The sequence below is a fragment of the Colossoma macropomum genome, unplaced genomic scaffold (genome assembly GCF_904425465.1).
Source record: "Colossoma macropomum unplaced genomic scaffold, Colossoma_macropomum, whole genome shotgun sequence".
Lineage (NCBI taxonomy): Eukaryota > Metazoa > Chordata > Actinopteri > Characiformes > Serrasalmidae > Colossoma > Colossoma macropomum.
In genome coordinates this window covers 19,757,223-19,828,173 of record NW_023494801.1, presented here as the reverse complement: position 1 = coordinate 19,828,173, position 70,951 = coordinate 19,757,223, and the positions used below count along the sequence as shown (strand labels likewise).

At 39.9% G+C, this 70,951-nt stretch overlaps 5 protein-coding genes across 9 annotated transcripts; 4 read left to right on the top strand and 1 right to left on the bottom strand.

Moving 5' to 3' along the window:
* The first annotated feature begins 12,149 nt into the window (after positions 1–12,149).
* On the top strand, positions 12,150–14,861 carry LOC118821765 (protein phosphatase 1 regulatory subunit 27). The gene is made up of 3 exons (XM_036590493.1): positions 12,150–12,928; positions 13,478–13,628; positions 14,032–14,861. The coding sequence occupies exons 1-3, from the start codon at positions 12,514–12,516 to the stop codon at positions 14,150–14,152; spliced, it is 687 nt and encodes a 228-aa protein (XP_036446386.1). The 5' UTR covers positions 12,150–12,513; the 3' UTR covers positions 14,153–14,861.
* Positions 14,862–17,689: 2,828 nt separating this feature from the next.
* mcrip1 (MAPK regulated corepressor interacting protein 1) lies at positions 17,690–21,570 on the top strand. Its single transcript, XM_036589530.1, has 5 exons — positions 17,690–17,820; positions 18,632–18,727; positions 20,196–20,311; positions 20,478–20,573; positions 20,780–21,570. The coding sequence occupies exons 2-5, from the start codon at positions 18,720–18,722 to the stop codon at positions 20,842–20,844; spliced, it is 285 nt and encodes a 94-aa protein (XP_036445423.1). The 5' UTR covers positions 17,690–17,820; positions 18,632–18,719; the 3' UTR covers positions 20,845–21,570.
* A 1,933-nt stretch (positions 21,571–23,503) lies between these two features.
* On the top strand, positions 23,504–26,828 carry alyref (Aly/REF export factor). The gene is made up of 6 exons (XM_036589529.1): positions 23,504–23,874; positions 25,326–25,472; positions 25,565–25,712; positions 25,832–25,898; positions 25,980–26,169; positions 26,257–26,828. Exons 1-6 carry the CDS (start codon positions 23,626–23,628, stop codon positions 26,269–26,271), a joined length of 816 nt encoding a protein of 271 aa, XP_036445422.1. The 5' UTR covers positions 23,504–23,625; the 3' UTR covers positions 26,272–26,828.
* A 9,638-nt stretch (positions 26,829–36,466) lies between these two features.
* Positions 36,467–57,111, top strand: arhgdia (Rho GDP dissociation inhibitor (GDI) alpha). Of its 5 annotated transcripts, none has more exons than XM_036589371.1 (6): positions 36,467–36,580; positions 50,202–50,397; positions 52,259–52,342; positions 53,656–53,732; positions 54,828–54,891; positions 55,054–57,111. In XM_036589371.1, the coding sequence occupies exons 2-6, from the start codon at positions 50,211–50,213 to the stop codon at positions 55,251–55,253; spliced, it is 612 nt and encodes a 203-aa protein (XP_036445264.1). In that variant the 5' UTR covers positions 36,467–36,580; positions 50,202–50,210; the 3' UTR covers positions 55,254–57,111. The 5 variants fall into 5 exon arrangements, with proteins under 5 accessions (XP_036445264.1, XP_036445265.1, XP_036445269.1 ...); XM_036589372.1 differs by having other exon boundaries at positions 36,472–36,580; positions 50,205–50,397; XM_036589376.1 differs by lacking the exon at positions 36,467–36,580 and adding an exon at positions 36,967–36,984 and having other exon boundaries at positions 50,205–50,397.
* A 141-nt stretch (positions 57,112–57,252) lies between these two features.
* On the bottom strand, positions 57,253–70,490 carry cdr2l (cerebellar degeneration-related protein 2-like). Its single transcript, XM_036589370.1, has 6 exons — positions 70,196–70,490; positions 69,840–70,002; positions 63,944–64,056; positions 61,621–61,769; positions 59,317–59,481; positions 57,253–58,782 (listed from the first exon to the last, which is right to left on the bottom strand). The coding sequence occupies exons 2-6, from the start codon at positions 69,916–69,918 to the stop codon at positions 57,903–57,905; spliced, it is 1,386 nt and encodes a 461-aa protein (XP_036445263.1). The 5' UTR covers positions 69,919–70,002; positions 70,196–70,490; the 3' UTR covers positions 57,253–57,902.
* Between the last annotated feature and the right edge of the window lie 461 nt (positions 70,491–70,951).

Genomic DNA, 70,951 nt, shown 5'->3' with positions numbered 1-70,951 from the left:
TTTTTCTGTGTCATTTGAACATATCAGCTGTCCTTTACATTGTGTGAACATTTCCTCATGAATAGACCAATATAAAATTACTTAATAAAATCTTGTCACATTATCTTACAGTAAAAGTTAAGAAGGTTCTTGCCCTCTCCTACAAAATTACAATTTTGGAGATGTTATTTTTCTTTGGAGAAAATGCTCTGCAATGTACTGTACTATGCAGAACAATTAATTAAGCTTAGCTTTGATTCACTGTTGTTCCCTCTCCCAAATCCTAAGCTGTCTTTACTGACATGATAAGACCTCCAGGTCTTAGAGACACAAGCAATCTAAGGCTAATCACAGTTAGGACACAAAATCAGTGCTTACATTCATAATTTAATAAGTGACTTCTAATTAACTGTGTCTGAAAAATATTATGTTTACCACGTAAAGTTATGCTTTACAAAGGTGAAGACAAACCTGTAATCAAAATGGCTTATTCATACATCACATAGCTAATGCTAAAGACTGGCTCCAAGAGTGGACAAACTGCTGCTTTGATTAAGCGATCTCATGCTAGCACAGTATCCCCCTGGCTTCACAGCAAAGTGATTAGCCTCTTCCACTGGCCCTGGATTACCAGAGCCTGAATTAGAAATGAACTGCGCTTTGGTCTTGGCCTTACACAAGAGCAGTAACTAGATCCAACCTGCAGGATATGGCAGTCAAGGCCTAAGCTACTCCATTTAATCATTCATGGTCAGGATGTTAAGATTCAAGTGAGGATCTCACTATCTCGATCCTTGAAACTCAAGCTTTACCCCCGATTAGTGCTACCTGTAGTCAAATATGAAAATGTGTTGAAAATGTGTTGATAATCAAATATGTTGATATGTTGATTTCATATCATTTCATGTTGTTTGTTGTCACGATGGGCCTGACTGTTCAGAATACAACTATTCATCTTAGTAATAATAAGAAGAAGAATTTCTACAGTGCCTTTCACATACCCAATGCCGCTTTACAGTAAGGACTTTACAGTAGAAAAAAAATTAAGGTATTGAGGTTAACTTTGAAAGAGGACAGGCCAGAGCAGTTGTGGAGAGATAAAGGGAGAGTTACATAGTTTAGAGGCCATAACACTAAAAGATCTGCCCCCAAAAGTGGAGCATTTATAGAAAGGGACCATCAAAAGACCCGCATCAGAGGACCTCAAAATACAGGCAGGAGTATAGGGGAGAAGGAGGTCAGCTAAATAAGGGGGTGCTAGACCATTCAGGGCCTTGAAAGTCAGGAGGACCTTGAAATGGCTGTGAACAGAAATGAGTAACCAGTGCAGCAGACAGAGAATGAGCTGATGTGAGCAGTTTTTTTGAAAGAGACAAGCAGATTCTTAGAACTTCTTTAATTGTTCTGGTATTCAAAACATGTGTATGTGTATTTATTATGTATTCTAGAGTTTAGATCTAATGAGGAAAGGAAGAAGCAGAGGAGAGTTTTACACTAGAAAATACAGCAGCAACACAAAAAAGCAAGTCAATCTCAAATATTTCTAAGATGTATAAATCACCCACTTTAATCTGTCTTTTCAAAAGCAGTGGTCAATGACATGTTAAATTAGCAGGAAGTATGGCTTCAGTAAGACACAAGGCCCAAAAGAGCAAACAACACATTTAGAAAAAAGAAAAGAAAAATAACTAACCAGCAACACAAAAAAATAAAATGATGATGATAATAATAATAATAATAATAATAATAATAATAGTAATAATAAAAAGAAACCGCAAAACGCGATCCTATCTACTCTAAACTCAATAAAATCAAAGGGTTTAAACAAAAAGATAGGTCACTCATACATTTCCTGACAAACAAACAAGGAGAAGAGAGCAGCTTATTATCCAACAAGGTTTACGCACAGATGCACAATCAAACACACAAAAAGAATGAGAAGAGTGTATTATTTCAAATAACATCACAGCTGTGATTTGGTCACAGGCACAAGCGGAAGGCAGGTATACTGCAAATCAGCCCAAGAAGCCCTGAACGATGTATCTAATGTGCTTTTAAAGTTGTGGCATTTTATGCTACGAACACTGCCATAAATCTGTTGCAATATCAGGTTCAGCTCAGCTTTTTTCAATATTTGCCAGATTAACCTGAATGTGGAATGGTCGCAACAATTAACTGTAGCATAAAGTGAGTGGTTATTCAGCAACCGGTGTTCAGCAGAATGATACAGTTAGTGTGTAAAAAAGTGCAGTTATCACATATAAGAGCACGGCTAGAACACTTCTCACCTGATCAGTTTGTGCTGTTTTATCAAGAACCACAATGAATGTCAGGGTACAAGCAGCTGATGTTGAAATAGTAACATCTAAGCAGAGCTACATTCTACTGAATTAGTTCAAACTGCAGACCTGCAGAAAAAAAAGTATTTAAAAAACAATTAACTAGTCGGAACTTAGGCGTTTACAAGGATTATGTTATGATCTGTTTAAACCCAATGCATTAATAGAGACAGTAATAAGCTAAATACATACATCAAATCATCATTTACAATAATTTAATTTTTAATGTCTTTAAAATGATAAAGTGGTTTCTTTTGTGAAGTTAAAAGGTTTAGATTTACTTGGTGCATTAGTTTAATTACTAAATTTAAAAAAAAGTATTCACAAATACGCTCCCATGTTTTCTTGACACTACTGAAACACAAAGAGTTTTAGTCCTTGGGTGGAGTCTTATTTTAGCCACACCCCTGCATTTTAGAGCAGGAAGTGTGGCTGCATCCCTGTCCCTCATGGCCAAATGGTGAGCAGTTAGATCCCACTGTTTTGAAGTAAATCCAGTCCCAAAGTCTGAAAATCAGTGTGACTTTAAGAATCGTCACTACTGAAACACAATTAAGTCAATGTTTTTGTTTTTTTTTTTTGATTATGATTATGATTTTGACTTTTCAAAGCTGTGTTTACTAACTGTGTACTGGCTAGTGTTTTTGAGTTCTGTTCAAGATTAGCTAAAATTGTCACTACCAAAATAGTGAAGTGAAATTGGTCAGGTTTATGGTGTTATGATTGTTGTGATAAAATGGAATGTTCAATAATTTGTTTTAATACAAAAATACAAAAGAATTTCAGTCTATAATCCAAGTCATTTAAAAGTCTAAAATGCATTTTGAAACCAGACATTGGTACCAGTTCAGTGGAATGATCCACACGTGGAATCTTTTCAAAAAGACTACAGATTTGACCAGACTAAATTGTGTGAGTTATTGTTCTGTGAGTCAGTTGATATATTAAATCACAAACAACTAAAACACAAAGATAAATCACTAAATCAACCAAGAGATCAGGTATGAATTACCTGTTACCCAAATGCAATTAATGAATGTTAAACTCTTCCATGTTCTCTTTTTCTATTTTTTTGTTGTATATTGAATAGTTCAATAGTTTTAAAAATATTCAAAGAGCAAAAGTAGTTCACATGTCCACTCCTGGTTCATTGCCCTTAACAACATGGGCATCTACTCTTTCAATATGCAGAGCCAAGGATTAATACTTCTGAGTATTCTGCACCTGGATCGTATCCCAGGAATACAGAGCTGGCATCCAGTACCAGTGACTATGTCTCTCTGTAGACCGATCAACAATCCATCAGTGCTGCCTTTCAAATGTTGTCCCGAGATATGAGGTCACCCACCATCCCTCGTCCACTGGCAACCAAAATAAAAGCTTTCCCAGACAATGGCTAGCATGTGCTCACAGATAAGCCTTTCTGACAGGTTGTAAACTGTGGAAATGCTTCCAGCACTGGCTCTGTTTATACCTCTGAGGCTGGATTTGGGGTCAAGCTCTAAGCCAAAGCTCAGGCTCCTAACAGAAAGCTACCTGATTGACACAAGGTAACAAACAGAGCTGAGAGCATGCATAGAGAACATACCTACAAGCATACAGAATGTACAAGCACAACATGAATGTTGCTCTGTCTGACATAAGAAACTTACAAGAAAAGGACATTGCATCATTCTTAAATCAGGCCTAAATTCAATCACATCCAAACCTAAAAATACTTTGAGAATATTCAAGTCTAGTTGAAATTCAGAAAAAAAATTCCAAATACAACCAGAGGCAGGATTGAAAATAAAAAATTAAATTCAGAACACACACACACATTTTCTAAGCTTCCTGGGTCACGGGGAGTGTTGGAGTCTGTCCCAGCGCTCATTGGGTGGAAGGCAGAAAACATCCTGGACAGGTTGTGAGTCACGTTCAACACAGTGTATCGAAATTTAAAATTGAATCATTGCTGGTGGAAAACACTGTCAATGACCAAAACTAGCTAACATCCTATTAAAGTGGACAGGGAGGGGAAGGGGCTTATGCAATGCATGCACCTAAGCTCAAAAGACTGAGCTTTTTTCTGAAGTCACTTATGAATTCTCAGGGTTGTGATTTTTGTGCCTTGTTTTGTTAGGGAGCTGGCATGGCATGGCAAAAAGTTTTACATGAGAACTTATAGGAACTAGAAATAAAATCCTAAGTCAAAGACTGACATCAGATACAATTGTTACAATTTTAAAAACTGAATAGAATTTTAACTTTGGAATTGAAATCATATAAAACCAGGAAATAAGTATCAAAAATATGGTGCCTTTACACCTGTACCAGAGGCTGAATAAAAGTCCATATTTCTAAATGTAGCACCTGCTAAATGACCCTAAAGGGAAAATCCACTATTTTTTTATTTCTGCATAATCATTCAGAGTGATTTGATGAAATTATTTATTGAAAAAAGTAATGAAAAAAAGTTTATGTAGTATTCAAAATGACCAGTGACTCAACATGTGTCTTCTGAATTTTTATATGTAATGTTAATAAAGGTAAAATATCTTACCTCAAATTTTTCGTAGAACAGTGTCTCAGCAATATTCAATGTTTGTCACCATTTCATGTGAGGTAACTTTTAGAGATAGCTTTCTTCAGATGTCTGGTTCCGATCACCACCACTGTGAACAGTTCTGACTCAGTATGTTTCTAAAACAGAACATTTCACATCAAACCAACCTGAATGATTATGTTTACCTCCTAACTATGTAATTATGCAGAAATAAAAAAAAAAAAGTCAAAAGTTACCAACAGCCATCATCAAGTAATTGATGAAATATTAAAAATGAATAGCTGAGGGCTCCAGAGTGGCCCACCGTGCAAGTGTTAACCCTGTCAGATTGGCCTTTTAGATCCCTGGTAATGTTACAGCTCTTCCATGGCTATGAGTCCAAGATAATTGGTCTTTCTCCTTCTGGGAGGGTCAGACGGCGCCAAGAAACTCAAATGTGAAATCCTCCTCAGGTCTGACAAATATTTGAGAGATGAAATCTGAACCTAAAGGACTCAAATACCTATTTCAAGCTCTAGTCAAAATGGCTAATGGTGATAAATGGTAAAGATAAATTCAGAAACTACTCAGTAGTATTATGCATTAGCTGGAATTTGGTTTTATATATTTCTGAGAGATTTTAGCTTTGCTACAGTCTACATGTTTAAATTTTCCCCTGTATGGCACGTTAACTTATTTTCAAACCTTTGCACATGACTGGATATAAAAATTAGGGATACACAGCTGGATTCAGTCAAGGTCAGAATTGGCACATTTTTGCTCCAAATATTCAACTGGCAACCAGCCAGTTTCATAACTTTATTTTGGCCAGTCTATGTTGCAATTTTATGATGTAAATAAAATGAGTCCAGTAAATGCACTTGAGCCTTTTTAATGCTACGTCTACACCAGAACCAAAGTGTAGAATAGTCATGCATGACTCGTTGTGCTAATTTAGCAGTTGCCTCTTCCTTTCAGTGTAACACTTTATTTCATTCATGTTATTTAAATAGGCAACTGCATATTTGTGTGCAATAAAAAAATATCAGTTGGGCTAAATCATCATTTATATTGCGACTAATAGAAAGTACTGGAAATGTGCTTAATGTGTTAATAAATAAATAAATAAATAAATAGGCCAATTTGGCTGAAAAGAAATCAGAATTGAAATCAGTCAAAAATTCATGATTGGTGCATCCCTAATAAAAATAATAATATTAGGCCTTCGTTCTTTTTTACACAAGCAATGTGCACCCTTTAAGACGTGGGGTGTAAAAGAGGGCTAATACTATGTATAGCGTTCTTAATGTGTGCTGGTGACCCCAACATGTGAGAGGTCACAATATTCTGGCACGTATCCAATGGTGATGACAACCAGTCCATACTGACCTATCCCATGCCTTCCTTGCCCACTGGTGGGTGGAGCTCTTTCACTCTCTGTGCAGACTGCCATATAAGAGAGGGACCAGTATGAGAGCCTAGTGTCAAAGGACACTGCCTGCAGCCACAAACATTCAATTACTCTCGCCTCAGTTTGTCTAGACATGAGCTCTCAGTCACGTATTGTGCATCCACACATTCTTGACCCTAATTGCAGGAGGGTTTAACTGGGGATATTCCAAGCAGCTATACTTAAAAAAGTAACCCATTACAAATGATAAACTACTTATGCCAAACTGTAATGAGATGGCTTACTTTTTAAAACCCATACAAATCTGTACCAACTGGAAAGTATAAGAGAAAAACCCAATAGTCCTTTTAGTACTTTATTTGGAAAAAAAATAGCCATTCACAGTAAATATCATTTAAAAGGTTTGTCACTATTCCTGCCTTTGAACAACACAGTCTGCTAGCCTAATTAAAACTGCATATTTAAAAAGATGCCTATTCTAAAGGGTTCTTTAGTATAGGCAATGTTTCTATTTAGAACCATAGAATCATTTCATTCTTAAATGGTTCTTTGCATGGCGAAATAGTTCTTCAGACATGGCAAACATGTTGTATATGGTTCTGCATAGCATCAAAAAGGTTCTTCTACTGTTACAAACTTGACGTCAAAACAACGGAAGAAACCTTTTTCATGCTAAATAGAACCATATACAACACATTCACCATCAATCTGAACTGAACTGAAGGAGAATTCAAGTAGAATTCATGGTTCTAAATAGAACCGTTGCCTTTACTTAAGAACTCTTGCAGAACCATCTTTTTTAAGTGTGTATAAACAACTGATGCTGTTTGTAAACCTAGAAGCCACTAGAACCGGTTCAAAAGCAGCTGATGAATAAAAACTGATTTTGGCCTGTTTAGATGAAGTTGCGGTTCTCTCCTTCAGTATGCAGATTTTTATCCATCAGTTTCATATTAATGTGATTAGATCTTTCAATAGATTTTTCTGACTCTAATTTTTGGTGCTTCCTGCGTTAATGCTGAGCTGCTTGCATTCACACTGTTATTACAAGAACTTAAACTGTAATGTGTTACACTACATTGTTAGGGGAAAAAGTAATCACATCACCGTTAAGGCTCATTCATGCTCAACGTTAAATACAGATACAGATTCGGACGGAGCCTTCTGTCCATACTTTGCATTCATTTTGTCCACATTTGTGCATGTTCTCTGAAAGCTTACAGATCCATGCCAATGTAAAGGGCACATGGAAGTATGAGGACAGTGGTGGTTACGTTGCTTGAGTAGACGTATTTATTTTCATACGTAAAGGGGGAATAAATGAGCCTTCATATTTTATTTTATACTATGTTAGCCCCAAGTACTGACTCGACAGTTTCAGATTTGATGTAGTGTATGGGGTAACACTGCTGCTCCACACAGTAGACAGGAGTTCCCGACCAAGCAAGCACACCACACTACACCAGTAAGAATCCTTGGGCAAGACTCTTAACACTACATTTGTCTACATCTGTAACATAAATAAATTGTAAGGTGCTCTGGATAAGCGCTTAGACTATCTCAGGATAAATGTTGCATATTGTTGTATATTTCTAGTTGTATATATACCTGTAGATAGGTTTTTTGTATATATTCTTCTTTTTATATTGTATCACCCTTATTATTATAACTGTCCTGTGTTGTGTGACTGCTACTGGCTGCTAAATTTCCTTCGGGATCAATAAAGTATCTATCTATCTATGTATCTATGTATCTATGTATCTATCTATCTATCTATCTATCTATCTACACTGTAAATGTAATGGTATGGTTCCTGCTCATGATCATCCTGTTATGTTATATGAAGAATTTTTTATTATTCCTTGTTTAGCTGATGTTTCTTTACAGAATGATTAACCAGTAACTTGGATGTGCAAGTATGAAGAGCCTTTTTTGTAATAAGTTTGAAGAACCTCCATATAATCTAAAAATTCTGTATCAGTTAAAGGTTTTTCTTAGAACTGCATGTTCCAGCCAAGAACCATTTAGGGATCTTTATTTTTAGAAGTATATTCATTACAAGTGCAATATTCATTATTTCATTTAGACAAGTGCAATAACTGACCCTTCAATCTTTTATTAGAAGGGAATCCCCAGGGCTTTCTAGATTGTCAGTGAAGGCCTATAATTCTGGAAACTTTTGTAAGATCATTTTTAGTTATAGAACCATTTTTGGTGTATTGAAACTCTGCAAATACTGTAGTAATACTCTTTTTTCATTTTGACAGGCAAAAAGAGCTAAATATTTTGGTCCAATCCACTTGTGGTATCTAGGTAGATTAAGCCTTATATGTCAAATTACCACCAACATAATTAAGAAGTGACAGTTCATGTCGTGTTTTGACTGCCATTGGGTGGGACCAATTTTGTGACTCCAGGCCTTCTGGAATGCCAAGATATGTCACAGACTGTGAATAGGAGCAGAAGCCTAACCAGATTTCTGTACATTGTTAGAGATCAAAAAGTAGCGGCAGCAGCTCTGTGCCAGAATCTTTTACTGAAGAGTCACTGTAAAACTGCAACATACAAGGTAATATATATGAGTTAATATCGTACAAGCTTCAAAACGTGGAATGTCTTTAACAAGCATTAAATGTGTTTAAACATGAATTTTAAAAGAGTGTTAACTCATTTCCTCAGACTTGTTTGTATGTAGGCCAACTGTTAAAGTAGCCATGATCACAGCCAACTGAAACTTGATAACTTGTCTATATTAAAGCATAAGAAAATTAAATTAGTATAAAAATATCCATGTGTGCTGGTTGCCATGGGATATTATTATGCATGAACTGTCTACTAGTCAGGTCACTGGCTCTTAATATGAGACTCAGGGAGGAGAGCCAGTGCTTTTTCCTCTCACTGTTCCTCTTGGCTAGGCATCACCTTCTGTAAAATGCTGAAGCCCAGCCCAAGGCCTGCGAAATCCAGATCCAACCAGCACAGCCACTCTCTGAAGACTCCTTCAGGACAGCTGCAGTGTATAGAGGTCTGGACTTCAGAGCACAGTCCACACGCACCAGTGACTTCTCACGCTAGCAGCAGGTCTGAGCTATGCAAGAACGAGCACGTCAGAACTTTTCCTAGCCTTTTACAAGGTCAAGGTTTCATCAAGATCGGTTATATAAGCACATAGTAGGATGCAGAGTTATGATCTTTCTTTTAGTTCACTTTTTTCCTGTATTTTCTTTTCCATTTATAGTTGAATGAAGCTCATAATCAAAGACATATAAGAAATTGGGGATTGAGAGGGTGCAGGTACACAGAACTTGAAGTCAATTGAATGTTCACTGCCTGGCAAAAACTATGGGGACACATTGCCCTCTCTTGTCATTTGCCAATTAATGTTTTATTTTCACTGTTATATTGCTGGGCATTATGGATAATGTCCTAAAAAGCAATTTCTAGTACTTGCAACACTCATGTTTATCAAAGTGTCTTTCTTAGTATTAACAGTAGAGTTTGCTTAAATAAAGATATGATAGTTTTCTATTAACTATTTAACTGATGTTAAAATATTTAAAGAGTAGCTGATGTGAATGTTAAAATATGTCTAGGGTTTGACAATATTCCCAGTGAAGAACTTTTGTTACTTGTTTCTTTGCAAAAGCAAAGAACAGCTACAAAAGGTTCAGCTATTTTTTATGTGTTGAATAAAAACACATTTAGATTAATATTTACCTTATGCTATACAAATTGATTTAAACTCATCACATGAGAACCAGATATGACATCTACATCTACCAATTAGTATTAATCACTCTACAACGTTTGTATGGATAATGTAGTGTTTGTTTCTAGTCCATTCTTTAATTGCTGTGGAAACCCTCATGCTGGATGACTGAGGCAACTCAAACAAGCAGTCGACGTCACCCCAGACCCACCCATAAATAGCACCGCTGACTCCTGCTATATGTAGACAAACTGAAATCTAAAAACAAATAGGTTTGTTGAGCCACACCATCTGATATGCCTTATTGAGGGAGGGGATGAACTTAGTGACTTTGATTTATGTGGGATCCATGAGACAACACTTGGCTGCAGTGGTGGTACTGGTGGCCTAAAACTTGTTTTTCCAAAAGGTCTCAATGCAGTGTTGACTCACTGTGTCTTTTTTGTCTGTCTGTATAAACTTAATGTCCATGTAAACTTGCTAAGCGTGACTCGTCTTGGGTGCTTACTAGAATTTACAAGAATTTTAGTGATCCTGCTCCTTATTTTCTTGCAGAAAGAAAGCAAGGCCTACTTTATTTTAAATCATATTCAACACCGATATTTGTGTTTTGGATAGAAAAACATTATTAGAATAATATGTTCCTTAATCCATGCAAATTTATTCAGACTCATCACATGAGAACCAGGTATTAAATCTGCATGTACCAATTTGTATTAATTCCAGCAGAGCATTAACATTTATTATGCAGGGTTCTTTCTAGTCCATGCCTTGGTTGATGTGTAAACCCTTTTTATGATGCTTGTGTGGACCTACTGTATGTACTATTTGTAATATCGCCTGACTGCTGCTGACCAGCATGAACGTGCATGATTAATATCACTTTTAGAATGTTCTAAAAAGATCACATGGCTCCACCGAGGCTCTGGAGGCATCCACCCGCTATAAAACCTTCATTTCCCTCACCTGCTGCCCGCATGCTCTGTCGATGATCGAGGGTTGTGCTTATTGATCTATGAGTAAGAGTGCTGATTTAGACACTGTTTATGCTCATAACTACACTTTTAAAAATAAAAGGTCTCCAAAAGAACTGTTGAACCCAGATTTTTGGGAATGAGTTCAGATGTAAACCAAAGTGTAGGTGTGAAGAACCTTTTCAAAGTGAAAGAACTTCAAACAAATTAACAAAGTTTTGTTTCCCTAGAACAGGGCAGCATTTGTGTCGGCTGCATCTGGCTCCAGAGCCACGTGTGACTCTTCTACAGCCTCCTTGCAGCTCCATAGCAGAATTAGATTTTTAAATAAAAATAAAATGATCCTCCTTGCAGTAAAATAAAGCTTTGCTGAGCATTCTCATACACAGTTCATAAATGGTCTTAAACACTGGATTAATCTATATCTGCTAGTTCAACAACCATTAACCCTGAAGACTGCTGGCAAAGCAATGCACACAACAATCTCGTCTAGCTAGTAGCTGATGAAATGGCAAAGAATAGAAAGATTCAAGATGAACATTAAGTATTTAGAGACAAATGGACAGACTCTTTTGCATTTATATGTACTCCAGCTGGTTTCAACAAGAAACTGTCAGCCACCAAAAAGTCGAATGCTGAGAGACTTATTATAAGAAACCATTAGTGTGGAAAAGTATCCTGCCGGAGATGCACGAAAAGTGGCTATAGCTAAGCTAAAGCTTAAAGCAGAGCAAAGTCTGTAAGTCTGCATTTATAGTATATTATATTGTATTATATTATATTTTTAAGCCTATACTAAGACATTAGCACACACTGAGACATATTTACAGTCAAGATGTTAAAATACTACACCAATAAAATGGATATAAAATGCTGTGGCTCCCAAGGTGGTTTAAATTTTTGTTGAAATGGGACAGAAAGGCTCTTCTTAACAATTGGGTTGCTGACCCCTGAACTAGAACCATACACCGAAGCCAGGAACTACCTGAAAATTTTATTCTTAAGAGAGTATGGTAAACACGTAGGAGGTGTCATGCTTCATGTATTGGACACGTTTTTGAAGTTACATGGGAAGGTGGAGTCAGAGGTTGCAGCGCATGTGACAGTATTGTGGGAGTAACTCTGATGCAGCCATTCACTGCTGTGCTGAAGTCACATGATACACAGGACAGCATTCCCAAAATAACCCTACAAAGAATATAAAGGGACCTGCTCAAGCCTTCACAGGCAGAAGACAACCCAAAATGATGGCACAGGACAAGGTGCAATAAATGCTCAAAAACAAGCGATAGCAGGACAGATTCCAAGTAGAGTCAAGAGGGAAGAGCAGGCAAGTTAAGACAAGTATAGAACTGATCAAGAAACTGGTTTCAGAAAGTGTGGTCAAGTACCTCAAAAGCATTGTGGGATCTGCAGAGAGGAAGTACCAGTGCTGTTCTGTTGGAGGTCCACATAAGGGGACTTATCCTGCAAAGGATTAACCTTTCTGGACATTTCTTGGAATTTTTCTGGATTTCTTCTGCCTCCTCCTGACCTCTGAGCAGAGGAGGGGAGGCTGAAGCATCACTACGGCAGGGATGAAGTACAGCTACCAGTACCCGGTGTCCCAGTACACACGCCACAGCACATACACCCCAACAACGCACTACATGCCTACACTTTCCACCACAAAGCATTACTCTACCAGCTCCTACACCCCCAGCTACTACAGCTCAACAAAATACACTCCATCGCACTACACCCCACCTGCCTACACCCCTGCCTACAAAAGCACCTCCACCTACACGTCTGTCTTTAGCAAACCCACACGCCAAAGTAGCAGCCACCGTGCACCTGTCCAGCAGACTCCCACTGCAGCGGTCAAACCTGCCAGGACTGTACGCTTCACCAATGATGTCTTATTCCAAGACCATGTTCGGCATGGGGAGCTGGAAATGATCGGCCGCTTCATGAGAGCAAGGAAAGTGCGAGTGGACACCATTTTCCATTCTGGTAAGCGAGGTTTGCCTCAGCTCTGGTGACAAAACAAAAGTGCTTTTTCCCCACAGTGTAACGGTTACTGACTTGGACATAATGTTCTAGGAAAAACTTGTAATCTTCACACTTGCATATCACAAAATATGGTGTCTGCAGCGTAATCACCAGATTCATCCATTCAGGGAAGGGGTCCAAAGCACAACCGACAGCACAAAATGTTGTGCATGTTGCATGCAATGATATATTTCCCCAAGTCCCCATATCTTACAAAGAGTAGTTTCAGCAAATCACCCACTGAAAGATTCTTTAAGGAACAAAAAGGGTTCTCCTATTACACTGCTCCAAAGAACCCTTTTTGAGTACAGATGGTGGTAACACTAATTAGACAAAGCTGAGAAAATAGCATGGTGCTCTGCTGTCGGCCTTTACTGCCTTAGTGAAATCTGAATGAGCAAAGCAGCATCTTTTGGGAAAAAGTGAGCTAAGCACTGATTAGAGAGGATGTGTGAGCCAAGTCATTTACTTCTCTCTTTTTCTCTTTTCGTGTCTTGTTTCCTACAATAGGCATGGCAGCTCTTCATGAAGCGGTTCTCTCAGGGAACTTGGAGTGCGTGAAGCTTCTGATAAAGTATGGAGCTGATGTTCACCAGAGAGATGAGAATGGCTGGACTCCTCTTCACATGGCCTGCAGTGATGGCTACCCTGAGATTGCACGGTAGTGTGAAACGAGCAAATATCAAAAACAAAAGCCCTTAGAACTGATAAATAATATAATAACACAAAGCAACATGTGCCAATAGAGGCTATACTGACAGCTAAATATGCTAAGAGGGGGCTATGCCAATAGATACTTAAACATGCCAATAGTTGGCTATGCTAACAGATAACTAAACCGGCTAATAGGTGGCTATACCAATAGATAGCTAAACATGCCAATGGATTGTTATGTTGATGGAAAGCTAAACATTCCAGTAGATGGCTAGGACTACAAATAGCAAAACAGGCCAATAGATGGCTATTCTGATAGATAGCTAAACATTCTTTTCATGGAAAATCACTGCCTTTACAAAAATACAAAGCTGCTTTATCTTACAGTTGTGTTATGGGCCTTTCCGCAGGTATCTGCTCTCTCTGGGTGCCAGCGTGGAAGCTGAGAATGAGAATGGGGAGAAACCAGCTGATCTTATTGACCCTGAATGCAAAGAGTTGATCAAACTGTTCGAAGTGGGCTGTGTCTAAGGAAACCAAGTACCTAGATTCAAGTCTAAGAAGATGGGGCCATCAAAGGAGCTACTGTTTATTGGTCAACTATTGGTACAAAGACAGTCTAATGGAAACTCCAGCTGGCTTTTGTGGAGGGAAACGTCCTTATATGTTGTTTTCTTTTTGTTTTTTTCCTATGCATTTTGCAAGGGCATAGAGGAATACGTGCGCACCTACTTTCCTCTAAATATATTGCCTTAACCTACTTCTGTGCTTCGCTCACATGCTGCGAAACCTTGGCCCTGCTAATCCCTTTTCCCCACTTCTGTAGCACTGTGCAACTGCACACATGCTGGCCCCCTGAGTGTTTACAGTGGGACCCGTTCTGGAGTTTCAGCTCCAATTACATTGTGCTGAAAGCACCCTGATGCCCAACCCAGCTGTATCATTTAATCAATGTAAGTAACGTCATCAGGTCCATGGCTTAAATTTGGTAACCTCACCTCGACAAAAATAGATCAGGACAACCCTAAATCACACTCACAGTTGCTGTTATTTTCAAGGATCTGTGCATTAGGTCTAAACATAGTGGCCTTTGGGGGGACTGAGAAATGCTTGGAAATGCTTGACTCCTAATACTCAATCTGGTACAGCATGTGTACTGGCATATATTTGACCGGTACAAAAGTTGGAGAAGCAGTATGTCTCTGGTCTGCTGGGCAGTTGGAGACAATGCTGAACAAAATTAATGAAAAATTCTTATAACTATAGCATCTGTATATGAGCAAAATATTGCTTCTGTCATGCTAAAACGTAGCACACTATATTTACACACTTGATGAATGTCTCTTGTAAAAGTCTTATGCTTTTCATTTTTTACTGTTTTCATAAATAAAGGTGCTTTTATAAAAGTGTTTTATTTATTTGTCATCTGTTGATTGTGGATAGTTTTAAGCCATTATCTGCTTAAAAACATGACATGAACTAGTACAGAAATGCACATATTTCTGTTTCTGCAACTACAGGCACTTTTGGCTGCCTGCATTTTAGAAAAACAGTGAAAACGTCTTCACCATGACATGATACACCAGTGTTGCTACACTCTCAGAAATAAAGGTACGAAACTGTGGCTGGGGCAGTTCCCCTCTTGTCACTGGGGTCGTACCCTCATGGGTACATCTCAGTAGCTTTAGTCAGGGAACATAATACCATAGTCCATTGAAATTATATTTTCTAAGTTGTACTGACTCCACACACCCCGTCTCATATCCAGGCTTTTTGTTCTATTGTTCTGTTTTAAAACATTGGGTTTAAAAAATACAAATGTGTACTTTTCACCTGGAAAAACTTTAATGTACACAGTTTAACCTTAAAACCATTGGTGTACCTTTGAGAGTACATTTACATTGTTTGTACCTTGATGAATAAAAAATATTCCTGCAGTACCTTATCAGTACTTTTTTTCTAATCCTTTTTGAGCATAAATGGCAAACAGAATGTCCTGTCACATTAGCTTTAGCAGACACTTTATTGCAATATTTGCTAGTATTCTCTGGCAAACTTATGTTAAATGTTATTTGAAGTCACTTGGTCAGTGTCTCAGTACAGACACATAAATGTGGAATAGACATATTTATAGAAGAAAAAAGACTGATTAGCAACAGTATTTATTTAAATATGTTTTGGTTTAAGAATTATACAATGCAGTTACAATTGACAAGATATAATTTTGTAATTTAGCTTCTTTTTATACATTTGAAGATTGAAATCACAGATGTGAGACATGAATAAAACTGCTTTTGTGACCCAACATATGCTTCACAAATTAAGCCTACATTAACTCATTACATTTTGCAACGTTTTGTATCTGAAAATGTGTTATGATTCTATGTTATGTTTTCTATGTGTTATGCTACAAATGTGAACATCCATCCAAAAGATGTACTGCTGGGGCTTAAAAGTGTACAATTGAACTAATATGTATAAATTATGAATACAGAAATGTACATATTATGATGATAATGTCCTTATGAGAATTTTGGAGATCAAACATTACTTTAAATTAGCATGAAAGGAAAATGGCTGAGTGCTGTTTAAATGTTCATGCTTAGCAAACATTAGAAAACATATGATAATTTCCCTACATTAGCTTGAAACTTTGAGAGCAGGAGTAGATGTGTGTATTTCTTCCTCTGCAGGGGTTTGCGTAGCCTACAGCACCACCTGAAGGATAAGAGTTCAGAAAGCCTCAAAGCCAGACTGGCTCATTACTCAAAATCAGATACAGATTTTTATCTACAAAATGTCAAAGTTTGTTTTCACATCCAAATACACCAGGGATTAGGCTATCATTGTTACACATCGCTAATCATTCCGCTGCAGTTAACCAGTCTTTCAAAATAACAGAAGAAATCTATTATCTTGACAGCTTTATCTACTGGTTCGCTAGTGTTCCATCCATCGCTGTAATAGTGACTGTTAGTGATCTCCGAATCAGTGCTAAAGCATTGATTTGGTTTTAACTTATTTGTTTGTTATATTTATAATATTATTGTATGTTTAAAAAACATATGTGAAAGGGCCCATTACATCCTATATTTGTAAATTTTTCTTACATTTTTTGTTTTGTGTTTTTTTTCCTCTAGGATGTCCACCTATTACAGTATTTTAAATGTATATATATATATATATATATATATATATTTTGCAATTCTTTTTTATACAACCATTTTCCAACCTCTCTTTTCCCCTTAGAATTAAACAGATTGTGTGGGTTTGTGTTACTTTAAGACTGATATATGTGAATGACCTCTGTTCTGATTGGCCGTTTTTTTATTGCACTTCATTCCAAAAATCCAGTCCAGGCTAAAATACCTCTCTTATCTTCAGTCTGAATGGAAGGAGCTAAACTCCTGTAGTCTGAATAGGTAGACATGTAAATGTATTAATTCTCGTGACATCACAAAAACAATAAATTCAAAACAATTTACTTCAGAAATGACTACATTTCCCCCCTTTTTTTTAACTGTGCACAAGAAGTTTTTTAAAATATTGCTGTCGGTGTTTGGTATCGAAATACTGGCCGTTGCATTACTTATTGTTGCGTTACTTAGTATCAGATGAATGAAAGCTTTTTAATTTTTAATTGAAATGACCATTTCTTCAACTATAATAATAATAATAATAATAATAATAATAAAATGAAAAATAAGTATAAAAAACTACAATATTATTTTTGCGTTCACCTTTTTAAATGTATCTGTGTTGTTATTATTTTTAAAACAATGACACAGTTAGTGTGAAATTAAATCAGTGACGCCAAGACTTAAATGGCTTAATTTATTCATTCATTCATTCATTCATTCATTCATGTGTTTATCTGTGTTCCAAAACCACATTCTACTTTACTACACATACTACACTAATGCATGGCCTTCTGTTGGTGGTGTACTCTTTTTTGCGTACTTTTAGTGTGGCAGTGTGCGGTTTTGGACGCACCCGTTGTGTTCGGCTCCTAAAACGTGAAATAGAAGCCAGGTTTCCCCTCAGAATAGGCGCTATGTTCTGCGCATGCGCCAGTGTGGCCGCTTTTGTTTTGCTGACCCGGAGATACTCCGTTTGCATTGGCAACGCTGCGGCCGACGAAGGTTTTGCGTTTTCTTATTCAAAGAAAGAAAGGAAGAGCGCAGCTGAGCGGTTTGCTGGTTAGTTGTTTCCTTCGTGTTAATGGGTCAGATATGCGTTCACAGTTTCTGTGGGATGCGAGTGCCGTTTGTGTGCTTGAGCCGCTTGACAGGCGGTGTGTGTTTACTCACTCATAGCGCTAGCTCGCTAGCCAGTGTGGCTTACAGTACCGATAACAAAGCTAACTTTGTAGATTAGTCACACTAACAGATTGGTCACAAAAAATAATCAACACAAAGTGTAGTTAAACCGCTGTCGTTTCATGTAAATTAATTTAACTTGTTTTGTGTACATCGTAATAATGTTTGCACGCTAGCTGGTTAGCTAACCTATTAACCTATATCTGTGTGTCTGGGCAGTCATAACCACGAATACAACGTTTGCAAACCTTGGTCCCAGCTTAATGCATTTATTTGACAGACTAGCTGATTTCTTCGTTTTTAGGCGTAGAATATCTGAACTGCCCTTTCAGATGTATTTGATTGTCTATAGTGATAATGTCGTAACGTTAATATGGTTAATAAGGTAACGTCAGTCTGTAGTTTTCTAACAATGTTATTGTGTCCGGCTGCGAACACGCACGGTTTGTTTTCGCTGATGGCATTGGTCAGCCTCAGACTGCCCCACATATAGTATAACTAACCTAGTCCATATCAAATTGAATGTTGAGTGTTTATTTTACGGTCTCTTCCTGTAAAGAAAGGGCTTCCAGCATCTTATCACCTGACATTTTTCAGTCAGGATAAACATGTCTGGTATTTTGAAAGAACAGCCTGAAGTATGTCTTACGTCATATATTTTTTAAGGTCTGCATATTTTTCTTCTTTTCAGGAATCATATTGTGCTCCACAGAGGAATTCTTTGCGAAATTTCAGCAAAGACTGTGTGGAGGATAAGGCATAGGCCTATTTATTGCACAATGACCAGGTAAGCTCATTCTGTCTTTGTCTTTCTGGCTGGACATTGCTGAGAGCTAAACACAGTAAATTAAAAAGCAACGCAAAATAGTAATCAGGAAATGTGTATATACATTGAGTCATGTAATTCATTTGTGTATAAACTGTGTATAAAATGTAAAACAATATAGATAAAAACATGGGGTCTGTGATGTTCTGTCATTGTTAATGTTAAGTAAAAAAAAAAGTCATGCATCCAGCATTAATAGTTATGAATAATCAAAATGTGTATTTCTAAGTCTCTACATCTCAAAAATGAATAAAGATACAAGCCTAAAATATTGTTTCTGAATCTTCTGTTTGTATGACGGGCCTAAAGGGCCATGGATTCACATTTTTTAGTTTTTCAGTTTGCCTGTTAATGAGTTCATTTGATTTTTATTCTTGAGATCTTGAGTTATTTATCACTATTACGACCAAGGTTGTTTTCCTGGGATAATGAAATATTGATCTTGCAATATTGAGAAAAATGAAACTTTGTGTTTTTCAAGATAACATAATTAAAACAGATGAATTTTTTTGTCTTTAAACGGGCTGTGATTGATGTCTTTAGAATAGAGCGAAAAGAAACTAACCGTAATCTCAAATGATCAGAAATTTGTATGTGTATTTTTCAATAGGCTCTGTGCTCTGTGTTGTACGGAGCCCTGCTGGTGACATCCTGTATAATTGAAAATAATGCATGGGAATGAGATAAATAAGTTGAGGTCATGACTTAGTAAGGAGTGGGAATGAGATCAGGCCTTACAAAGTTGTGGCCACGCATTAGGATCTCGTTCCCACGCCTTACTAAGTCATGGCCACACATTATTTTTATTTATACAGGATGTCACCAGCGGGGCTCCATGGTGTTGTTATGAGTGTGCAAACAACATTTATGACATTATCACTCAATATCTTGAGAGAACAAATAAAATTACCTTATAGTGGATAAACAGGGAAAATAAAATATGTGACTGCATGGTCCTTTAGGGCTTCTGTAAGTTTGGACCCTAATGGGCAGTGTTACTAGGATAAAAGCAATTCTGACAGTTCTGTGTAATTAAAAAATTCGGTGTATTTCGTTGATTAAAGCGTTTACAAAGTCATTCAAAGTGGTTTTATGTGAAATGACGCACTGTAGTGAAACTTGCTGACTCAGATTTTCATTACAGTTGTTGTGAATAACTATTGCATACAGTAGCACTCCGTGAGGTAACCTTTGGAGGCCTCCTCCTATCACAACTGTTGTGAACAATTCTTAAGAATCTCACTTTAGAATCTGGCATTTCACATCAAACTACTGTATGACTTTTTACATTGTAACAAATTAATTATAAAGACATTTAGGAAAAAATCTTTAAGTAAGTCTGAAATGGTCAATGGTGAACTTTTTCTGAAATCCATTGATCTAAGGTGGATTTACACCACATCAACTGTTCTCACCATCTTTCTTCCAGTTCCTCCACACCCCGAATGCATACATACAAAAGGACTTCTAGCCCTCGGTCTCCAACTAATACTGGGGAACTCTTCACACCTGCACATGAAGAAAATGTGCGCTTTATCCATGACAGTAAGTCTCTGGTGCTTTACATGCTGTGAATGGATTTCTGTCCTTTTACACAAGTACCTTTTTTAACAAAGATCTTTTTAAATGAAATACATGAATGCATAATTTCCCTTTTTTGGAATGTTATAAACATGTGGAACTGATCATAACATTTGTGCTCTTCTTCTAGCATGGCTCTGTGTTCTAAGAGATATTAAGTCACCTCAGAATAGTGAACGTGGACCACAAGAATATGTGGAGAAAAACCCAAACCCCAATCTCCACTGTGAGTTCTTTTTCCAGCAACAGCAGTTTTTTTTTATGCAGTTTAGCTTAATGCAGTTTCTTATACAGTTTAGCCTAATAAATGCTCTTATTATAGGTGTAGATCATAATGTATTGATTATGCCCTCAAAAAACAATATTTGCATGATTTTAAAGTCTTGATGAACCATGCATGATCCAGTGCAACTTTTTATTCTGTGTTTTTAGCCTTCACACCAGTTGACCTAAGCGACCTCAAGAAGCGCAACACACAAGACTCCAAGAAGTCTTAGTGAATTTCCTCTCTCACTTTGGTTCAACAGCTTTTTTGCCCCCACTCACTCTCTTTGGGACCTTTGTATGCCACCAACCTTCTGTCTGCCAACAATATGCCAACTTGTTGGGCCACCTTAGTCCGGAAAGCCTCTGCCTTTTCTGTCCCATAGACCTGTGGTCTGGACAAACTGGCTGACATATCTTCAAGACCCATTCAATCCCTGATTCTTTACCCTTCCCATTCTGTATTCGGACACTCTAGTTCTGAATCCATTCACCACTTATTGACAGATATGGGTAGGCAAGAAGGCCTGGAGTCCAATTTCAGGGATTTTGTCTTCTCTTGGTCTTTGGATTTTGTATTCTGATTTTTTTCATAAGCATTGTTTGTTTATTATTGTTAGTATTTTGACCTAGCAGAAGGAAATGGCAGAGTGGAGGTGGCATGTGGATACCGAGGGACGGACTCTAAAACTATCTCAAGACACGACGTGCTGCAGTCTTAAAACATAACGCTCCATTTTCAAACCATGTCACTTTGGAGGTTTTGGAAGTTAGTTCAATATGAAGTTTAGTATGATAGTACAGGCGAGTTTGGAAAGCCAAATGTTTTTAATAGAGATACCGTCATATAAAGAAAATATCAGTACCTTCAAAGAATTTGAGTTCTTTTTTCTGCATCTTAAACTTCAAGCCTTGAAATTGAAATAAAAGTGACTTTTATGGTATCTCAACCTCTAATACACATTGCATTGTTATCATTTTATCATTCTAAACGTTACAGGGTTTTCTTGTTTACGTTCATTCCAATTTTTCATCTGTTCGGATGTCTGGGTGACGGCTGCTTTTAGTGACCATTTTCCATGTTTGGCAACCTTTATTGGATTACGTTCTTATTTCTGGCCAGTATAGGTTTCAGTTCATTGATGGCATGTAAAAACTGATTGGAAGAAGAGTACTTATTCACACCTGGGCAGTCGTTTCTGAGTAATTGGGTCAAATGCAGCAATCGAGAGGACAATGGACAATGCAAAATGGTGTTTTTCTCACCTGAACAACTGGGCTTTCACACCATTCTGATGCATCAGTCATCACTTTTAAGTGAACAAGGGCTTTCTGTATAAAATAATCCAGGTCTAGATCCTAAGTATATAAAACGGAAAATACCCTAACTGCAAAAGTGTAAGTATTGTTTAGTCACTACAATTTTTGATGGTTAGCTGTGAATGTGGGCCACAGAAATATGTGTTGAAAAGCCAAAACCCCAGCTTCCATTGTGAGATTCTTGTCCTAAGTAGTATCTTACTTCAATGTGGTTCTTTGACTTTAAGTTTATGATCATGATCGACTAATACAGTTACTATTAGCTGACAGTACTATAAGCACAAAATAAAGGTATGTTACATTATGTAGTATAGTATAAAGTCAGATATTGTATTGACACTGAACACAGTCAGCAGACAGACATCTGATAAAATGCTGACTAAAATAGTACAGTTTTTGAAAGAAGGAAATGCACATACCTGAAACATATGTGTGTGCAGTGCGATTGATTTCAGTTGGAGGTATTTTTTGATGTGCTTATGTTGTTTGTTCCCTTAAAAAAGGAAACCCACAACAAATGGGTATTCCAACAAGACTGCAAAAATAAAATAAAAATGTAGTTATAGGTTTTCAATCGAACAAAGCAGGAGAACATATGATCAGTGTTTGTGACCAAACAAGTGGATTAAATTTGGATAAAAAAAAAAAAACCTACAGCCACACCAGCCCTTTGTGAAAAAAATTGGACATCCTAAACAACACTGTTAAAAAGTACTACACAAAGGTTGTTTTCTTGTAATTAATGTCTGACATACCAGCAATGAAGGCAAAATATTAAATACGCACTAAAAGTTTACAGTGTTTTTCAGCATTTTGTAGGTTATCTAGTCCTGAGGATAACCTTTTTCTAAAGTGAAATATTTTAAAGAACCTGCCACACGTTCTTCAGTGCTGGCCGCAGATCATCCATAGTGATTCATTTTTGTTCTATTCAGACCCCAACATAGCCCCGAAACCTAACCAAGGATTTTAAATCGTGCCTGCATTTCACTGGTGTGGCGTTTTGCTTTGTCTTGTAGGAATATCCAGTATTTGTAATGGATTTCTTTAGAGCTGGGCAATACGACAGTGTTTGTTTTTACTATGTATATGTCGCAATATGTTTTTCTGAGGATACCATCAGTACTTAAAGACACTTCCCAACTGCATGTTTGATTATAATCAGAGCATTATGAGTCATGTTAATTGGATTTAGTGCAGCATAATGTGTGGAAGGCTGAATACAATAATTGTTAGTAGTGTTTTTAAAAATGTGGCGATACTACATTTTGCCGTATCTCCCACCTCTAGTTTTGCTCCTTTCAGTGGACAGACTGGATAAACGTAAAAACGTGTGCTATGAACATCAGTGTATGACATACGTGCGTGTGCGCAGTATAGATAATTATTAGGTACACATCTTTTTAAAAAATCCGAGCGTAATGTTCATGTGAGTGAGTTCATTTTAGTCACCTAACTAAGTGTTTTTCTGCGTTACTATCAGCTTTGTTATTGTAGAGTAGTAACGTACCACGGCGGAACGGAAGTCGTCACACGCTCGTGTACGTCACCCTCTCCTTCCTATAAGAGCTGTAAAGGCGCCCGTTGTGTTGTTTCCTCCTTCGAGTGAGCGGGTCAGGGGCGGAGTAGCAGTAGTGTACGGGTTTGCGCTTGCTTTATTCGAGAGCGGAGTCCGCGTTTAACAGAGCTAAACAATGGCAGACAAGCTGGATATGTCACTAGACGACATCATCAAACAGAATAAGCAGCAGAGGGGTGGCGGAGGCGGCCGCGGTGGAAGAGGAGGCCGTGGACGGGGAGGCGCCGGCGGTGGCCGCGGTGGTGGCGCCGGGCGACTCGCAAGCGCGGGCGGCGGCTTTGCAGGCCGCGGTGGAGGATCAGGCCCTATGAGGAACCGACAGAGCTTGAGCCGCGGCAGAAGCAGACCCACGCCGTACAGCAGGGTAGGAGAAAGATAAAGAAAATTGGCTGAGAAAGAGGAGCAAAACCTCGAGCACGTCCAAAGTGCCCGGGTGAAGTCCTTCTTTTTGTTTATAGGCTTGCTAGCGAACGGCTAGCTCGCTAGTCAGCCGTGCTACAGTGCCCCTTTCCCTGGGAGTTTCTCTGGAAATGTAAATGCGGAGAAGCTCGTTAAATTGGCGTTTAAGTTAAGAAGGCTATGTTGTGCATAATGTTCTCTCTCTTCCCCCAAAACCTGTTTGTCCTTTCGTCGAGAGTCTGGAGCGAGTCGGCTAACGCTGCTACATCGTGGCTAAAGTGGCTTATCTGCTAACCTGCAGCGACCGGCGCCATTTTGGATACGGCATCTTTATCAATGAAATGGTGGCTTTTCGCCTTTCATGTTTTTCTTCAGCATTCATCATTCGGCGTTCAAAATGCTCCAGAGATGACCAGCGATGCAAGTTGGAGTTTTTAACTTTTTTTTGTTTATTTAAAGGCCAAGCCATGAACACGGCCTACCTTCTTGGTGGAGTCCTTTTGTTTGGGAGGGGCCGTGTTCAGATATCTCTGAAAGCAGGGCTAGGATAGTTCGTTAGGGTTACTTTGTAGGAAAATGGACTTTGGCTTTCTAGTCAATCAACCTACATTGGGAGCATCAGAAGTACATAGTTGGTTTTGAGTACATAGAAAGTTGGCCTTTATGAAGTTGCAGGTTGTGTCAAAATGGCGTGCTTTCAAAATGGACGCTCAGTGGTCGCCGTTGCTTTCAAAAGGCTTCACAGCACTCAAACCATTGATGGACTTGTTTCCCCTCATTTTTGTTTTTTTCCCCCCTCAATGGACTCTCACGATCCATCTCACCATTTGTCCCATCGGAGAGGTCTGAATGTCAGCTGTGGAACACCCACCCTGGGAAGGCCTGCAGAGATTCATTTGGAGTGAACGGCAAGAGACTCTTTGGGGGTTGTTGGTGGTTTGCTAAATGCTAACTACCTGGTGGGTGGGCAGCAATGCCAGGGCTTAACTAACTGGTGTTTTCACCAATACATTGATATGCTTATTGTGACTTGCTCTTTCTTTTAATTGGATATGCTTTGACTGCAGTTTTGTAACTTAATTTTATTTGGGGTGTACGTGGCCTAGAACCCATTGTATTAGGCTTGTTTGAGTTAAAGGAAGGAAATGCTAACAAAGTCCTTTTTAAGTTCCATGGTTGTTTTATGATACTTTAGTGGGTAGCACTGTACATTGTTGCCACTTTCCTTCCTTGCATTGGCTAACTTGTTTATAGTGATGGGGTGGGCAGGGATTGCTGGAAATCACATTGAGCGCACTGGGTGCCCCCGGCCTTGTTGAGGTGGAGCCCCTGCTTGCCCCAGCACCCAGCCGAGTGGACTGTCAGTGACAGACGGGATCCGAAGTCAGCAGGTGCGTTCTCTTTCATCTGTTGCAGCCCAAGCAGCTCCCTGACAAGTGGCAGCATGACCTGTTCGACAATGGCTACAATGCCAGTGCAGGAGGTGGTGGAGCTGGCGTGGAAACCGGAGGAAAACTTCTAGTATCCAATCTCGACTTTGGAGTCTCAGATGCAGATATTCAGGTATAGTCTTTTAGGAGATAGCTTGTGACGCCTGGGGTAAAACATGTAGACGCTTTGTAGCAATGGGTTAATTGTTCACTTCCTGTCCACAGGAACTTTTTGCAGAATTTGGCACTTTGAAGAAAGCTGCAGTCCATTATGACCGGTCAGGACGCAGCCTTGGCACGGCAGATGTCCACTTTGAGAGGAAAGCAGATGCTCTGAAAGCCATGAAACAGTACAATGGTGTTCCACTTGATGGTGAGCTTTGAAACTTGGATATGATTTATCTCTGCTGAATTTTAGTTTTAAGCTGCCCAGAGAATCTTCTACTTAAGCTTGCTCTGGAGGATGTTTTAATACCAGGTTTTTTTTCCCAGGTCGTCCAATGAACATACAACTCGTCACATCACAGATTGATGCACAGAGGCGAACCCCAATGCAGGGGTAAGTAGCAATTGGAGTTGGTTGTATACACCTCAGAATTGGTAATTGTCTGGTAGAAACTTATTTCTTCTGAATTTTCAGTCTGAATCGTGGAGGTGGTGGAGGCATGAGCAGAAACAGAGCAGGAGGCTTTGGAGGTGTACAGAGAGGCCGTGGAGGTCGCGGTGGAGGGCTCAGAGGCCGTGGCAGAGGAGGAGGAGGAAGAGGAAATAACAAACAGCAGCTCTCAGCAGAAGAGCTGGATGCCCAGCTAGATGCATACAATGCCAGGGTATGTTTCACCTGCTTATTCTCACAGTAAATGCACTTACTGAGGTTAACAAACCAGTGTATAACCTGCCCTCTCTTGTCTTTACAGATGGATACCAGCTAAATGGCCCTGGCAAAAGCTGCATTCATCTCTTCTCATGAGATTGCGGTCATTACAGCTTTGAACATGGACGTTTTACACTTTAATGTCAAGTGATTTAAACTTGTGTATCAGTCTTTCTCCTTTTAAAATGCTCAGACATGTTTTTTACCTACTTTTTTTTGTTGGTTTTTAAGTTCCTTTTTGGAAAAAAAACCTGGTCTGACTGTAGGATTTGATGGGGGGTGCTTGTCTTTACCTTCCCTTTGTAGATCATTGTAATAAAACCTGCAGTACATAGTATCCAAGCAATGCCTCTTTTTCTTTTGTATAAGCATAGATTTAACATCAGTGTACAGTTAATGCACAGATTTGTAAAGACATGACTACTTGTATACCAAATGTATTTGGGTGGGGTGGTTTGTGTTGCTCAAAGCATTATTTCATAACTTATGATAAAGGTTTTGGTCACAAGGTGGTGTAGTTCAGAGAAATGCTTTAGTTTATTTTTTTGGAAAGCTTGTCACTTCCTGTATGTCAATCCAGTATATTTTTGTACATAAACATGATTTTATCAAGTCTCATGCTTCAATTGAAAGGCTTCCCAGTGTTTGTTCTGTGCAACATTGCTGAAAAATTGAAGTTATGGGATGCATTTTAGCATGTGTACCCTTCTTGGCTCTTAACTGGGGCTAATTTGGGAACATGTGGTGCCCTCTTCCAGGTTATTGAAATGCCGATAACCTTATTTTGGATTTTACCAACTACATGTTTTCTAAGTCAAAGTAGATTCTGAAAACCTGCATCAGTTGGAGCCCTAATTTTTGTAGTTGTACCCCAAGTATTAAGTGATGAGGCCTTTTAATTCACTATTTTTAATAATTCTGTATGGGCTGTAAAGTTATTGGCACAATTCAAACCACATTGTGTATTTCCAATTATAACAAAATTGAACTGTTGCTAGTAAATACTGAAGCATGTAAAATTATTGGCCTTGTTAATTTTGTTGGTAATATTTTGTGCATTACATTTTAATATGGTAATTCAGAAAAAAAAATGTTGAATTTGTAAAGCTGAAGTTCTTAAATGTAAGAATTGATTTTTTCCAAGTTAGTTTGGATATGTAAGAATTAGAAATTCAGCATGCCATTTTCTTGTGAAGACTGAATTAGCAGGTCCTGAAATGTAATTTGTGCTAGTACAAAGTGCTCAATTAAAGTGAATCGGTAAAAGTCATGAATTCGCACTAGTGAGAACTAAGCTGCATGCAGAAATATAATTCCAGCTTGTTGATGTCAAACCTGCTAGAATTCGACTTTTACTGTGTTTTCAATGTTTTTTTTTAGTGTAAATACAATACTGATACCCTCAAACAGAATTTTTGATATTAGAACATTAGAAGCTACACCGTCTTGCCATAGTTGGTGAGTACTTGTACCTGTCTGTGTTGGTTTTTCTTATTTTCTTCCTTTGGCCACCAGATGTCACCAAAAGCGCGATGTAGCAGCAGCACGTAAAGTCGGCTGGTCATACATAACGGAGCTTTTTCGTTTTCAAACTGCGGTCAAACCCATAGTCAGTATGTCATTTCAATCAAAACATGTATTCATATTCAGTTCACATACAGCAGCATCTAAGTTACATTTGATGTTACTAGGTAGCAAAAGCAACAAGCACCTTGCTACTACAGTGTGTCCCAGCTATGTAAAAGTCTAAAGGATGTCACCTGAATGGCTTACACGCTTCAAAATGTCCGTGTTACAGTCAGGAGTAGCATCAAACCCAGGCTGAATCCCGAACGGCTCCGTACTCCCTAGCTAAATAGTGTGCAGTGTAACATTAAATTTAGAAATTCTAGCTTCTGCTGCCAAATAGTGCGCTGCTTGTCGAGTATGAATCCCAAATGACCATTTTTAGCCATACTTTGCATTGTTGGGGTGCAGGAGTCAGTATTTAAATTCCTACGTAGTGCATTATGTAGGGAGCAGGGAGCCGTTTGAGATTTAGCCCCAGCGTGAGAAAAGTGGCGTCATCAGACTGGCAGAAGACTTGCGATGGTAATTTGGTGTCCGAAAAATACTTATACAAATGCATTAAATGGCATGCATTAAACAAGGCTATGTGACATATGTTCACAATTATACGAAAAAAGTATACAAAATCATGAAACATCTGCAGTTTACAGTGATTGGCGACCAAACGTTCTTCTCATTCAGCGGTCAATGGTTGCTTAGCAACGATACCTTACTCTAAAAGAACTACATTTCTTGGCGGAATACTTGTTTATGTCGATTATTATTAATAATAACTTAAATAATTATTTAAAACAATGTGTATTTAAATATATTTTATGTTGGCCGCCGTTTTTTAAAAGCACTAAGCCATTGAAGGCAGTGCGTTACTGTGATTTTATTATGGGAAAGGGAGTTTTAGACCACAGCCTTCGGTGGCTTATTGCTTTATTATACAACAGTTAGTTCCGGCAAGCTGATTGGTCAGAAGCATTCTAACCGTGCTGTTATTTCGCCATAACCAGCGGCTCTGGCCATAACATCAGCGTTTTTCACACACACTGTATCACTCCGCTGAGATGCCGTTGCTAAGCAACGACTTTGACTGCTGTAGGAGACGCTCAAGCCATTTGAACGCTTTTACTTCTTACTTTGCGCACAAACAGAAAATGGATACTTTTAAGATAACGTTTGACCGACAGCCGACTCTGAAGATGAGACTACACTAAATTCCCGAACTGTCACCGAGGAAGCTTTTCAGTCGGCAGCTGTGACAGAAGAACATCTATACAACCTGGAATTAGCCAGAAATGAACCGAATACCATTCGCCAAACAAAATGGGCTGTAAGACGCTTTACAGACTGGCTGGAACAAAACAAAATTAATATTGATCTAACAAAAAAAGACAACACTGAGCTAAAATTGATATCGCGGCAGTTTTATGGCTCAGTCCGTACTTCAGCAGGCGAGGTTTACAGCAGACTGTGCAGCGAGTGAGCAGAGTTCGTTACTCTGACGTAGCAGCAAGCTGCTTGTTAAGGAACTATAATTTGGCAGAAGGAATTAACATTAAAACATATGAAATGCCTCGTTCACGGCACAATTTATTTATTTCTGAGTTTATTTATTTAACTGTTGTATAAAAGCAATAGAACAGTCCAGATCGTGTGTTATCGCGAATAACATCACGGTTGTGATGATCCACGACACAGCGACCAAATCACAGCTGTGATGTTATTTCGCCGTAACACACTCCCTCTCGTGTTCTATTGCTTAAATATACGCGAGGGAAACTCATTAATATTCATAAACCCCAAACAAAGAATGCGGCGTCTGATTGGTCTTCATGTTCATCGCAATCATTATTACATCCAACGAAAGATTATTTTTTTCCTGGGGCCTCGCTAGGCCAGTTTTAAGGAGGCTATAGCCCCCCCAGATGAATTTACACTGCAAGTTCAATCATCAAGTGTAATTTGCATTCATTCTTCATTAATCAACTGCGTCCCCCCAGAGTACTGTACATTATAAGTTCAAATCATCAAAAGTAATTTGGATTTTTTCTTTATTATTCAACATTCATTATTCTTTATTCAACCTGTGTCTTCAAATTCACGATATATTGTAATAACAGGGTGTGGACAGATGGAGGTGCTGCTGCTACTGCTCTAATCATATACACTATATGAACAAAAGTATTGGGACACACCTCTTAATAGTTGAATTCGGGTGTTTTATTCAGTCGCATTGGCACAGGAGTCTTTCTAAAGAGCTCACTGAATTCTGTAACAGGATGCCACTGTTGCAACAAGTAAGTTTGCGAAATTTTTTTCATCCTAGATATTCCACAATCAACTGTGAGTGTTATGGCTGAAAGGTGTAAGTGTTTAGGCACCACAGCATCTCAGCCACGAAGTGGTGGACGACTTAAAGTCACAGAGTGGGGTCGCCGAATGCCGAGGCGCAAAGTCTTCAATGCTGTTCTGACTCAATAACTGCAGAGTTCCAAACCTCCGCTGGCATTAACATCAGCACAGAAACTGAGCTTCGTGGTATGGGTTTCCATAGCCAAGCAGCTGCATGCAAGCCTTACATCACCAAGTACAATGCCAAGCATTGGTTGGATGGAGTGATGTAAAGCACACCAACACTGGACTCTGCAGCAGTGGAAACGTTTTCTGTGGAGTGATGAATCACACTTCTCTATCTGGCAGTCTGATGGACAGGTCTGGGTTTGGAGAACGCCAGGAGAACATTACCTGTCTGACTGCATTGTGCCAAGTGTAAAGTTTGGTGGAGGAGGGATAATGCTTTGGGGTTGTTTTTCAGGGGTTGGCCAAAAATGTGTGGAAATCTTAATACTTCAGCAGACCAAGACATTTTGAATGATTCTGTGTTCCCAACTTTGTGGGAACAGTTTGGAGAAGGCCCTTTTCTGTTCCAGCGAGACTGTGCCCCAGCACACAAAGCAAGGTCTGTAAAGGCATGGCTGGGTGAGTTTGGTGTGGAAGAACTTGACTGGCCTGCACAGAGCCCTGACCTCAACCTCATCAAACACCTTTGGGATGAACTAGAATGGTGATTGCGAGCCAGGCACTCACATCCAACATCAGTGTCTGATCTCACAAATGCTCTTCTGGATGATTGGACAAAAACTCCCACAGACACACTCCAAAATCTTGTAGAAAGCTTCCCAGAAGAGTGGACGTAATTATAGCTGCGAAAGGGAACCAACTCCATATTAATACCTATGAATTTAGAATGGGATGTAATAAAAGCTCCTATAGGAGTAATGTGTAGGTGTCCCAGTACTTTTGTCCATATGGTGCATCTAGGCCAGGGGTGTCCAATCTTCTCCCCAAAGAGCCAGTGTGGGTGCAGGTTTTCGTTCTAGACAAGAAGAGCACACCTGATTTCACTTGTTTAATCAGTCAGTCTCAGTCTTTAAACAACTGATCAGGTGATCTCCTGCTTTGTTGCAATGAAAACCTGCAGCCACACCGTCGCTTTGTGGATAAGATTGGACACCCCTGATCTAGGCTGTAATTCACCACTGCCTCGGCGGAGTCACTGGGGGAAAGTGTAACGCTGGCTCAGTCAATCATATCAGACCTTGTAAGCCAATTTGAGTAAGTAGTTACAGAATGAAGATATTTACCTACAATGTGGATTTGTGCAAATCATGGTTAGTATTGCTGGCTGTCGAGTTTTAGCCGGTTGCTTGTTAACTAGCCAAATATAAGTTCACATGAGGCAAAGAAAAAGGGATATGCCATAAAGCATGAATGTCAGCGAGCCAACTATTTTAAGAATGTTATTAAACTCCACAATCTATTATTTTCATATTTCTATTAGAGTTTCCATCTCTATCTGAGTTTAATAAACATAACATACTATTGAACACAGGGAAGAAGAGGCAGAGAAAGACGCTGAAGAAATCTGACAGAGTTGAAGAAGCAGGTCTGATAAAGGTTAGTGATAAAGAAGAATGCGAGTGAATGTTGTTTAAGCTTTTGGTTTAAATGAATACAGAATTTGTAGAAATGTTATTCCTTTAATAAATCCTCATTTGTGAGACTAAACAAAAAGTTTGTAATAACTGAGATTATGTAATTTTTGTGTTCTCACATGTCATTATGACCGTATCACCTAGACCAGGGGTCGTCAACATGCAGGCTCTTTTACTGCCCTGCTGCGACTGCGATTTTTAGGTAAAAATAAAATGATTATCCTTTGCAGTAAAATAAAGCTCTGCTGATCGTTCTGACACCGTTTTAGCAGTAAATGGTCTTAAACACTGGTAATTCACCAGCCTTTAACACATGAAGGTTGGCGCATGGACTGCTGGTCACATAGCAATGCAGACAACAATCTTGCCTAGCTAGTAGCTAACCAAACGGCAAAGAGAAAGATTTAAGACATTGATCATTTGGAGATGAACTGACTTATTTACATGTATGAGCACTCCAGCTGGTTTCCTGATACATTTATTCTGCAACAAGAAACTATCAAACGCTAAAAAGTCGTAAAACTGAAGTCTGCTTCTCATTCGCCAGCTTTTTGTTCGAATTCTCACGTTCCACTTTAAATGGTGCAGCAGTCACATTATGGGGCATCAGCCACCATTTAAGGTTGCTGGCGAATGAGAAGCTGACTTCAGCCTAAAAAAAAAAATTGAATGTTGAGAGACATTTTACAAGCAATTATTTTACTTTTGTGGAAAAATTTCCTGCTGGAGATGCGAGAAAAGTGTCTATAGCTGAGGTAAAGTTTAAAGCAGAGCGAAGTAAGTCTGCATTTTTGTTTATATAATATTTTTTAGCTTATACCAATATATTAGCACATCCTGAGACATGTTTTTGCCAAAATGGTAAAATGGACAAAAAATGTGGCTCCAAAGGTGGTTTGATTTTGGTGAAAGGACAAAATGTCTCTTCTTAACATTTGGGTTGTTGATCCCTGACCTAGGCTATTACACATGTACAAACTACAAAACAAAATCACTAAGTGCATTTATATGCACCCAATAATCCGATAACTGCAGAAAATCAGATTTTGTCAGTAATCCGATCAAGTGTGTTTACATGCTCCTGGGTAATCAGATAATGAGAAACTCCAGGTCTACATGAGTCAAACAGTAATCAGATTTCTGCTTTGCAACCAGCCAATAAACTTACAGAAGAAGACGTGACGTAAACGTACCGTAAAACTCAAACTTCATGGGGCGTGTTTTTTTTTAAATCATGGCGCCACATGACCTGAAAATATGAACATACATCATTTAGACATCCACCGTCTGTTATCGCGCATGTGCAGACTGAGAAATCCGACAGAAATCAGAATACGAGTTTACATGCACTGAGAAATCTGATTACTGAGCTAAAATCCAGCTTGCTTTATCAGATTTCTTAATTGGATTTCTAGATTTCTAAACGTATGGTGTTTACATGACCATTTGAATAATCGGATAACTGCAGAAATCAGATTATGATCGTATTATTGAGTGCATGTATACGCACTCACTCTTTCTAATTGCACAAACTGAAACTACCAATCTGTAATCTGCGCATTTGAATAACATATTTAGGACCTGCAGCTTCTCTCTAAAAGAGAGAAGATAGCACTGCTTGACTTTAATACTTTTGTTTGGTCTGTGATCTGTCTTGGTAGACAGATAGTATTTACATGTAAAAGATCTGTGCCAAATACACTATGAAGAAAAAGATGTTCTGTGTGCCAACTGGACCAAATGTCCAGTTTTTTGATAAATTTCCTGGCTATTGCTATTTTAAAAATTCATGATGAACAAACATTTTGGGGGCTATAAATGACACCACGATCCTCTCTGATCCATCTAACCTTGAAAATGATACAAAGGCTATTTTTACACCTACTTAGTTTGATAAAGTCTGAAACAGAGTTTAGGTTTTGGTGTTATTCTATCTTATCCATTTGGTTTGCTCAGTTTTAAACCGCAACAGCTACACTGGACCAATTATACACGAGTGCGTGTTCATTGGTCAGAAATTTTGCAGGGATACAAGTGCCCTATTACTCTCACGTTTGCCACCATTCGGACTAAAACTTTAACTTTGCATGAAAATAGAGATGCTGAATGTCACGATCAAAGCAATAATGATAACCATACTTGATTTTTGCTTCTTTACGATTGATTTGTTGATTTGAATGTGGCCAATCAGGTCAATGATGCAATATGATGCACAATCTATGAGCCAAATTCAAAGGCTTCGCTATTATTTATTTATTACACGTCTGCCATTGTCAGCCGCATCTCATGCTGTAAGAACCATGAGCATCTGTGAAGTGTCAGATGTTAAAACAGGCAGAATACATGGAAAGTACAGCGCTGACTTGCCATCACAAAAATGCGCTCCCACCAGCAGTGAACTGAACCAGGGTTCATTTGGAAGCGAATCGAGATGTGCAATTTTTTGCTGGACAGTTCATTTCTTCAGTTTGCATCCAAGTATGGGTGGAGTGTTCACACCTGTCAAAATTGAACTAAAGAAAAAGTTTGATACGTTCGCACCAAACAAAGCAGGTGTTAAAGCGGCAACCCTGTTTAATATGCAAGCATGGGCATATCTTTGTTTGTAAAGGTGCTTTGAAAAGCATGGGCCAGAAAAAAGACATGAATAAATAAACACCCAATGTGTATTTGATATTAAAAATGGTGCTAAATGTACATATGCTGTGATTAGCTAAAAAAACATGCTCAAATGGCTTTTCATGTGACTGTTGCTATGTCTAACAAGCTCTTGAGCACAGAATGTCAGGTAAAAATGTCAGACAAGAGGTAACATAAGGGCTGCCAGTGTGCAACTGAAAGCACATAGGCAACATCTCTCTGCAGTCCAATAGTGCTAAAAGAAGCCACAGTTAACAGTCAGAAATTGAGAAGCCTCATCAAATAGAAGTTCATGGAGATGAAATGGAATAAAACAGGAGCTTTATTTATGGACTGCATGGTATGTAAATATGTAATTAATAATTCTATGCATTTAAAGGACAACATGAAGTATGTCCATTGGACCTAAATGCTGTTGCATTTACTGCTCTTAAAAGAGACAGGTTTTGCACAATTCGTGGTATATTCCAGCTGTTCTCTCCATTCTTCCTGCTCCTCCTCAATTCCTCTGTGTTCTTCTGGGGTAGGTGAGGAGCAGTAGAAAGGGAGAGGGAGGACAGGAGAAGTAGCAAAAGTTTCTGAATGCAGCCCTTGGGGTAGTTCCTAGCCCTCTAAAATAAACGTCCACAGCAAAACGAACCAAGTATAATAAATGCTAGAGAACACATAATCTAAAACTAACATACAAAAACATTTCTTGAACCCGCTACAATACTTCCAGAGCTGAGCTAGCCTACAAACCATCCTGCATGTCTTCTATGTTGTCTATACTGTTGTATGCCTTGTTACTGCAATGTTTGAGTCATAAAAGAAGAATGTAGCTCATATTACGCTGAATAGTCACATTTGCCCTAATGTCTTGGTATTACGTAGCACTTCCCACTGCACTCACCCCAGTCAGGAAATAAAAGACAATTATCTAAAGGCACTGCATTTAGCTGATATTTCTAGTGTCAGTTCTTATTTGTTGTCAGGGCACTGTGTAGCTGCCAGAGCATCACATGGTGATCACAGTGTAATGACCAAAAATGCTTTTCTGCACTGTCTTCTGGACAATTAGGAAATAGGAATTATTATTTATTTTATTTTATTTTATTTTATTTTATTTTATTTTATTTTATTTTATTTTTATTTATTTATTTATTTATTTATTTATTTATTTATTTATTTTTGCAGTGAGCTGTAACATACAACATTTAAAACAGACCTCCCTTTAAAAATTGGTAGACATGTTTCCTGTGTCCCCAACATAAACTGCGCATGTGTATACAACAATGATATCTGGCAATATGTGACAGTCCTTGAGTTAAAGGGGAATTCCACTGATTTAAAAAAAAAAATCAATTGCTGAGATGTAAACAAAGTCATATATAGTGGTTTGATATGAAATGGTTCATGTTAGAGAAACTTACTCGGATTTCGTCACAATGTTAGTAATATGAACCAGGGGCAAAAATAAAAAAAATAAAAAATAAACATTTTTAGCCAAAGCCTTATCTCAAAACTATCAGAAAACATTGTATCGGGCATCGGTCAGCATCAGCATTGTATCAGGCATCAACATTTCTGCAACTTTCTGTGATTCTGTGATGTGACTTTTACGGAGCATTTCACATTGAACCACACAGAAAGACTTTGTTTGCATTTTAATTATTTACTTAAGCAGAAATTTTATAATACTAGCTGATAATAATAACTTTAAACGGTCTGTGTCTGGTTTGGTGATCAGTTCTTCAGTGTAAACGGTTCAAAAAAGAAGAAAATTAAAAACACATTTCCACTCCTTTATGACTAAGCAGCTGGCAAGAAGACTCTTCCAGTTCATGGTCTTACTGGCTCGACCAATCAGATGCCGCGTTCTGTGTTGAGATTTATGAATATTAATGAACTTTCGAGTATCCTAATCCCCACATCACCCGTAACCACAGAAAACCTAATCGTTGCTGATTCGAAAGAATCGGCTCGGTAAATGAATCATTCCGCGCGTGTGCTTTTTGTGCGCATGCGCAAAGAGACGCTCAACGCAAGGCCGTGCGCGCTCTCGCGGTCTTGGCCTCGCGCTTCGGTGTTCCCGGAAGCGTGTCGCGCTCTGGACTCGCCGCTCCCTCCTCGCGCCATTGGAAAGTCAGAAGCTCACTCTAACGTACGACGAGCAGCGCCCGCACTTCTTCGGTAAGAGCTCTTAAAACACACTGACCGACACGGCCTCGTTATAATAATCTTCCTTCAGGAGCAAAACGCCCGAAAGTGGTTTACTTTGTATGTCAGTTATTTTGCCGGTTTGCAGCTCACGAAGCTGAAGTCGGCTTCTTACTCGCCAGCTTCCTCGGTCACATTTCACCGTTCCACCTTAAATGTGAAGCAGTTACATTCTGCCGCCTGAGGTACCAGAATGTAACTGCTGCACCGTTTAAGGTGGAACGGAAAGATTTGAACAGGAAGTCAACTTCAGCTTCGTTTGCAGCTCGGTGGCTCTGTGGCAGGAGCTGTCGAGCTAACGTTAGCGAGTCCGAGAACTTCAAAACCTGAAGTTGCTGCTGAGATATTTTCTGTTGGCTGGCACGACTAAATCCACGGTAACTTAGTAGCGCTAACCTGCCGGGTTTTTTTACTCGACGCGTAAAAATATCGCCTTTTCTGTTCACAGTGCGGGGTAACTTAACGTTATTGTGTCAGCGATCTAACGTATCACATGCTGCTCACAGCAGGGGCTGAATAATGATCAGGTATTGTCTGTCTGATAGTTGGTAACAGTTACGGGTTGGAGGTTCTTTGCAGATTCTGGGGTTTGGCCTGAGGCCTCCGCTTTTCCTGATTTTTAAAGAAACTGTCTTATTCGGTCTTCTTACATTTTTAAGATGGTTCCAGTCCTCTGAGAGGGTTTTTTTGTTAGACGTTGAGTGTGGGAAAGTTGAAATGATGACCCCACAGGGAATCCTAGACATCCGCAAAACAGAACTTGCAAAAATCAGTCACTAGTGCAGTAAAACCTCTCGGTCCCACAGTATCTGTCTAAGCTCACGATCACGTTAACTATCCATGTAACGTTAGGTGGCTAACTAGCTAGCTAACCGGCTAATGTCTGAGGGCTGCACACTGAGCTCTCGGACCTGCTGTGAGGAAATGACCAGGCGAAATTTCCTCTGTCAGTCTCTAACTTGAGAAGAAAGGCGAGTGTGAATAACTAATCACAGTATCGGCCCATTAATCGTGATTTAGCGTGGGACTGCGGCTACCTTCTTTTTTCAACTTCCCGCTGTATCTGATCTGGGCGGTTTTTTGATTTAGCTTAGCTTTAGCAAGTTAGCGTCAATGTTCTTTAACTTCCTGTAACGTTACTGTCGAAAGTACAGTGAGTTCAAACGTGGTTGCCATAAACAAATGCACAGTTTTATTTCTTTTAATATAATCATAGGTTTCATGGCTGTGTACCAAAACATATCACATTTTTGGAGTTAGCTACGTTAGAAAACGTGCAGCTTTTATGTAATCGGTTGTCTTTGAGTTAAGATGACGGGGGTCTATGGGCTTAACCCTGTAACATTAACCACTGTTTTCTTACATTTTTACGATTTATGTCCTAGTTAAATAACCCTGGCACTGAGTGGCCGTGATTTCCGCGATAAACCTGCCTGGAACTGACGCTAAGTGCTCTTTAGGACTCGAGAGGCGGAGACTGGTAGGCGTTTGGCGTTGCAAAGTGGTTTAGGACAGCCAGTGTCGCAAGAAGCGCTGGATTACTTTAATATTTGCTCGGAGATGAACAACCTGAACAGTGTGAAGGAGACGGCCTACACAGCTCTGTCTGCTCTGTAGGCGACTCGAGCTGAGCTGCTCTTCCTTCCTGTGCTGCGGTAGAGTTTCTAGTTCCTTCTCTCGGGAGAGAGCTGGGCGGTGGCTGCTGCCGCTCTTTCTCTTTGCTGGAACTTATTTTGTGTTGGAAAGTAGCAGTGGGCGATATCACTGTGATTGTTTTCGATCCAGTACCGAATAATATCCTTCCGACACCGATACTGATACTTTTAAACGTCTTTTTGTGCACGTTAAGAGGAGAAAGTTTGAGTTTTACAGTGATAAAAGATTATTCTGAATATTTTTACATTTGCATTATGATTGCATTATTATCCAAAACCGCCACATAAACTGACCATTGAGTGAAATAACTCTGATATACCATTATAGAGCATTCAGTCCATCTCATTGGGCATGTGAGAGGCAGAGGGAGAGCTTGGATTGAAAAGTAGTTGTTGTCCAACACATTTATATGCTGGAGTCATTTTTTTTAATCTTTCACCCTGAAATACACATTCAGTCGTTCATTTGCCTGCTTGATTTCTTCCTTTTCCTTAGAAACTTTAGATCAGTGTAATGAGAGACTGCAAAAAGGTGGGATTTTAAAAACATTGAATTTTTGACTGCATTCTAAACAACTTTGTGCAGCTCTGTACTGAAACGTCAGTGAAGGCGTGATTGTTGCATTACCAACATTACAGGTTTATATACAATAAAAACACCAGGACTATAGAGTAACCGATTCTTTCCTCTCCGCGTTCTCTGTTTTGATGAACTAAATTCTGAACAATTTCTGAAATGAAAGCCTGTGTGCCCCAAATAGGCCCCATGACCTCGTTTCAGTATTTACTGCATCATTTAGCTGGTGACAGTTTCCATTTATGAATGCATTCATTATTTTCTCACTTAAGAATCCTAAGACTTTATGGACTTAATCTTTACGTTCTCATTGTTGGCATAGAGACTGGCTTCCTTGGTAGATCTGCTGTGTATCATAAAACAACTGTTCATGGTTCTTTAAATCATTAATCTCAATGGCACTAAGAGAGAAATACTAAAGCATACTAACCACATGTCCTTCTTGCAGATGTCCAGTTTCATTCACACATCAGCTTTAATTAAATGTCTTCAGCCCTGTCTGCCTACATGTCTTCATTTTGACAGGGCCTGATGCAAATGAATGAAAGTCCTTTCTGAATCCTCTCAGTGTGAAGTAGCATCAGTATTTAGATGGTGGCTGTTACTGAAAGACTATGTGGGTAGCCTTTTTTCCCTGCTACACTGTTGAGGCAATGACATTTCTCTACGCTTCATTGGTAGTTAGCTCTTGCTTCATCAAGCAGATTATACAGTCAGTTCTTTTTTCAGAAATGCATCCTTAAGCCTTGTGTACTGCACCAGTGGAACACTTTTCTTAATGTTGAAGCCATTTCCTTATGCTATTTAACATTAAGTAACTTGAATGAATGGATGTGGAATTTATTTGTTACATAATATGTTAAGTAAGGTAGTGAGGTTTAATTCAGACTTAATGGAGAGTTGCTGTTGCAAGAATATTATTTATGTATAGTATTTATTCTTCTTGGTGAGATTTTTAAAGGTTACTTATCGATGAATCTTCTCCCCACTTGCCACTGGAGTGCAAGCGTGGGCTCTGATTGCCTCTCCACCTCTTTCTGTAAACGTACTTTAAGAGGAAGAGGTCTGGCAAAGGAAGCTGAAGAAACAGGAAGCAGAATGAATGCAAAGCTGCATCACCTCAAATGCATTTCCGTTTACTGGTAAAACACGTTTTACAGCACTGCTTTATTTGCTCTCCTTAGTACAGATGGAATGGTATTTAGACCTGCTGTCCACTGTACCTCTTGTTGCATGTTTCTGATGAGAGCCAGAACTGGGAGTAACTTCTAAATAGCCAGTGTTATCTGTTTCTGCTCTTTCTCTCACACGCCCTTTTGCTTTGCCTTAAGGAGGCTGTCAGTCATGAACCACCTCCAGCTTTTTTTTTTTTTTAATTTGAGAGCTGGCTCTTTTAAAGTCTGTATACAAGTACTGCGTATTGGAAGCGATTCAGATGGCCTAAGCTTGTCCCAGGAGTGCTGGGCCTCAGCCTGAACAAAGGACAACCCCCCACCCTGGGGAGGGCCACTTTCAGCATATCCTCCGGCCTTCCTCCCTCACTTAAGTTCCAATCCCTACAGCTGTCTTCAGGCTGGAAATGAGCGTTTATCAGTATTGATAATACTGGGTACTGCTGACGGTGCCACTGACTCAGTTTTGATGTGGTAAGCATTATTGACTGGGAACTGACCATAAAGGCTTACGGCAAGTCTGTGGTGCCTGGCTGTTGCCAGGGAAAGACGGCCACCCTGCTGCTTTTGCCCCCTTTAAGCTGAGAAAGCTAAGAAAGCTGTGGCCACTTGGCTTGCACAGAGAGGCTAGTCTCCATTCACTCTGGGCCTCCTGCAACTGCGCTCTCTGAATTAGTCACGGGTTGCTTTTAATACATTTTTTTTTATTTGCTCATGACTTTCCAGAGAGGGAATTGCTCACCTTTCTTTGCCTCGTCTGTCTGGCCCTCTTGCTTTAAGTGATGCTGTGTTTTTCAGCACTGCTAGTTGTTGTTGTGCTGATGGATTCTAATGTTTGTGTGCTGAACAACAAACATGTTTCACAGAACTGACTAATCAAATATAAATTGCAGCGCTAATGCAGATACAGCTGCCTCTGTCAGTCCTGAGCGGAAGTGTAGAGAGGAAATGAGAAAATAAACTTCATTCATGGTTGTGGCAAAAGTGGGAAGGTGATTATGTGGTTCTGCGCATGATTTCAGTTACTTTTTAGGTTTTTAGATGAAAATTCTGATGCTACATGCAAGGCTGTATGCAATGGAGTTTGTAAAAATATTTGCATCTGTTTACAAATGGATGTGATGTAGACATTCATATTCTGAATATGAATGAATCGTAATGCCAAAATCTTGAAGAGGCTGTGTGTACTAATAGTGATAAAAATCATGGATAATAAAAGCAATAAATAGTTTCCATGGACATTCAGATAAAACAATTAAAAGTCCTATTTGTGGACAAGAATTAACTACTACCAGATCTTTGCAAACTGTAATTAAGGCATAAATATTTAATAAATCAGTCTTGGCACTCAGGGCTGTAATGAGTACAGAATTACCGGACCTGTTTTGGAGACGTCTGAGACCTTATTTATGAAACACACTTGAATTCCATACCAAATTTGTTCTTAACAAAGCTTCTCAGAATTTTTGTGTATGATTAAATACATGCATGCAACAAAAGTGGGACTGATTATTATTATAGTCACAGTCAGAGAAATGAGCACACATGGAGTTTTACAGCTCAGCCCATCCCTTAACGGGTTGCATATGAATGTTTTAAGCTAAAACTCAAAAGGAGAGTAAAGTGTATAAAAGTTTGTACGTCAGTTTTATAAATCGCGTTCATATTCGCCAGTTTTAAGATTTGCATGCACAGATTTGATATTTTATAATTGAGTCCCTGGTCTGCTTTTGCTCATTTGCGTTGGTTCCTTTCTTTAAAGCAGCATATTACTGGGTAACTTTGTAACTAAAATATGGTGTGCATGCCCCACTGCGAGGCACCCTGTAAAGCCTAAAATAATCATTTAAAAGTTAGTTACTAGGACGGATTTGGTGGGAGTTTTTTGGACCACGTCATGCATCTTTACATATTAACATGACACTCACCGGCTGAAAACAAAGGTCCAACTTGAAGTTTAGGTCTCGGATGAAAAATCAGCATTATACTGATGAAGATATGACAGTAATAGACAGTTCACTGACATCCTCAGAAGACGTCTTTCGCCAAGTTTTCACTGAGTTCTCTTCTTTCAAGGCACACTCAAAAGTCAGATTCATCTGTTTGTGGGGGGTCTGAAGCACAACTGATATTAAAATATTCTTCCATGCGTTACACATTTCAACCACAGGAGTCTCCAAATCCACAAATCCTGGTGCAGTTAGCGATTCTGGAAAACTAATGTTCATAGTTGAACTCAACAGCAAAACAAATACATCTTTCCCTTTAATGCTCCTTCAGAAGCTACCCTCCTTAAATTCATGAGCACGTATTTCCCAGGCAAACAAAGCTGGCCTAGCAAAAATGTTTTAGATTTTTGTGCCCATAAAATCCTTTGCAAATGTTGTGTGGACAAATACTGTATGACAAAGTAAACAACAACACAGCAAGTAATGTAATGCTAGCTAGGTTGTAGACAGTTTAAAAAAAAAAACAAAAAAAAAACTGTTGCTACAATTGACGCTGTAAAGCTAACCAGTTAGGATGTTATAACAAATATTAGCAAACCGGAAAACCAGTACTAACCTATTTTTGCTGTTTCACAAAACCAATAAGTTACTGTTACCTGTCAAGCAGAAACAGAGCAACACCCTCATCCCTTTTTTGCTGCCTTTTAACTCTTGATAAAGCTAAAGTCAGCTTCTTATTCACCAACTTCTTGTTGCACCTTAAATGGTGGCTAATTTAAGGTGAAACATGAAAATATGCGCCAGAATGTAACTGCTGCATTATTTAAGGTGGAATAGGAAAATTGGAACAAGAAGCTGGCAAATAGGAAGGCGACTTCAACTCTCACCACCTTTTCTCTCCACCATTGAAATGCCTCACTGAGTGTGTTTACATGCATTTAATAATCCGTGCAGAAAATCAGAGTTTGTAAGTAATGCGATTCATGCGTTTGCGTGCCCCGGGTAATCAGATAATGGGAGAATTTCAGGTTTACGTGAGTCAGTAATCGGATTTTTGCTTTACAACCGGCCAATTAACTCACAGAAAAGACATCATGTAAACTTACTGTAAAACTCAAAATTGTGTCTTTCTTTTACATTGAGCTACTTCACTGGAAAATATGAACATGCATCATCTAGAAGATGAAGAATATTTAAATCCTTTATTTTGCAAGCATGTATTTGGTTTAAGCGTCGCTCCAGACGTGTTTTGTTGCCGTCTAGCAGGTGCTGTGTTAAAAGGTGCTTGCTTATTTCTGGTTGTGCGGTCAGTTTTCGCAAATGCACAGACGGAGAAATCTGAAAGAAATCAGAGTAAGAGTATACATGCACTGAGAAATCTGATTACTGAGCTAAAATCCAGCTCTCAGGTTCTTTATCGGGTTTCTAGACCTTACTTCGATCTAAGAAATCAGAATATGCTGCTTACTTGACTGTTAGAATAATCAGTTAACTGCAGAAATTTGATTATGCACACGGAACAAACAGCTAGTGGGCCGTGAGGAGCTTTTCACTTTTTACAGTTTTTTGACAAAGTATATTGGATTGAAATCACTTGCTTTAAGCTGGGTTCACTATAAATCATAAGTGTTCCCAGCTGATGAAATATGAAGTATAAAAACAATTGTACCACATTATCAGGACTCGTAACATCCACTCATCCTCTCTGCAGAGATCTCTGTAAAGTGGTCCTTAACAATTGTTGTGTTAAGTTGACTTATAACTGAGAAAAAAGGCCAAGATGGAAGACGAGCAGAACAAGCTCATGTTTCTTAAAGGCCAAGGAGCGCTCCAGAAAGACAAATGGAAAACCATAAATGGAGGAAGTGCTACAGAGGCAGGAGGAAGAGGCAAGAATAGCAGTGCCAAGGAAAGGATGGGACAAGCTTTTGAGCAAAAACAGACTGAAGAAGTACACACTGTTTATAGAAGCTGCACAGGTGGTGGTTGACCTTCAACCAGGGGGTCAAGGTTATGAGTGAAGTCAGTTATAACTTTCCATAGAAATTCACCAGGCTGTGCTATTTGTAATATGTTCTCACTATAAGTCACCCATACAGTGCAAAATGTTATCTTGTTTTTACTGATTTTCTTTTTGCCAAAACCTATAGCCAGTTCATTAAATCCCTCCTGCTTGAACAGGAATTGTATTAGGCCAGTTCACTAACGTTATTTGCCTCAGTATATCAAGCCTGTGGTGTGTTTAAGTACAATCCTGGAGATTGTTAGTCTAGTAATTAAGGTCAGCCTACCTCATTTCACACTGAGAATGGACTGGCGGTTATGTAATGGCTCATTAACCTGAGTGGCTTCATTATGCTTGACTGCTATGGTCCCACGTGCTCCTGTGACAAAAAACTAGGCTAATTGTTAGTTGGCTTGCATAGTGAAACTGACTGCTGTGCAGTTGTTCAGCCAGCACAAGCTTGTGTATGGGCCCGGACTGTCCTCTGCTGTCTTCCTTCTCGTTGTACCTTCCTTTGTCCCATGGTGCTCTTTTGAACTGTGCTTGCACTGCCCTAATTCAAAAGGTGAAACTCAGTGGGGAGCTGGGGAGTCAGATGAAAGGTCAAAGCCGCGGACTGTACTCTGAATTTCTCTTTTTATTCGCAAACATCAAATATTTTGACGGGGAGGGCTGAGAAAGTTCTGTTTGTGACTAGTTTAGGCTGTAAAATGTAGATTTCTCAGAGGTCCCTGAACTTGTATGAAGCCCTGATGTGGAGAAATGAAATGAATTTGTAAGAAAGAGGAACTGTGTAGCTGTAATCAAGCAAGCCATTCTCACATCCCCTTTCTCTATGAATTTGAAACTGCTACTTAATTAATAACAAAGTCATAAAACTACTGACCCTGTGGTTCTGTTATACAGTCTTCTTGGGGATAAGTGAGTTGGTAGAGCAGGAAAAAAAAAATCACTTGTCCTTTAAACCGGCTAAATTTTGGGTGAATCAAACTAGATTTCATCTGAATACTGTAGCTTCACGCAGCAGTGTTTGAAGCAGTGGTTTGTTTGTTAGCTGAAAAACAGTACATTCTAGTTTATAGTCTGATTTTATTTGTTTTTAACAATTCTACCCAGTGTTGTAGCTGCAGTCATTTCCTAGTGCAGTTGAAGAACAAGAGCACGTAGGAAGGTGCAAATGCACTGCTAGCATGTTGGGTAATGGTGGGCTTTAGAGTTATGTCAAACAGCAATAAAGCAGGCAGAACTGAAATGCTGTAGCCCAAATTCCACTTTTGGCAAATTGGCTATTTGCGATGGTAATTTAAGTGTGGTTAACTAGTTTTGTGTTTTTGACAAGTAGCTATTGAGAAATAGTCGAAATATATACCCACACACACACACCCACCATCAAGGTCTCCCAAACGTTCAGTTACACATTTTGGGACTGGAGCAGAGTATACTGATACCTGGTACTATACTAGATTAACTTGACTTGGCTTGGCTTGGCTTGGATTCAGTTTATACTTGTATTAATTTGGCTTGAACTGGATTTTTCTGTTTTTGCCCAGCTGTGCCGCATGACAGAATGCTTGAAAGACAATTAACATGTAATGATTTGATAAAATTAAAAAAGAAAAGTAAATAAAAAAGGACCGCTGGCTCATCCCTGACATCGATCTTGTAGCTGTGCTTTTTATGTAACGTCTTCAGGGGGCTGTATACTGCCTGGCATATAATTTGCAGCCACTTCTGTTTTGTTCTATTCAACTTACATACACGCAGCATTGTTCTCCCAGAGTATCAGGTGTGACGAGCAAGCCAGAGTGACGGAGGCGTTGGCACAAAACTGATACCCTGCATTCAGATATGGGGAGACGAATCCCCACAGTACTTGGCAAGGATAATTGCATCTCTTGAGGATACTGATTAGGCTCGTCAGAGGAGTTGTCTTGTGTTGCGGTGTGTCCTCTTGCAGTATGTCCCATTACTTTCACCCTTACAAGCCTCATTAACAGTAATCCTGCATTCAGTAATCTTTTTGGGGTAATTGTTGCTTAGAAACATGCTTAATGTCATGTTTTGCAACCTTTATTGCTGACTTTTTGTCCGTTAATGATGATCTTCCATTGACAAGTTAGGGTTTACCACAGGTAAGCGGAGGTGTTGAGGGGTCTAATGTGAAGTTCATGTTTGCTCCTCAATCAAGAGGGCAAACTGTATGTGACAGCTCTCTCAGGCTGGCTGGAGTGAAACAGCCCAGACCAAAGTTTTTTTTAGGTAAGTCTGTTCTCTTGTCAGCAATTTTGGCACTACCTTCAGGCAGTTATTTCTAGTTATACAAGATCTGCTCCTGTCTGCTTGAATTGGGAACAGAGAGAAAAATAAAACCGAAACTGAAAGCCTAGCTTAAACTCTTAAAAGGATATTTTATGTTATAGGTTAAATTCGACAGTAACAAATAGAAAACCAACAAGTAACGTACATTTCTTAAGCAACTACTATGTGATTGGTTCTTTTTATTGAAAGATGAATTTTCATCATAATACAATAGTCATCAGTGTCACCAGCCGTCCCACTCATATTTCCTGATAATGTTTCTTGATTGACGCTCCACTTGCATGCCCTCTGTTTCTATGCGTTTTAACAGGGCTTAAACCAAAAGCGACGCAAGCATTTGTTCAATGTCACGCTCGGTTTAATAGCAGGGCAGATGTGAAATGGCCTTGTTTGTGTTGGCCAAGCTGAGGCAGCTGCCAAACTTTGAATCTTATGTTTATAGTTTGACTGGTGGCTTAGTGAGGGTCTCTGAAGGCTTTGTGAATGAATAGTGTGACCGAACTGCGTCTGTTCTCAGCCAGGCATATGAGCCACAGTACAGAAGGACCTGCATCTTCAGCTTAAATATCTCTTCCAGGCTTCAGTTACTCAAAAGTGAGTTAGTCAGATCAATACATCGACCTGCCAGCGCTGAGTTTAGAATGTGCAAGTAGTCTTGCCCTCATTTTGCTTGCGGTTTGAGGAACAACTTATTCAGCTGTGTTGTTCAGGAGGTCTTTTATTAGAGCTCCCAGCAGGTTCTTTTTTATTCTGGGCATGTTTCCTCTCCTCTCTCTCTGCTCCCTCCCAATCCCTTAGCAGTGCCAGGCTGCCAGCTGTTTTACGCTCTGCTGTGGGTCAGTCTCAAGAGACGTGGTTACAAGCAGGAACATTGAGCATTTAGTATGTAGCATTTTCAGGATTCTGTATGGTCACAATCAGGCTTTATTAGCCAGAGGTGTTTTCGCATACCAGGAATACGTCAGGTTGTTATGAAAGCAGTGTCTTTCTGTCTTATTGTGTTTTCGCCTTTCTCCCTGGCCTTCTTCCTCTGTTGCATCTCCATGTCCCCCTAGACCCCTCAGCTCAGAAAACGCACCCTGAGGTGCTGACCTGCCAAAACTCGCTGTTGGCAGAACAGGGTTTTCTGCTTTTATGGGAATGCGAAGGCCCTGGACGGAAAAATGGTGCAATGTGCTCGTAGTTCCTGCCTGGCTCTGCTCCAGCACCCCCACCCTCTCCTCAATGTTTTGGAGAAGCTGAGATGATGGGCCAAGATTTGGCTGAAGTATCAGCTCTGGTTACAGCCTGCCGTAGTTATGCACATATCTGCGTTGGTTACCTGAGTATTCAGGGTTTTTTTTAACGCCACAGCTTGAGTTCATTTGGTGGTGCACCCTTTTCTTTACACATGTTCATGCTTAGTAGTCACCACATCTGTTTGTGACTTGTGCTGGACCAGCTGAGAGACCTTTTTTGAAGCATGTAGATTTATGAGGTGTTTTGCTCATTGGATTCTTCGTTTGAAGACTTGAATACCAGCCAGTCACCATAGCAGTGCCTCTTGAACGTCCTCTGGCACTGACTGTAATTCAGTTAGCATTACGTCTTAGTGCAGTAAAGTAGATTTGCTCACATAGACAAAACTTCCCCTTCAGTTCTTCTTTCTGCCTGTTGGCTACTTAATGATTCTACTGCTACTAGTGATAGTAGTAATGGTAATAATAATAACAACAAAGTTATTGATTTCACATCATATTTGATATTTTAAAAGCTTTCAGAAAAAAACATTTTTTGTAGTTCCTTTCTTTAGTCCTGTCACAAGTATTGTAAAAGGTTAACAGTAAGCTGCTTTCTTCCGAAATTCACCTCAGTGGTGCCCCGCGCATCCTGTGAACAAAACTCCTACTTGAAAGTGATTTAGTTTTGTTTTGAGTGTGCGTTTGCTTGATTAAAACAGATACCATGTAAGGCAAAGAAAGCACGCCTGCAACACGCAGAAGCGCCTCTGTGAGCAAAAGCAGTTGCAGCATTGTGACCACAGCATGACAGAACAGGAAGCTGCAGCTGAGACAGAATGGTGATACAGTGGCAGAGCATAAAGAGATTCAGCAGCAAACCTGCTTCTAAATGCGCCGGAGAGTGTGGAACGCCGGCACTCACTCACTCCACTCTACTCCTCTCCACCTCATTGGGGAAGCAGTGAAGAATCTGAAGCCACTGCATTGCAGCAAAGTATTGCAGTAATATGGTTTTCACATTTTTTTTCTTTCTGTTATTTATTTATATTCCTTCTGTTGTTGGGGTGGAGGTGAAAAACCCCATGGCATACTGAAGAGTCTGTGCAACTTGACATTTCACCTCTGAGATAAGGGTGGCAACAGTATAACATCCGTGGATGCACTGATCTGGGCATTGTGGGATAATTCTGATATCTTCCATATACATGTCTGCCAAGGGTGATACATAAAGATTTATAAAATGTAGAAACTGACTACATCTACCTGGATTAGCATTGCAGAGAATAAAAACGTCCACTTTTGTAGAGGGTTATAAATCCAGTAAAATTCATACAGTGCATAGCCAAGCGTTGCCTGAACGTTCTGCTTATCTAATAATACAACAATAGTACAATAAATACTTCATCAAATATCCATCAAATCTATACATCTGTCTGACGCCATTTTTTTTGTAAGCATATTTGCTGATATCGATATGTTTATGATTTTATTGTGCATCTTTAATTTGATTTGTTTTATTCCATTATCCACGATATGCTTTATGTATCGTGATATTTATTTTTCCTAACGTTTGCTAGCATGTTGGAACAGATAAAATGCAAGAACAGTACAGTATGTTAAATGTAAACAGTTAAATGTGATAGACTTAACACACATTCTGTTAACTTCTTATTAACATGCACTTAACATGGTGTTCTTTAAAGGCTTTTGATTGGTCTAAGTTTTCTTTTTTAATTTAAAAAGCAGGTGTTCAGTGTTGTGGAAGTGCTCATGATGCACGTGATGTTCTCAAAAGCATCTTGTCCTGGTAGCATATGATAAACTCCTACCCTGAGCGGAATGCGTTCCACACACGTGTCTGATGCATATGCAGACTTTGCACTGTGTAGTATCACTGATCCTCAACAGTAATTGACTCTGACCACTAATGCAGTAAACCTGAAAGTAGCTGGCTGCATAAAACCTCTTGCTCTTTCTTTGTTCCGTTCCATTCTGGGCTCACAGGCAAGAATGGACACTCCAGCAGTGTGGGCAGCAGTGAGGGGTGGGCTGGTGTTGCTTCTCAGAATGATCTTCAGTAAAATGCCCCCTTCCAAGGCCTTAAAGATCAGGCCTCTCCTCCCGTTTCCTCTCCCATTTAGAACAACGGTGCTGATATCTTGCTGCTACCTGGACGGCTGCTGCCAAGCTTTTGTGTCCTGCCTCAGTCTGTCACATGCTCAGGCTCAGACAGCTGGCTGCATGCTGCTGGTTGATACGACCTGATTATTTGCCGGGGTCAAAGTGCACTCTCCGGGTATAAAACGGAGGCTGCTTTAACCACAAGTCTCTAATTTTCGTCACAAGTGATAATATCAGTGCTTTTCATTTTAAATATTCGTCCATCGTCGATGGTTGCACCCTGATATTTTTTTAGTGGTAATCTTTCACACTTTGAATATTCTGGGTCTTGTCTTCTTCAGTTCCTTTCCCCTTTCCCAACATTCAAACTTCAGTCTGTATGACAGCCGACTTGTTAATTTATGGTGAAGTAAGGCCATACAAGCCGTATCGCCCTATACACTTCTTATAATGGATTGCAGTCTGTTGGCTACCACAGCGATAATCAACATACCTTTTGACAACTAATCATTGCAGCCTTAGTAAACATCTACTGCATACCTTCTAATATTGCTGTCATTTTGTGTTTGTGTCCAGCAGTAGATCATGGCAGAACACGAACCCACCCCAGAACAGCTAGCAGCCATCGCTGCCGAGAACGAGGAGGGCGAGGCTGTGAACTACAAGCCGCCAGCACAGAAAACCCTCCAGGAAATCCAGGAGCTGGACAAGGACGACGAAAGCCTGCGCAAGTACAAGGAGGCCTTGTTGGGCTCAGCCGCCGTGGCCGTAGGTGTGTTTCCGTCAGCAAATGCACACATGCTCATAGTGTATTGCTTGTTTATCGTTAGGCCTGTCCAGGTAGACATTTCCTATTGCCCAGTGCCCCTTGCTGCAACATTTCATATTTTGGCCACTAGTTGCCTTGAATAATTTTTTTGCTTTCTTTTTAACTTGTAACAAATCTGTCTGGTCAGACATGAAACTAATAAGACAAATCATATTTTGTGTTCAGGTTAACTGTAACCACCATAGTAGGTAATGTGGCAGTGTGGTGACTGTGGTGGTTCCACCTAAATGTTAACAAATGTTTCCTTTTTCAAAGCAACACCTGAAAAGTTTTTAGAACTGACGCATGCAATGTATATTTGGTAATCATGCTTCTATTATTTGGTCCAGAAATTCTTACGTTTTGCTACAGGTTTCATTGGCTTGGTAGCTTCAGTGGCCAGTGCCAATTTTTACATTGGTCTACCACAATATCAGCTTCTGCAATGCTGAGATCAGAATAGGCCTGAATACATAAAACCATCTTGTCATGTGCTTAGTGCCTGTTTCTGTGAATGTTCAGACTTTTTCACATTAAGAGTAACCAAAGGGTTTGCGGTATGTTAAAATTTGGAGCAATATAATACTTTTCACAGTATGATTTTATAGATGTCATGCAGCCACACTTGTGGTTGGTGATTTATTGGAGAGAGGAAGTGTGAATGTGTGTGTTGGTCTGGGCTGGGCTGCTGCGCTGATTACATGACCTGATTCGCTGCTCTGCGGGTGCAGCAGCAGACTCTGAGGCAGCAGTCTTCAGACAGGGCTCTATGTCTCTAAGCCTCTGTCCTTTTGGATGGCAGGTCATCAGCTCACACCCTGCGAGGAACAGTCAAAAAGGAGGTCATATCCCCAAGAGCCCAGGCTTATTGTTATCAGCGTCCTAAAAGAATTCTTTTCCAGAAAAGCTGCAGTCTAGTTCAGTACATTTCTGATCTCCAAGGTCCTTTTGTGTTTTTTATAAAGGGGCACTCTGGCCAAACCATCACATTATAAACAGGCCTACTTGCCTTCTATAGTGGTGCCACAAGTTTCCAGGTATAAAGACGAAGAATTATTATTGGTGGGAGGAGCTTTTAAAGAACTTTCAGGGCTCTGCTGTGGATACATGAGGATACGTTTTTTGGGGCATTCCCAATGGATGTGTGAGAGATTTGCGTAATGCATGCGGGGTATTGTAGTAAGAGAATATTGATGGATAAAAACACAAAAACGACAAAAAAAACAAAAAAAACAAAACTGATGATGCTGATTGATGCGGTGCTGCACTACAGGATTTTATAGTACATGTTAAATAACATATTAAATGATACTTTTGTGCCAGAATGTCCCTTCACTGACCAGATATTTAGACTAGAATACATTTATATTAATTATACAAGTACAATGAGATTTACTTTGAGTTTGAGGCTTACTTAATAATAATAATAATAATAATAATAATAATAGGAGTAGAATAAAGACTAAAATGGATGTATGATGTGTACATGCTATATACATGAAACTCTGTTTGCTAGGTTGCTTTGGTTTAGGGACAAAACTGCAGTTTTGATAACGCTGCAGCATACTAATAGTACTGCAAAATATGAGACTTAGAGTTGTAGCCTCCCCTGCTTGAACCACTCACAAAGCTTCCAAGAATATCTTCAGTCCTTATGTGGCAGCAGTTGTGTCTGTTTGAAGCTGTTCAGAGTTATTTTAACTTGTCTCCAAAAACAAAAAAAGCTTCTAATATGTTTCATTCTTTATTCTTTCAACTTAATATTTGAAAATATTTTACATCAGAAACGCTATCTAAGATTTTAATTTCAGCTGTTTCTTTTCAGATCCTAACGCACCCAATGTCCAAGTGACACGACTAACTTTGATGTGCGATACAGCCCCTGCTCCTCTGACCCTTGACCTGCAAGGTAAGTGAACCCTTCAGGGGAAGTAGGCTGTTATCTTCAAGTGGATAGACAGACATATCTAACGTATTCGAGAGGCATTCTATTTAGATCAAGACTCTGGCCACTTACAAAGGCTTCCACCCGCCACTTGAATCACCATTATCCATTAAGTGCCTTTATTAGATTACCTTTCATTAATCCACACCTCACACCAAGCTGTAAAGAATGCCCCATGTGTAATAGGCATTATTCTAAGCTTGTATTCCAGACTACATTGACTCACCCGCTGCTGTCTTTGTTGTTGACACTCTAAGCCTATTATGCTGAATAGCATTAGTTGTTGTCGTTTCTGGAATGGCCTGAATTACCAAAGTGAGATGAGGAATGAGTGTTATTTATGGGAGTTACACAGGCACTCCCTACCCCACAGTGAAATGTTTAATCCTGCCCTCGCTCGGCCAGAGAGAACACTGCAGCCGCTCCCCCTACGAGTCTGATCCCCCTTCAGAATAGTTCAGCTTTCCCTCTGTGGCAAACATGTATGTGTAAATGCATTTGTTCATACGAATGGATGTGTTCAATGGGCTTTTTCTTACTGTAAGAGAGAAGTTGGAGAATTTGTAATATGCCTTATTATGCAATCCGTTGCATGATTCAAATAATAAAGTATGTACATTATTAATCAGCGTTAGTTTGTAATGGAGTAATCAAATTTAATCATGTTTGAGATACTGCCTAGATCTAAATTGCAAGTTGAAAAAGTGCTCTGAGTAATTAGTAAATGCTTCATCTTTTGAAAAAAATGGCCACACTGCTGCATTTTATGATGTGTTTTTCCGAGTAGAAGTGGTAAGGGGAAAAGGAGGAGGGCTTGGTTAGAGTAGGGAAGGAAATGTCAAAAGAATAGAGAAACAGAGATGTGCCCGAAGCAGCCATCTGCTGGATAGAGCCTAGAGGTGCACTCTGCTTTCGTGGAATTATAAAAGAGTCCATATGAAAACAGATTGTTTTCAGTGTTTTGTTTTTTTTTTATTTGTTTTTTGGTGGAATTTTATACTTACAAAGGCCCAGAACAGTTTGGTTTTTGCTTGCTCATACACTAACCTGAACATCACTACCATTCATAGAGGAAGGAAACAGGGTCTACATTTCACACCCCTGTGTAGTGTAGGGGTCACTGTATTTCTGTTCCCGAGTTTCCTTTTTTAGGAAATTGACGTAGTTCCCGGATCAGCCCTCTTCTGAGATACTTGAATGTAGGGACAGAATTAAAGGTCATTAATAACCTTGGAATGTGAATGTGATGTGTTTTGTCTGGGCTTGTGTTCCCTCAGGAGACCTGGAGAGCTTTAAGAAACAGTCATTTATATTGAAAGAAGGAGTGGAATATAGGATAAAGATCAGCTTCAAGGTGAGCCTCTCATTTCATTCCACATAACTGCTTTTCTAGCATCTGGGAGATCTGTGTTCTCCCTGTTTGTGGGGTTTTTTGTTTTTTGACAGCGGTGTTAACATGAAGACACAGTCTTCATCCAGATACTTTCAGTACTTTCAGTCCTGCTAACCTGGTTTCTCAAAGGCCAGTTTGGCCTGTCTGGGTTCATTAATGTAACCTACCATGAAGGCAAGTTCAGGCATGGGTAGAAAAGTGGCGCTTTTCCTTAACACCACAGAGTTTGAGAAGAATGTCAGAGGTTGTGATGCTAAACAGTTTTGATCACTGTCCACGTCATGTTTTATGCCCTCTGTTTGACAGCTATTTTTTTTTCTTGTGGTTGTAGTGAAGTTGGGACATAATATAATTTCGATAAAATGAAATAAAACTTTCATGGTGTTACTCATGCATGACGATTGTCAAAGGAATACATATTCTTTAGTATAGTGTATATTTTGGCATGTTACTTTTTCATCTTCTGCTTTTACCTATTTGTAGCATGTCACTGTTGATGTGACAGCATGATGTGACACATGCTTTACATTGATAAGGTACAGGGAGATTCACTCGAAAGAGGCCCCAAATATTCTATAATAACTCTCGCTAGGACGAAGCAATCTGAATAAAACATGCAATGTGCTCCTCAGTATATGGAGCTTCGAACAAGCTGGGATGCCCCTGCGTCGGAGCAACAAAGTCGAGTGAATCTCCCTGCATTATATTACAATAATATAATATTATATATTATAATATAATGACTTACGAGTTCATTGCCTTCTAAATGTTTCTAGAGTCAACAGATGGTATGGCAGAGAACAGTTGTCAGGTGCAAGGCCTCAGATTCTAAAACTGAGTAGTTCTGCCCACATGCTGTTGATGGCACGTTATCTGTCCCAGTTTGTGTATTACATCATGTCTAACATTCCACGCTGCTGAAACAATGAGTGGCCCTGTTCAAGAAAACTGAGATCTGGCTTGAGTGTCGAGCAAAGTGGATTCAGCAAAGCTAACACAGCTGTTTGTCTGGGGTCTTTCTAAAGCTGACTTGCTGTTTTATAAAACTCTTTACAGGTAAACAAGGAGATTGTTTCAGGACTGAAGTATGTACAGCAGACCTTTAGGAAAGGGGTGAAGCGTAAGTTTGGGTTTGTTTTTTCTCTTTTAAATGATTTTCTAAGCACTTCAGTGCTTTTATGTGTAATTATGAAATATTTCTCTTTTTCAAATAAGGCCAATAGTGTCTAGCAAATGTTAATGTTTAAGACTGACGCATTGACGCATTTTTACACTCCATTAGTTGACAAGTCCGACTACATGGTGGGCAGTTACGGGCCTCGACCTGCCGAGTATGAGTTCCTGACCCCGCTGGAGGAGGCGCCCAAAGGCATGCTGGCCCGCGGCACCTACAACATAAAGTCCAAGTTCACCGACGATGACAAGCACGACCATCTGTCCTGGGAGTGGAACCTCAACATCAAGAAGGACTGGAAAGACTAAGCCACTCCCAAACCCCCAGCTGTTTTTCCTCTCCTACATCCCTCCTCCCTCTCTTCTCCCCAATACGCCCTCCTGCCCATTTACTTCAAGTCCCATCATCATCATGGAATAACTGGTTAATCGACATACAGAAAAGGCTCTCTCTCTCACTCCGTCCACCTTCCTACTGTTTGTCATCCTCTGCCATTCCTTCCCTTCTCCTTCAACCCTCCCTTCTCTCCCAATGAGTATTGAGGCTTTGAAAATATATATGTGAAAAACAAACAAAACGTGCACAATCCAAATTTTGTGTTTTTGGTTTGTTTGTATATAAAAGTTCAAAAAAGACAAAAAAGAGAGAGGAAAAAAATATTCATAAAGAAAACACTTGGATACTTTTGACATGGCTGTTAGTAGTAATCTTCACACCCCTATGCTCCTCCTCCTGCTCGTTTGCCCCACCCTTATTTGTCCTGTGTGCTTTTTGTTTTTGACATTCCTTTTTTTTTTTTTTTTTTTTATTATTATTACCATGATCTGCCTTGATGAGAGTAATGGGAGATGGTGCCGCTTGCTAATGTTTTGCCACTGGCATTCCCTCAGAACTTGCGGCTTTCCTCAGCCCAGAGGAAAAACGTCTTTGTCTTTATGCCTTTTGAGATAATCTGTGTACAGTGGTTAGCATGACTGGGTGTAGCTGACGTCTGTAGAAGTATGTAGAGCTGACAGCGGAGGGCAGGTCTGTATTTGGGTGGCTAAATGGTGACTAGAGAATGCCTTCGTGTGCACGTGGTTTTAAGTATGTAATGTTTAGAGGATGTAGATGTCTTGACCTCCCGCCCATTAGAGGAGCTCCACTGGTCAGCCTCTTCTGTGGTAGTGTGTGTGTTCTTGTGACCATTTATTTCGCCATGTGGCCTTACAAATGATTCCTGTAGCAAGATGTTGAGGAGCTTTTTGCCTTTTTGAAGTAACATTTTAAAATCTGATGTCTGTCAATGTAACCTTTTTAAATCTGAAATCATTTATTTCCCCCCGCCTGCCAGAGCTGAAGATGCTCTGCATACTGCTGCTCCTTGTCAGAAGTGATCGTTTCATCTGGTGCCTCATCCAATTGGCTTGATTTTTAGGATGGACCAAACATGAAGGCCAGTAGAAGTAGAAGAACCATGAAACTGAAAGTACAACTGTGCCATTTTGGGCCCCCTCCATACCCTTGTGTGTTTCTAGTTTCTATGTTCTCTCTCCCAAATGTTCCCATTTCCAAAGAAGGCAGGTGCTTAAATTTGTGGAATGTGCCCTTTGCCTTGTGGTCTGCGAGCGCTGTCAGCAAGTGCTAAAGAGATTTCCTGAAGCGGAAAGGGCTGTTTTCACTTGCAGACCTCAAGTATTAAACTACTCCACTGATGAATTACAAACATCACTGACTGTGCCTCCACTATTTATAATCACAAGCTGCTTACCAAGGTCTGTGAAACCTAAGAGGCGTCAAACATGAAGTCAGAACTCTAAGCGAAGTGTGTTTGGCTGAGAGGGACATAAAGGTTTAGGGGTGTTCTTTGAATCTGGACTCAGTTTGACTATCTTTCTCCTTAGTCCTCTGCTCCAGTCCAGGTGCGATTTCACCTTGAGGTTTGAACACAAAATAGGAAAGAGTTGCGCCTGGCGCATTGCTCTGTCCTAGTATGTACACTCAGTTTTATTTTTGATTTTTTTCCCCTCTTGACAACGTTGCCTGTAATGTCAGGTGGAGATTTGTTATTGCACTTGCTTCTTCTCTTCATTTGGTTTTGGTGTCTCTGTCTGTACTGCTATCACTGTGGAAGTTGGAGATTACTGTTCATCTGTGTCAACATTAAAAAGTGTTCAGATTGAAGTGTTTTTTGTTTTTTTCCATTTATCGGTGTGGACATTCATACCATTTTATAATTTATTTTGCTGTTGCAGATACAAGATCATGCTGGTATCAACTCATTCTCTCATCCATCCATTCTCAAAGTAATAAATGTATAAACCCCCCTTATGCAAAGCGTCTTTTAATATTGGAAAGAACTGATTACAGAATTGAGGTTGCAGTTATACACAGTGGTGCAGGTGGTACATGTGTACTCAGAAAGGGGATGATCAGCAGTGAACTGCTTCATCTTTTAATGTAGACACCCTGCCAGTGAGAAGTTCCAGTAAAACCAGTAGTGAGTTATAACAACCTGATCTGTAAACTAAGCAACTTCCCACTATCTTAAACAAACATGAACAACCAAAGATCTCAAACCAGACAAGACCTGTTCTGTTGGTGCTCATCCTGATCTAAGGTGCACCAACATAGCAAGTAACACCCAATATACTACTCTATCTAGAAGCTGTGTGCTAGCATGAAGTTGCCTTTCTGAATCTGGCCTTTAAGCAATTAAAACTAAGTTTGATAGAAAAGTGCTTCTCAGCTTCAGTCCTGGGGACCCACTTAAGCCCAGACAGTCTAAAGTTTTCCTTACCCCAAACCAACTGCTCAAGCTTGTCATAACTATCAAGCTCTTCATGAGCTGGATTAGTTGTGTTGAGTAGGGAAAATGGAACAGTGGGTAGGCAGTGGGTACCCAGGGCTGAAGTTGAGAACCCCTGGGGTAGACTGGAAGAAATGTCCTGTGGCACATTTCTCTAAGCAAAATGCAGTTATTTTCCACTCCTCCTCCCTTTGGTGGAGTTGATATCGGTCTTGGTCTTCTGCAGGCGTGAGAAGATCTCCTTGAACAGGGCCTTGTATTCAGGGGTGTTCTGGCTCAGCCGCTTGTCCACAGCCTCTACCTGCCTGCTGATGCCCTCCATGGCCTCGGGCGTGGATGGTGGTGTCTGTGGCGGCTCCCGGGACTCAGCAGCCCGGCACTCCTTCATGGACGGATCCCTGGACACGGGCCGAGACGTCTGCACCTCAGCGTGCCGCAGGCTCTCCTCATGGCGTCGGCACTTACCAAGCAACTCCTCATACTTCTCCAGCAGTGCGTGGTACTGCTCATCCACCTCACGCAGGATGGACATGCCACGCTTCCGCACGCCATTGGCATGTAGTGCGTAACTGCCCTTGCGTCTCCCTGTGGCGTCCACCGCCGAGATGACGTCCAGAGCGGTGTCACTGCAGCTCTTCCGCACTGGCGGCTCTCCAGAGCCTCCATCCTCCTGTGTTAAAGCGGACGCATCCTCAGGCGTGTCGGTTTCTGGGGCACTGTTGAGTAGCGTCTGCTCTAGGCCGTCCTCGCCGGTCAGCAGGCGGGCACGTGACCTGCGCATCTGCTGCATCTCTTGCAGCTCGGCCTCCAGCTCATGGACACGCCGCTGGCAGCCCTCAGCTCCCAGCAGCCGCTGCTCCAGGCGCTCAAACTCCTGTAGCACAGCAGCACACTCACGCTCTGCGTTCTCACGACGCCCCCTCTCGGCCGCCACCGCTGCCCTGAGGGATGCCACCATTGCACGCAGCCGCTCATTCTCCTCGTCTGCTGAGGGCTGCTCCTGAAGGTCGCCGCTGCCTGGGTCAGACACCGTGAAGCCATCCTCATACCTGGAAGTAGAAAGGCCACACAACAGCAGCTTTCTTTTGAAGTATTACTCTAGCCTTTAAATACAGACATTGTACCTTTAAAAACATTTTTTTTGCCTTCTACCAAAATGCAATCAGCCAAGATATGTCTGAACAAGGCTAATGTATCTACAAATTAATGGAAACTTACAACCATCAGTAAGCATTGTGCAAACTGAATGCCTAAATCATTACACACTTCTCAAACTGTTGTTAATTAAGCTTCTGAGACTGACATACTGCCATCTATAAAAATGGACAAAAGTATAAGCAACATATAGGCTTCAAGATTGCTGCTATTTCTGCTTTTAGTTATGCTAGGTAGTTTGTTATTTGAACATGCAGTTTTTACAATGCTAATATTTGAGGCATAATCTTCCATGTTAGCTACATTAGCCTCATTGCCAAACTATCAGAGATCAGAATGGATGAATCATGAAATAAAAATGTTCTCCATTTTGAGTATATGGCTCATAAGAGTTTGCCACATTTTCGTGGTCAGAAAGGAGGTGGTACCTTGGAGCGGTGCACAGTTCTTTCAGGCAGGGGAAGGAGTGCACAGTCTTTCGTCTCTCTTTCTTCTCCCTGCGAACCCGTAGTTCCTCAAGTGTGCGCAGTTCCTCCACACGAGCGGTGAGAGTGTCTACCTGACCCTGCAGCATCTCCATGGTACTTGTCAACCTGCGCACATACATTTTCATGCAGTTTAACCATCTGTCTGGCTTCTGGCTCTACTCCAGCCAGCCAGCCAGCTCAAACTGTCCTGTGTCTAGTCTGGTACTTGGATTTTTTTGGTGTTTGGCCAATTGCATGATATCAGAAAATAACCAGCATCTGATGAAGTGGAAAAACAGGATGCACAAATTATACATATTTGAATGTCTGACCTATATTATACAGATGTCTTTTGTTTGTGTAAACATAGTCCCACATTTGGTAGTTTTCAGACACCTAACCGCTGTTGGTTTAAGTCACTTAATAAAAGAGCAACTTTGTACATAGAATATCTCATATGAATGTTCAAAAAACAATCTTTGCACAATAAATTACCATGTATGAGACACCATAGTCTCCAATTGATCAGTTAAAATATCTTCTGAATATCCTCAACAGCTTCACTGTAATCAAGCCTTTTTACAACAATGAAATGATTAACTTTAGCCTTAGCACTGGCTCGTGACCTCGACTTTAGTCTGGGATCCACTGACTTAGAGAGATTGTTCTATTATACTTAGAAAACCTCCATTAGGTTATAATCAGTACAATAACACCATTAACACACCAAAAATACAACACTGCTAATACTATTGCAATGCAAATCCACTTTATAACAACAATTATAATAATAATTAAGAATAAATTATAAACATCAATGTTAATTGATAATGGGCTTCTTATTAACTTTATAAAACCAATCACTGTGAGAAAGTTAGAAACGAAAGCGTTTTATTTATTATGTAAACACGCACTCCACTAGTTTCTTCAGTTCCTTTTTTTAAGGACCGGTTCTTCATCCTTCTCTCCTCCTGTTTGTTTTTACCTCCCTGCAATTCTATTTTGCATTTCTCTAAAATATTTCTGCAGTTCATGCTCATGTTTAGTTTTTCTTGGGGGTGGGGCTGTTTTAAGCTTATCATAGGATCCATGACATGGCAAAAAACAAATAAGGAAACAATGTCATACTGATATTCACTAGAAATTGCATATCTGTAGTGATGGGTATCAGTATTGGGCTGATATTAGCAGAAAATACTGGACCAATCAGATTCAATCCTGTAACAAATCAAGGGTCACAGAGCACAGTAACATTCTGTGATATGATGTTAGCTGTGTACTGCTTCCTGTAGGGTAGTAGAATGTTTGAGTAGTTTGAGCACAGTAGCCTATTTTAGATGCTCAGCTAAAATGAAGAGCTTTAATAAAAACAGTTCATTTGAAAGCTTAGTAGTAGTTTTTAAAGAAGAAATATCAATCAGTCTCAGCCAGTACTCAAAAGTTTCAATATCTGTAATGGATTCTGAAAAAAGTGGCATTGTGCCATCTTCAGTATTCACTTTTATTCCACTCCTACTCTAGACTAGTGTATATGCAGGGTTGGGATGTAACAGAATACAGAAATTAAGTATCTGTATTCAGTCCAAGTTACATTTTGTAAAGGTAGTGTTCAGTTACTGAATTTCCTGCTAAAGCCTGAGTAGACTGAAATCAACGTGATGATCAGTTATTATGATCAGCATTGCTGAGCTTGTTTGAGAGATGATCAAACTAACAAACTCCTCAGTAGTGGACAAATTCATAAAATTTAATTTGAATGATAAATTTTTCGTTAAGATTTGCAAGAAGAAAACTGCCAACCAGTAAGAGTGAGGTACAGTGTGAATTAAGTATAAAAAAGTTTTTTTCCACATGCCTTATAAATATGTATTCTGAATAAGTTGTATTGTAATGGAATACGTCACTGAATACATTTAGGAAAGTGTATTCAGCCATCACTTCTTTTTCAAAGTATTTTGCCCAACTGTGTATATCACATGTGCCAAGCTCCAGTCCTCGCAGGCCAAAACACTGCACCACAATTCAGCACACTGCCTCATTAAACACACCTGATTCAGCTCATCAGCTAATCAGCAAGGCCTTTATGAACTGAATTCAGAACTTTAGATGAGGGTAAGTGCTAATACCCGCAGTACTTTGGCCCAGAAGATCCCTAATTTGACATGCCTGGTGTATATGGTAGAAATGTGACTTGGAATTTTAACCAAAGCAGATGGTAAATTTTTGGGGGATCAATCACAAACTATTATACTAGTTGTGACTCACCTGTCTATTTTCTGTTGTGAGCCCTTGCTCTCCAGCACCAGTTTCTCATTGGTTATCTCCAGCTCACGTGCAGTCACATCTAGCTGCTCGTACACTTTTGCATGCTGTTCATTCATCTCCCGTAGCATCTCCAGCTGCTTGGACAAGTACTAGACAAGGAAAGAAAACACAAACACACACAATAAGAGCTCCCGTTCTCTCGCATGACTAAATGTGGATATGTTCTACTATAGTGGTAAAAAGAGGATGCTATTAACGTCTGTTTTAACCTATTCTTTAGGTTTTACTACCTTAAATTTCTAGATTTTCTTCTTTTGCTTACTGTAAAGGAAGTAAGTACTATTACGGTTTAAATACTCATATGACTGAAAAATACTACAATAAAAGTGTCTTAAAAATGCTTTTCTTCATAAATAAATGCCTGCATAAATTTCTAATATGCAGCAAAATGTAGCCTATACAGTGACAAACTAAAGAGTGCCCCAGAAAACTGCAGAAAATTACACCAAAAATCATACCATATTAGCCTACTTGACCAGTATAGCCATTGCATAATGCATGTGGAAGACTGAGGCCATGGTAATTAAATTTATCCTTCCAACAGTACGCCTCATTGTTCCCAAGTCTTTGTGTAGCAGCAGCGACTTGCAGATCTGGCAACGTGACAGGCGAGCTGCAGACCCCAGCCCCCCTCCTGCCCACACAGCGAACACTCTCACTGTGGTCCAAATGGTTCACTTGTTTCTTCACTCACTGTGCCCTATATAGAAAAATCTGTGCTGTTTTTATGGAAAAGGCCCTTGGAAGAAAATGACAAAAGCTGTATGGGAAGAGCATTTTTTGTATGTAGCTAGACAGATTTAAATGGAACATGCTTTTGGTCATCTCCTATTGCCAAAGGAACATGAGTTGTCAATTTTGAATGCAATCATACAGCTATTTCTCAAGATCCACCTTGTTTTTGTACCATGACAGTAACTTTTTTCTAGGGATGCACTGATGGAAATTGTGCACTGAGGCCAATATCCAATATTTTTCATGCACATATCTGCCTATGCTGATGCATTAACATTTACAAAACGCAGAACTTTTGACTAGATGCATCTGGAATTGCATTACAGAAAAAATTACATTTATTTCTATGCAAACAACTCACAGTGAGAGCTAGCCAGGCAAAGTTCCAAACAGTTCAGCCTCCAAACAGGGTTACTTTTACACTAAGCCTTCAAAGTTAAAAAAAAAATCATAGAAGTCAATGTCTCCTCAAATAAATTCCAAACAGTTCATTTTTAAGTTTTTGCCACTTTTGTCTGAACTGTTCATAAACAATAGGTGCTTGTTCACCAAATTTGTTTTTTGCTAAATAAAATCCTTTATTATTTTGAAATTGGGCCGAAGATGACTGGGCTTTGAGTAGATTAGAGGGAAAATATTTGGAATTACAACACACAGGGGTGTTTAAATTCCAAACATTCTCCCTCTAATCTACTCAAAACCCAGTCAGGATTGGCCCAATTTTGATTGTAAATATTAAACTTTTCAATATTTATGACTCAATCATGTAGTGTGGAGGGAATGCTGATTCTCTCATGTGAAACGCAGTGTTGACGTCATGCATGAAAGACCACTAACCAGTGAGAGCGGAGCTGAATGGAAGGATGAAATCATTTTAACCTAATCTATAAATAAATAAAAAATAAAGAGGAAAAAAAAAGAAAATAATTTTCTTTCACTTTCATGCTGCTAAATCCTTATATAAGTATCACAGTAATCTGTACTGAATGTCTGTTTCAATGTTGTAATCTAAAGTAACATTTGCTCATGAGACATTCTGAGAGATCAGGTTCTAAGAAACAAAACCGTTGATTGGGCCTCTGATTCGTGAGTGTGATCTGAAAGTGTGTGATGTTTTTTTTTCTTGGTGAATTTTGTAGTTTGGGGCTTTGGATGACTGATGCATAACTACAGTAAAAAAAAAAAATCTGTATTTAAAAAGGTTCTCTAGTGTTGACCAAGCATAAGCTTAAGAAGCTCTTGTTGTTTCACAAACACCAGCATTAAATTACATACTTTTTTATTTGAAAATGCAGTATTGCGTGTAAAGAGATTTAAGTTTTATGCTGAGAAGTTGAACATGACAATCTGGCTAAAACACTACACAGTGCACTATTTCTTTTTTTTTTCCTGACAAATCCTTTAATTACAAGTCACAAGATACCCACAAAGCAGACTTCAAGAGAGCACATTCGGAACTGAACAGCTTGAACTGCCCCAAAGGGCGTGATGCACTTTCCCATAAATTGCGCTCCAGCTAGGACCTCACCTCGATCTCCTGCACCTGCTCCTCATTGTTAATGTACATCTGCTGCAGCGAGTCCTCCAGCTCCTTATTGCGCTCCAGCAGGGTCTTCCCCAGCTCTGCTGCCAAGTGCAGATCTGAAGAGAGCAAACAAAGGCAAACAGTGTGAGGGGAAAGAAGGCACATATGGAAAACAGACAGATAGGGAGACGCCAAGAACCATTAATAAGGGCAGGCCGTGCAGCAAAGTCTCATGCTAAAAATGAATTAAGGTTAGTATAAAGACCACTTAGCATTGTGTAAAGGAGACACATCCACATCAGCTTTCCTTTACTCTTGGCCAAACTACCATTTTTGGCCCCTTGCTTTATTCTATTGTTGTTCAGACTGTTTTCTGTTATTCTAATATTTAGGCTCATTGTTTATCCACAAAAGAGGAACCCTATTTTCAGGCTGAAACCGACATTTCTAGATGGGGTGTGCAGAATGTACCACATAGGGAAAAAAAGAGGGGAGACAATAGAAAATCTTGTCTAATTCCCCCAAAAGAAGGTCATTTTTTTAATCCTTCATTTTGACACTGATTAACGTAAGCTGCACTGACGTCAGCCAAGATGAGATCAAGGAAGCAGAAAAAAGGGAAAAGGGAAAAAAAGGAAAGCAGAAAAACTGTTAAAGCCTGGTTAAAGTGGGCCACGTGGAAAAATGATGCACGCACTCTAAAAAGAGGCAGAAAAACAGAAGTGCTGAGTGTCAGATTGTTAAGAGACATGTTACGTGCACAACATGCTGGACTGCAAGAAGAGATTTGATATAGTCCAGTAACAGTTAAATGCCAAAGACACCCGCTTATTCTATTCTTCCTACACCAGGACATCACTGTCTTTATAGGCAGCATAAATGTATTTCATGATGAAACATCGCAGGCTCTTTTGTTGCTATCTGTGCATCATCGTTCTCCGTCACTGAAGACAGTCTAACATAAAGCTACAGCTCCTCCCAGCGCAATATGCATTGTTGCACATCAGCGCGCACACATAGACGACCAAAGACACAAACAAAGTCCTGTCAACACAGACAGACTGCTTATACAGCAAGATGGAGAACATGCTGCTGGGCTAGCATACTAGCATCCACACAAAGACAGTAACTCTGTAGGAGAGACGGCGTACAGGGAAGGCTTAACGGGGTTAAAAACATTGACCCCCATTGTATAGATATGAATGCAGTGATTTATCATGAAATACATGGTGTCAGCAATAAAGCAAACACCCTGTAACACAGGACCACACAGCAGCTCACACATAAATCACATGTGAGAGCTTCAACACCGCATGGTATTGCTTGCTGTCTTTGTACAGCACATATGAATGTGAGTGCATTGGTCCCCAGGGTCCCCAGGCTGGAGACAGAGTGGAACAGCAGATAATGAGACCAAACAGGGCAGGTCTCCAGGAGAAGAGAGAATTAAAGGAATACTCCAGTGTTTTCCAAGCTCTATCTGCTGCATCTGTAGCATACGGTTGATTACCAAGAACCATAATTTCTCTGTACTCAGTACACTGACTCAAAACACACTTATAAAAGAAGACACCCATTGGCTTCTATTATAAGTGTACTTCCAGGCAAAAGATTTTTTCTTCTGACCACTATTGTGAATGTGATTTAATATTTTCTTTAAATTAAGCTCCAGGTACATGTTTTCACCAAGACGCCCATCACATCTATTTTTTCAGGCTTGAGACTTGAACAGTGTCAAAATGTAGTGTGTCAAAATGCCAGTTCACAAGTTCAGTGTTATTAAGTTAAATCTCTCCAGTTGTTAACTTGCTAAGACAACTGTGATTAATATAAGATATAAATAAAAATTAAGTTCTTGCAATTTGAAAATGGATCTTTGATTAATCTTTCAGCCCACTCTATTTACACTCTTTAAAAGGTTGTTTAGTAAAGGCAACTGTTCTATATAGAACCATGAACACTCAAAGAACTATTTGAATGCATAAAATGGTCCTTTGCATGGTCAGATGTTTTTTTCTCTATGATAAAAAAACAAGTGTATATGGTTTTTGAAAAGAATCCTTTCAATAATGGTTCTATATAGCATAAGGGTTCCATGATTATTATGATTCAAATAACCCTTTTGCAGAACTATATAGAAAGCTTTTACTAAGAGTGTACGGAAAAGTGTTCAGCAATCAATGGTATGCTACTAAATAATGCTTTCTAAATAAAAACTAACAATTTCGAACAATAGCTGAACTTTTTTTTTTGATACGACACACACACACACACACACACACACACACACACACACACACACACACACACACACACACACACACACACACATTTTCTAAGCCACTTATTCTTCTGGGTCATGGGGGGAGCTGGAGCCTATCCCAGTGGTCAATGGGCGGAAGACAGGAAACACCCTGGACAGGTCGCCAGTCCATCGTAGGGCAGACAGACAGACATCTACATTCACTTGATATGACACAACAATTTTAAAACATTCTGAAAAGAACTACATACAGCAGATTTTCCATCACAGAGAAGAACGATTTGACCATGCAAAGAACCATTCATGCATTCAAATGGTTCTTTGAATGCTCTCAGTTTTACATATAACAATTACCTTTACTAAAGAACCTTGAAGAACCATTTTTGGGTGTATATATGCAGCAGAAAGACATTAGGTTGAAAAATGCCAGACTACTCCTTAATTAAAACAAAAATCACACAGTAGGCAGAAAACTCAACTCCTTATGCACTCCCTCCCCCCTCTGTCGACTGAGGTCAGTCAGTGACACGGCTCTTTGTTCTATTATTTCCAAAATGCTCCACAACATCAGGCAGATAAAGAGGCAGCACTTGACTGCTGGTGGACTGCTAAGAGTACGGCCTACATGCACCAATGGGACAGATGTTTATGCAAAGAGACCTTATAGCACTGCTCTGCTTTCAGCCACACAGGACCTAAACGCCCAGAGGTCAGCATAACCGTAACTGCAATTGCTGTTTTGTATGAAATGTTATAGACATAGGTTTAGTTCTTGACTATGAAGCACTTTCATTAGGCACCCACCAAAAGATACAGCTCACTCAATCAGTGGTAATGTGATAAACGCCAACATGCCAACTGCCAGCATGTCCTGCGAAATGTATTCAAGAATGGGTTAACCAAGTAGAATGTCAAGTAGGACATGGTGAACAAAATAATCTAATAATAGCGATTAAACTAGGTTGATTAGGCCTGCTTTTCTGAGGGAAGATGGAGTACAGGATGCTAATTATATTGAAACTGGGATCTGTATACACTTCCTGAGTGTATAAACTGGCTAACAAGGCACATTCCAGGAAGGAGAAACACACACAAGCACACAAACACACCCACACTCACCCCACGGCTAAGGGCCAAACATAGGCACCACACGCTAAAGGCTTCTGCATGTGTTCCTTCACCTCAAAGCACCACTGTGAATGAGATCAGCATGGAAACACAAGCACAAATACTGTGCAGATCCAGAGACCACTGTCCAGCAGGAAACGTATGTCAATTAGGGGTGGACATTTTGACAAATCCTTATCATATTGTGTTAAATTATTTCATAATACATCATAATATGCTTTTCTGGCCATATTATGGATATCAGTTAAAGCACACTTACCAACTGCATATTTAATTACAAAGAGAGCATAATTAGTCCTGTTTACTCCTGCTTTGGATTAAGTGCAGTGAAGTAATAAAATGTTTGAGTAAAAATCATTATATTCATAATATTCTTAAAATATGGCATACTGGTGCATTTTCTCTGGCCTACAAAAATACTAAATATATCATCAAGTTCTCATATACCTTGTTTTTCTGCGCTTAGAAAGTAGGCTATTGTGGTGTCGTCCTGCTGAGTATGGATGAAGCCAGTCACTCCAGCCACCCCAACAAACTTAACCCCAGCCTCCCCACCCCTCCCCCCGATCAGTCTCTAATCAGATCAGATCAACCCAGGTTTAAGGCCACTTAATCAAATATTGAATAACGCAGGGGAAGAGGGACATTGAGACTTCATGCCACCCCAACTACATGATCCACCTATTTTTTGTGTCCAAAGCCAGCACACAGAATCCAATGACACACAGAAAAGCTGCTTCTTCCATCACTGCATAAATCACACTACAGGACAAAAACATGAACTGATCCAAGGTCAAGATCATACACTAAGACTACAGCAGTAGCTAAATCCCAGATGTATGGCAGTCCGGTCTTCTGCGCTTCAACACTGACCTATTTTGACCTACTGAATTTCAGGCTTTTCCTCCACATGCGCTAAAACGGCCATTTCTCTTTCTGATTGATTGCTCCCCTTTCTCTTCCTCTACATGTGCAGGACTGCCCAGCCAGATCGATAAAAACTTTCCGTAAAAGGACAGCATGTGTGTGTGTGTGTGTGTGTGTGTGTGTGTGTGTGTAATCACCACAAAGCCATTAGCAGCAGTGTGAGTCAAAGAGTATTGAATTAAGGCCTTGCTAATCTCATTGAGATTGAGACTACATCTAAGCCTGAAGTGAATTTCTGCAGCAGGTCAACAGGATTCTGAAAACTGACTAATTTCTGTTTTACGTGTCAGACATATGAATGTTGTGACATCTTTATTCAGGCCTTGTAGCCCCACAGTTGAATCAATACGATCAATGTGAAGCAATCCCGTGAAACTGGCAAATTAACCTAAAGCATGCATGGAAACTGAATCAACGGCAATCCAATGCCAAACGCTCACCCGCAAACACACTGCCAGATATACATGAGGGTACAAATGACAATTTCTAAGCACAATGTATGTAAGAAAGAAAACAACCGTGACTTCGAAAGTACCCAAGATTCAACATCATTTCACACAGATTATTCAAACAGATGTTGGAAGTAAGTCGACTTGAGTCCTCTTCCAACTCCTCCTCCACAGCCATTCTGGGCCAAGAACTCCTTATGCCAAGTTCCAAGTCGCCGCGAATGATGAAAATTCCCTCCCCAAACATTCCTTTTCTACAAGACCAGTCTGGTCTCGAGCTTCTAAAGAAGTGAACAAATCTGTGTGCCAATCGGCTTGAACTGGTGTCAAATTAGACCTTCTTAAACACATTCAAACAAAGTGTTCTCATACTCAGCAATGAAAAATAGTGCCGAGCTGTCCTGAAACCCAGCACTTTATGACAAAGCAGCAAAGCAGAGGGCAGACAAAGGGCAATGACATCATTCTAGGCAAAAAGAGAGTGAGAGAGAGAGAGATGAATTCATGAGTTCATTCCTGCCCTGTCTGTTCTGACAAGATTTAAATAATTGGTCTACAGAGGCAGAGACACGATGAAGAGGAGAAGAGACAGAAAGGAGAGGGGAACACGAACTGACAGTTTGAAAAAAAAAAACGAGTGGAAAATACAATACAATGTGACAAGTCAGCTAGGAAAACGCACTGTAATCACAAGGAACACACAACAGCCATCGCAGTTTTATACAGTAGCCTAACTATCATCCGTTTGGCCCGGCTACACCACAGCATGGCCTACACAAAAACCAGCTTCATCCTCTCACACACTGGTCCCCGAGTGATGTAACCTGAGGAAGTGCGAGCAGCTGGGCTGTCAATGATGCCATTTCGGTGTCATGGGGGACGCCGCTGGGCTACTGAGGATCTTCACAATAAGTCGAGATGACGCTCGACGTTTAACGTTAATGTCTGTGATGACCCAAATCAGGTAGCACTTTTCTTCCAGCTCCACCTTCAGGCCCACATCTGTAGTCATCGGCGATGCGGTTTACTGCTTAGGCCTCTAAACCCTGTAAACCGTTTTCAGGACTACTTTACATAAACAGACGCTTTACTGCCGCTATTCTCGAAAAGCCATCTCTGCTGTGGTACTCACCCTGCTCCAAGTCTCTCTGGTCGTACCACGGCTCGTCCTCCTCGGTCACAAACTCCTCCATTCTGCTAGCACGAAGCATCGGTCACTTCTTCTTCAGCAGAGGCAGCAGCAGCACCAACGCTCACCGCTCGAAAAAAAAGCTCGAGGACAAAAACGCCGCGAGCTGCAAAATTAAAAATTGAAATGTCAACTGCTGACTTTCTGAAAACCGTTAAAAACTGAAAAAGTATTTCCCGATGAAGCAGGAGTAGAAAGTGCTTTAAAAGCCTGAAAACCGCTCTTTAAGCTCGGGGGAGCTCGGTGAGGTTAGCTAGGACGTCTTACTAAAGCTGCCAAATCTGCCAAATGTACCGTACCGTGGCTGTCAGCCAGATGAAGAGCACTCTGTCATTCCCGTTTTCGTGCTCAGGGGAAGGGAAGCAGCGAAGAGCTGCCTTTTTTGGAGTGCCAGCGTGGCTGAAGTAAGCCCCGTGCTGAAAATTCTAGCTCCAAAATATATAACATCTACATCTACGATCTGAATTCACCCCCTCCCTCTCTCTCTGCCCGTGCTATCCGCCGACATCGCTCCTCTCATCTGCTTTGTGTTTGAGTTCCCAACAGCCCCTTCGACTCGCCCAGACGATGAGCTGCTCGGCTGCTGCTGCTCCTCCTCCACTCGCAGGAATGAGGAGGACTCAAACACAATGAGCTCGCCTGTTTGTATAGCCTCGAACAGCGGCTAGAAGGGAATAGCAAACTTGGATTTTCTCCTTTTGGAATATGACCGTGGGTTTAGTAGAATGTGAAAAACGCCTTTAGCTTGGGCAGGTTTATCTACAGGAATAGATAAAGAAGAGTGTTTAAGGTGTTTCGAGCAGTTTTCTCTGAGGGAAAAAGCCTGAAGGGCCTACAGGGTCCCTCTGGGATTATGCTTACATTTAGCCTCAAACTGAGGAAAAAGCTGCTAATCTTACGCAGCTGGTGCCTGGCACTGAAAATTCCCAAGGATGATATTTTTAATTAAGAAATTAAAAATGTCTATATTGCATAAAGCAGAGCATATCCGAGTTCAGTACCATTAAAGGGCCCATATCAGGAAAAACTGAATTTTCTTCCCATTTTGTAAAAAT

Coding starts and splice junctions, on each gene's coding strand:
- cdr2l (XM_036589370.1), bottom strand. CDS start 69,918: ATGCTTCGTGCTAGCAGAATGGAGGAGTTTGTGACCGAGGAGGACGAG. Junction 64,057..69,839: donor CCAGAGAGACTTGGAGCAGG/GTGAGTACCACA, acceptor TGCTCTCTTCAG/ATCTGCACTTGGCAGCAGAG. Junction 59,482..61,620: donor TCACAACAGAAAATAGACAG/GTGAGTCACAAC, acceptor GTATGTGCGCAG/GTTGACAAGTACCATGGAGA.
- arhgdia (XM_036589371.1), top strand. CDS start 50,211: ATGGCAGAACACGAACCCACCCCAGAACAGCTAGCAGCCATCGCTGCC. Junction 50,398..52,258: donor CTCAGCCGCCGTGGCCGTAG/GTGTGTTTCCGT, acceptor GTTTCTTTTCAG/ATCCTAACGCACCCAATGTC. Junction 52,343..53,655: donor TCTGACCCTTGACCTGCAAG/GTAAGTGAACCC, acceptor GTGTTCCCTCAG/GAGACCTGGAGAGCTTTAAG.
- mcrip1 (XM_036589530.1), top strand. Junction 20,312..20,477: donor TGTGCGCTTTATCCATGACA/GTAAGTCTCTGG, acceptor CTCTTCTTCTAG/CATGGCTCTGTGTTCTAAGA. Junction 20,574..20,779: donor CCCAAACCCCAATCTCCACT/GTGAGTTCTTTT, acceptor CTGTGTTTTTAG/CCTTCACACCAGTTGACCTA.
- alyref (XM_036589529.1), top strand. CDS start 23,626: ATGGCAGACAAGCTGGATATGTCACTAGACGACATCATCAAACAGAAT. Junction 25,473..25,564: donor TCTCAGATGCAGATATTCAG/GTATAGTCTTTT, acceptor TCCTGTCCACAG/GAACTTTTTGCAGAATTTGG. Junction 25,713..25,831: donor CAATGGTGTTCCACTTGATG/GTGAGCTTTGAA, acceptor TTTTTTTCCCAG/GTCGTCCAATGAACATACAA.
- LOC118821765 (XM_036590493.1), top strand. CDS start 12,514: ATGAAGTACAGCTACCAGTACCCGGTGTCCCAGTACACACGCCACAGC. Junction 12,929..13,477: donor GGACACCATTTTCCATTCTG/GTAAGCGAGGTT, acceptor TTCCTACAATAG/GCATGGCAGCTCTTCATGAA. Junction 13,629..14,031: donor GGCTACCCTGAGATTGCACG/GTAGTGTGAAAC, acceptor GCCTTTCCGCAG/GTATCTGCTCTCTCTGGGTG.